Source organism: Thalia democratica, chromosome 7, assembly GCF_965202585.1.
Source record: "Thalia democratica chromosome 7, ktThaDemo2.hap1.1, whole genome shotgun sequence".
NCBI classification, from domain to species: Eukaryota; Metazoa; Chordata; class Thaliacea; order Salpida; family Salpidae; genus Thalia; species Thalia democratica.
Window position 1 is genome coordinate 27135450 of NC_139171.1, and position 72089 is coordinate 27207538.

The 72089-nt window shown below is 25.9% G+C and overlaps 1 long non-coding RNA gene and 1 other non-coding gene across 2 annotated transcripts; one reads left to right on the plus strand and one right to left on the minus strand.

Moving 5' to 3' along the window:
* Positions 1 to 25940: 25940 nt before the first annotated feature.
* LOC145841032 (uncharacterized) lies at positions 25941 to 27133 on the minus strand. The gene is made up of 3 exons (XR_014370139.1): positions 27063 to 27133; positions 26696 to 26792; positions 25941 to 26183 (listed from the first exon to the last, which is right to left on the minus strand). It is a non-coding gene; the product is annotated as an uncharacterized LOC145841032 (long non-coding RNA).
* A 1664-nt stretch (positions 27134 to 28797) lies between these two features.
* Trnac-gca (transfer RNA cysteine (anticodon GCA)) lies at positions 28798 to 28869 on the plus strand. The gene has a single exon. It is a non-coding gene; the product is annotated as a tRNA-Cys (tRNA).
* Positions 28870 to 72089: the final 43220 nt, after the last annotated feature.

Below are 72089 nucleotides of genomic sequence, written 5' to 3' on the forward strand. Positions count from 1 at the left end.
ATAATTGAAAAATTTGAGTGTCAATATAAAAATAATAGATTTTTATAATTAAATAATTAAAAATACTTCGTTTTCAAAACCATCTCTTTAAGTTTTATAAGTAGGCAAACTTGTTCCATTAATGTTACTTGAATTTTACAGGCTTGCATGCTAAGAGTGTACCAAGTGTTTGGTATTGCTATAACTAATTTGCTGAAGATTATAGCAAGCAATAAAGTCAAATGCTCAAAGAACTTGAATGCACCTGATAAGAAGTTTTACCATCAACTTTTACAAGTTGAAAATTACGACAGTATAAAGAAGCCATTCTTAAGCAACCCAAATATGTTCCTAGTACCCTTGTTCTTTGAAAGTGTTGATCAGCGGCATATGTTTGCATTTTTGGAAGCTAGCAAACTTTTTGTAGCGTCAGAAGTTACAAAACAACATACTTCAGAAAACGAAAACGATAATCCGTTTAAAGTTGCACTTAAAGTTAGTTTTACATTATTGCTTTTTGATATGAGATTGTTTTAAATTTTGGTATTTTATAGTTTAATATCTAAATTTGAGCTTAAAAAATGACTCGACGAGCAACGTTTGTTTTTAATAATTTAAGCCTGCGGATTTAGAAATTTTATTATCCCTACTTTGCTTCTACAATACAGAGCAACGTTTGTTTACATACATTAAGTTGAGTGAATTAGGTTAGGAATTTTTTAGTTGGTAGTTTCTAGTATGCCAGGTAAATTAGGAAAACGTCTATACTAGCACAGTCAAAAATATCTTAATTGAAAAAAATATTTTTCAAATGTAATTGGACAAAAATGTTCATCAAATTAAAGTTCTAATGAGGTAATCACTTTTTCATCTACTAATATGTACGTTACTAATAACTAAAAAATAAAATTAAATCTTAACTTAAAAACTCACTTAAAAATCTTTCTGCTAAAATCTTTCAGCTATGACACGCTATGTCACAGGTCAGCATTTTCTAATTTTGTGCCGTACGTTTATTACCTTTATGTATGACTAGCTTAGTTTATTCTCTCGACCTTGCTAAATATATTCAAAAAATCTCACTTATGAAAATCATTATTTATCGCAAAGCTTACTTAAATTTTTTTTAATACTTTTTTAATTAATGTAAACAGTTATGTAATATGAAATATTCTTATATTGTATGAGTGAAATAAATATTTTTTAAATCTAGGATTTTTTTAGTATGGCTTAAATTTGTTTTTTTATATGTTTTTTATTTTAAATCGTTCGTACTGTTATATGCTAAGTTTTCTTAAAACCTACTCTGCAGTGCAATCTATGAACAATAATGTTATAACAAAGTTGCTAGGAATTCAATCTTACTAGATTTATATTTAAGACAGAATTCAGGCTAATACTGAACTTCTACAAACCATTAAAGAAACTCAAACTGACTCAGTGTTGTTTAGTTTTTAGCAAAACTCAAGCTAGTCGTTTGACTACAAAATAACATTTGTTATTTTATTTATAAAGTCTATTTATTCTTCTAAACAATGTTTAATTTTTAGTTCATAATTATTTTTAAAAGTTTTAAATCTTTATTAATAGTATGTTTATTTAGTATTTTGCTGTTAGTTCCTGTTTTATATTTCGTTAAAGCCCTAAGTTAACTTAGGCTATTTTTTTATAAACTATACTTGATATTTTCTTCAAATAATTTCAACTTAAACTTCTCATAAAAAACCAAAAAAGCATCTATAAAAATGTATTAATAACTGTATATTTAAAAAAAGCTAGTTGTTTGCAAAAGTTAGTAACAACTTTTTCATACTTTTTTGGTTTCAACACTTAAATTATAGTGTTTTGTGTAATAAAAGTAGTATTGAGGTCACTTTGTAGTTGTTCAAGCTTTTACTTTAACTAGATAGCGTAAACCTTTGTATTTTTTAGTTAGAAGGCTAACCTTTGTTAGTTGTTTTGTATTCAATGTAAAAATTTTGTGCACTGTAGACCATTCATGTTTCTTTTTATTAGGAAGATATATGTTGACTTATATTTTATTAACATGAAATTAACAATGAAGGTAGTACTTTGCATTAGGCTCATCTAATAAACTTATTTTATGTATTAGAGCATGCATTATATTTTTTGAGATATAAGTTTAATTTTAACTATTTTAACTATGAATTGCAGTCTATTAATGTTTCGGAAACTTTTTAGAAAATTGTATGACTAAATTACACTAAGTTATTTTTTGTTATTTATCTTATTGTTAATTCTACAATATTTCATATAAAAGCAAATGTTAACTTTGTAGAATAAATTCTGACTCCCTAAGATCTTAAAATAAATTTATTTGATTTTACTTAATTTTCATTGAGCTGAACAAATATTTTGAAAAAGAGTTTTATTAAAATTTACTGTAAACTTATTTTTAGTTAGTGTAGGTTTTAGTTAAGTTTTTTTTTTGTCAAGGGAAACTTATTAAAATGGATGTTTACTTTTCAGTTCTACAATACAAAGGTTATTTATGAGCTTACAAGATTTGCTTTGCCTTTAAATCGCCTCGCTAGCAAAAATCTTCAAGCGATGCTTCATGAGTGGCATGATGATGGTTTCGGACAGTTTAATATGGTCCTTTTGAGAATGGTTTTTAAATTGTTCAACAACAAACAAGTACTAATTAATAATATGGATATTTTGAATTCAATAGTGTTAGCTAAAACTTCTGAAGACGTAAAATCTTGCTTTGAGTTAGAGAGTAATCTTGAAAAGAGTTTGGCGGAAGTCAAAACTTATTGGCCAGACGGATGGCTTTACTTAAACTTATAAATTAAAAGATTTTTTTTTTCGTTACATTTACACATATAGCTCGTGATAAGAAAATTTAAAATGTTCGTTATTTTCATTTTTTTTACATATGAGAAATTCTTAAACACATATTATTAAAGTTGTACATTAAAATCAGTAATATTAGTTTAAAAATTGAAGCAATTTAAATGAAAATAATTTAAAGTGTAAGTATTACTTAGTTTCTTTTTTTTTTTCAATTGTGAGTTTGTTTTCAACTAGTCTAAAACAATTCACTGAATTGTTTCATTGTACAATAAAATACAAACCAGTTATGGTCCATTGTAAAAATGAATATAAATTAAATTCTTTAAATTTAAGGAGTTCTAAAACAATTGTATGAAAATTTTTACTTTAGTATAATATTATTAATCTGAAAATTCAAGCAATTTTTTTTGTGGTTATTATTTCATTTTTTTTTTGATTGTAAATTTATTTTTCTGATAAATACTTTTAACTAGGCAAAATATATTGACTAATTTAATTCGTTGAATAATAAAGAATAAAACTATGTTGCTTTGTTACAATGTAAAATTTATTTTAATTATAGTTAGTTAATCATGTCGCGTATAGCACACTTACAAGTTTAGTTTTTGTATTTATATCAATATAAATCCTTACTAAAGTTTTTACTTTAAGAATATATTTGTTATTATAGTACCTCTATCCGGGTGGGTGTCAGAATGGCACAGCGACAAAATGACACGGTGCGTCACTTTGGCACGGTACGTCACTTCGACACGGTGGGTCACTTTGGCACGGCGACAAAATGACACGGTGCTTCACTTTGTCACAGCGACAAAATGATACGGTGCGTCACTCTGGCGCGGTGCGTCACTTTGGCACAGAGGGTCACTTTGGCACGGCGACAAAATAACACGGTGCGTCAATTTGGCACAGCAACAAAATGACCCGGTGCGTCACTTTGGCACGGAGGGTCACTTTGGCACGCCGATAAAATGACAAGGTGCGTCAGAATGGCACAGCGACAAAATTACACGATGCGTCACATTGGCACAGCGACAAAACGACACGGTGCGTCACTTTAACACGGAGGGTCAGTTTGGCACAGCGACGAAATGACACGGTACGTCACTTAGGCACGGTGCGTCACTTTGGCACAGCGACAAACTGACACGGTGCGTCACTTTGGCACAGCGAAAAACCGACACAGTGCGTCACTTTGGCACAGCGACAAAATGACACGGTGCGTCACTTTGGCACAGCTACAAAATGACACGATACGTCACTTTGACACAGCGACAAAATGACACGGTGCGTCACTAAAGCATGGATTAACAAACTTATGAGCAAAACTAAACTTCTTCAGTAATATAACTTTTAATTGTAAAATTTTGATAGTAATTAGTTAAACAAAAGATTTATTATGTTTTTTTCCAAACTATAGTAGCTTGATACATTTGAAACTATATATGATACATTGCTTTAAAATTTAAGTCATAGTATAAAAACAAAAATGTTCTTAAGTTATATTTTTTACGTTTCACGACTTTTCTTATTTATGTAATGAAAAAATTTATCATTTTTTGTTAAACGTTTAATTAATTATTATCAGGAATCTTTTAAAAGATAACTAAGATTTAATTTGATACAGATTTATTTTGTTGTAAGAATAAGTCATGCGTGTTTTAACTCTAGTTTAAAAAAAAAAACAGAGTTAAGCTGCGTTTGTAGTAACTAGCCATTTATATTAAATATGTATATATATTTATATTCAACAAAAGTTAATAAGCTAGGGTGTTTACTTAAAATTCTGCAGTGAAAATGTATAATAAACTTGTCTAAAAGCAAATAATTAAAATAAACGGTCCTGGAGCTTAAATTTATGAAAAAGTTAAAAATAGTATTATGAACAGTTGAGAGAAAATTAAGAGTATGATGCAATCATTCGTGCGCATTTATATATTTATCACTTTCAAGAAAATAATCACTAGTGGTTATACATACAACATTGCTGCTGCAGCCTTCTAATTTAAGCTGATACTATTTTAAAAACTAAAATTGATACTATAAGTCTTTTTTATTTTTAAAATACTTTTTAGTCTAAAATAAAAAAAATTAAACTTAGAGTATGACAGATATTATAGTATTTTACTGCATATAAGGAATTAAATAGTGTTTATATTTAATACAATATCAGTAAATAAATTTCATAAAAATACAGTAAAAGCAGATTTTAATTTGCTTGTAAAACATTTCTGCTACTTTATATTCTTAAGTTTTATTACAAAGATTTAAAAAACTCGGTTTTGTCTTAACTCTGTTATGAAAATAATATTTAATTTTCAGATTTTAATCTTGCGAATAGAAAAAGGAGTTTTTGTAAAAATAAATACATTTTCTAGGATTTCTAAAAACTTTTTTTTAAATTTTAAACAAATTGTTTATTAATTAGGAGTTAATTTCTTTCTGATAAAAAAAAAAAAATTTTTTGATATAAAATAGACAAGATTTTGGAATTATTGGGCAGTCGGCAGTAATTGGTGAAAGCGGTGTTCTATTTACCTAATTATCATGGGCCACCCGTGGTCTCCAATATCTGTATTGAGACATTGGAGACCACGAGTTGCCTGAGCTTGAGGAATATTCTAATAGGAATCAGACGCCTAACCCATTAAAAAACGCAGCGTGAAAATAGTTTAAATAATTACTAATCAATTTTTTAACGAGTTTAAAATCTTGACAATATTAATTGCTATAATGTTTTATTTTGCGAAGTTTTACTATCATAATAGTAAGAAAAATTGTATTTTGTTAAAACAAGTCTACAATTGTATTACAAGTGTGTATTAGTGGTTTATTGAGTTTTATTTAAAGAGATGCTCGATGTAGGGAATGTTTTGCTAAAAAAACTAATTTATTTGCGGTTATTTGTACTTATACTTTTATCTATGCATTTTTAGTGCTTAGGTGCACAATTTTATCTGTGAAAGACATTATATTTCTACTTTTAAGTGCACGATATATGTTGCAACTAACATAAGTCGCATAGAGGCGCAAAATTTCTATCTTTTAAGTCAAGTGCACAATGTTTATTTGATGATGATGCTACTAACGTAAATCATCAGGGAGCGCAGTATTTTAGTTCGAAATTGCAACCTATTAAGTCGCCAAAAGAGCGCAAGTATTAATGTTTTTAAGCAAAAAATTAGTAAAATAAGAACCGCATTAGAATTTAGAATTACAACAGCAGAAAAGTTGTTTTCGATAACGTCTGAGTTTTAGTTGATAAAACAAGTTTTCCTTTGTGTTTACATCTACTAGTTTATTGTTATGATGTGCTGAATGATTGATCTAAAATGTAGATTGTATTTTTTAAATCAGAATGTTGCTGAAGTTTGAAAAATATTTTTATATGGGTTTTTATCTTTCTAATCGTAAAATGGCAAGTCATTTTCTAATTTTTATTACTCGTTTTAAGTTCTAGTACTAAACTGTGTTTAAGTTTTTCCATTCGAAAAAAATCAAAAATAATTTCCCTTTAATTTTGTCAGTCGTTTTTTGTTAAAAAAGTTGCTGCTTTTGCATCTTTGTGAACGTTTTTGATACAAACAACTTTTTGTCGTTTATTAAGCACAGCTTTTAAGCACACCTAACACCTTGCTAGTGCTTAAAAATGAGTATGTTGTTTATAAGTACGACGATGGACAATAGAAGGTGTAAACATTACGTGTTTCACTTTATTCTATGAAGTCACAACCAAAAATTCCTGTGGTCTTTGTTTTTAAAATTAATCAATGTGGTTGTTGCTTATTCTACAAAACCGGTTAGAAGACAGAAAACCGAAAAGTTTCCTAGAAAATTAAGATCGGTGTCCATACCAATGAAGATTGAAGTTTCACAACAAATCATTCCCTCTCTTATTAACCACCTTATTTGTCGCTGTGCTAAAGTGACCCTCCGTGTCATTTTGTCGCTGCGCCAAAGTGACCCTCCGTGCCAAAGTGACGCACCGTGACGTTTTGTCGCTGTGCCAAAGTGACGCACCGTGTCATTTTGTCGCTATGCCAAAGTGACGCACCGTGTCATTTTGTCGCTGTGCCAAAGTGACCCTCCGTGCCAAAGTGACGCATCCGGATCCGGCCGGATCTTCATATTAAAAAAAATCCGGATTCGTTTCCGGTCAGATCCTAATTTGAAAAAAATGTCCGGATCCGGGTCCGGCCGGATCCTAATTTGCAAAATAAGTCCGGATCCGGTACATCACTAGTATTAAAATTATTTTATGATCTTCAGCGCCACCTAAGAAAATTTTTTAAGTTCTAATCTTTTGCATTTGCTTTATATTTCATAAATAAAGTAGTTTCCTGTTATTAAAAAATATAAAGTCTAATAGATAATTTATCAAAAAGTAATTAGTTAAAAAAGTTGAACATAACCGTAATGCAGATTATTTAGTTTTGAGAAAGTTTTTAAGAAATTATTTATTAGAAAAACAGCTTGCAACATGAATGACAAGTTAAAAAACTTAAAATTTTGAACATTTATTTGAAATTAAACAAACTATAGTTTTTTATGTATTTTTTTAGAATTTTATTTCTATTTTGAAACTTGTTTTAAAATCTTTATCATTGTTTAGATAAAGTCTTTAATACAGATATAAGCTCAGTTGAAAACTGTTTATTGTTTAAGGTTGCCTTAACTTCAGGGTACTATGGATAACTCAAGATATTTTAAAATTAATAAAAATTTAAATCAGTTCAGGAAAGTTCAGGATAACTGGAGGGTATTTGATTTTTTTAATTTCAGGAAAGTTTCTTCTTCTTTGAAATTATCAGCATAGGTTTAGGTATTTAATATTTTTAGAAACTATATTTTCTTGATATTAAATGAGATTTAGCTTGGTTAATTTCAATATTTTTTTTTATAACTAGTTTAGTTAAATAAAATGAAATTTAATAATTTTGAAGTTAAAAATATTTTTTACAAGATTTCAAAGTACTTAGGTTGGTTCAGAGCATATTAATGTCACTCAGGATAGTTTTTTTTTACTTGAAGGGTGACAACCCTGTATACTAAGATATAACCCTCAGAGCTGATATTAGAGCATCAAACTTTATAGTGAAGTTTAGTTGGCTTATGTAACAAAATTAAGTTTGACTTTATGCAGAATTTCCACTTTACTTTGAAACCTGGAAAAACCTGGAATTTGACAAATAAGGAAAAAAACCTGGAAAAACCTAAAGTTTTAACAATTTTCACATGTTCAGTAGTAAAATTTCAATTTGACTTAAACAATCTATCATAAAGATAAAAAAAATTTGACCACATCAAATTTTTTTTTTTATTAAAATAAATTTTTGAAGTAGCTCTTCTGTATAATGTTTTTATATTATTTAAGACAGTATCTTTCCTAAAACTTAACTTTAAACTAAAATTAGACCCAAAATGTGTACTTTTAAAAACCTGAAGAAATTTGGAAACCCTAGAAAAAATTTTGAAAAACGAGTGGCAACCCTGTTTTTGGCTATCAAAGGATACCAAAGACTAGCTCTTATTAACTCTTACAAAAAGTACACCATTATTTAGAAAATAAAAGGAAAATATTCTATATAGCTTAGTATTTTTAATTGTTTCTGGTAAGGGTAGTTTTTTTTAAGGAAATTTCAAGAAAACTTACTCGAATTAATGTTAGCCAGAGGATAAAGATTATGTTAGAAGTTGTTTAATTTATAATTTTGCTGATAATCTTAATATTTTTCTACGCATGCTTCAATTACTAATTTTTTTAGAGTTTTGTGTATACTCTTAAGTTTCAAATACTTTTTATTACCTCACTTTTTTTATCTTTTTTTTACCAAGTTTTAAGGTCGTTTAAAAAAATTTCTATGAAAAATTGTGTTCATGAATTAATGTCTTTTGCTCTTTAACGGTTAATACTGCACCTTTTATGAAACTCTAACCAACATATTTTTGTTAATAACTCCCATATTTTTATTCCCTATATCAGTAATCCCAAGTGATATTTTTTGTCTAAAATTGCGAAAGAAACTTTAAAACAGGACTTTTTTTTACTTATTGAAAACAGGACTATTAAAAACTTGCTTTATGTTTTAATCAGTAGGTATTTAAACTATAAAACTTATCTAAAACTCCTACATTAATTCTCTCTACATCAGTAATCCCGAGTGATCTTGCCAATAACATCTTATCTTCTTTCTTCCAAATATCCTTGTTGTAGCAGAAAAAATAGGAGTGAAGCACTATCAACTCCCACCTTTTAAACCTATTTCTCGATTTTCTGTTGATAAATCAGTTATAAATATATTTAACTGCACTGTTTTAAATGTTCTACTTTGTGACAAGAATTTAGAATTTTTAAAGCATTTAATGAAAAATAAGTCTCTCGGTTTAAAAAAAATAATTTTGTTTATTAGTAGAAAGTTTTAGAAGAAAAAGTAGAAAAACTTAAATGTTTACGAAAACATGTTTAGAGAAAAATGATACTTCTCCTTAAAAAAAATCTTATTTTAGTTTTGAGTGGAACTTTTAATTTTTTCAATTAAAGAAAAACTTAAAAGTAATTTTATTGAAAAATACTATAACAAAACATTTTTAAGGCTAATGGTTTTATACCTTTGACCGGCAACATTAACAGTTTCTGGTTTTTCAATTACTTTAGTAGTAGTTTTAAAATGTCCGTTAGCTTCCTTCCTGGCAAATTCAATCAAGTTAGTGGTCACGTTTTTCTCAGCTTCCTATATTTATATTAATTGTCTTTTGATAATTTAAAAAAAAAGATAATAGGACATGGCAAAAGGTTTAAAAAGCGCAAAAAAATGCTAAGAATTTTTATACACTTTTTTGTATTGATTGCTCCTTTAAAATAAAAAGTTTAACATTTATTTAGTAGCTCCTAAATTTTTGAAACTATTTTACAATCGAGAACTAAACTCTTAAACTTATGTATATTAAACAAGTTATTTTAAGCAAAACTAAAAAAAAAGATAAACTACTATTGCATTTGTTAGTATTAGTAAATCCTAGCACTTTTATTTGGAACTAAATATGCTTTAGTTTTGGAAATAAATTACAAAAGAGTGTAAATTTGTTTTGCAATTTTTCATTTAACGTTGGATATTATATAAACACAAAAAGCTTGACGTATATTAAAAAATACAGAGCCTTGTGGCTTTATATATAAATTTAGTTACAAAGCGTACACATTAATAATACAAATATGTCATATGATTAATTCTAAATTTTTCTTACGATTTTTCAAAAATCTCTTTAATTGAGTTAAATTTCTAAAACGTTTTTTATTCAGCCATATAAAACCAAAATAAAACTCTATTTTTTTACTCTATTTTTCTAGCTACAGTAAATCTGTCCGCTAGGTAGCACTATTAGGAATTAAAAAGGCTACGTGATAGGTGGAGCACTTGAGTAGTTGCTACCCTTTGATCAAAAAATAGATATGGAGAAAGTTTAAATAGAAGTTTAAATAAAAGTTAAGGTTTACCATTTTAGTCTATTTCAATGGTAAGATTTGTAAATCTTTGGAACTTATTCATTCTGTCTGGTAGGGGTGGGTGTCACTTTTGCACGAGAGAATACTTTTGAACAAGGACACTTTTGCACGAGCGTCACTTTTGCACGAGGCAGAACATTTGAACGGCGACACTTTTGCACGGAGTCACTTTAACACGAGGGGACACTCTTATACGGCGACTCTTTTGCACGAGCGTCACTTTAGCATGAAGGGACACTTTTGTACGAAGAAACTTTTGCACTAGTTGATTTTTTTTTACTTTTTTCTATTAACTTTAACTTTTTTTTATCACTTTTACCTCTAACCCAAACGCTCGGTCGGTAAATTTTTAATTCTAGTTTTTAAAGTTTATCTTTTAACTTTTTTAATTTCCTGTTATTTTTTTCTTTTACGGTTACCCCTAACCCTTACCCTCGGTCGTTAACTTTTTTTCCTTTTATTTTTTATGAATTAGTTTTATTTTTTCTATTTTTTATTTTTATTATAAGTAACTTTTTATTTTTACTATTACTATTACTGTTACTGCTAACCCTTACTCTCGGTCGGTAACTTTTTTTTGTTGATTGACCTTTAAAAAAATGCTTTTTGTTATTTTTTGTTATTTTTTTTCTTTTATTTTAATATTTTTTCTTACTCCCGTGCAAAAATAACCCCTCGTGCAAAAGTGATGCTCCTGCAAAAAAGCCGCCGTGAAAAATTTTCCACTCGTGCAAAAGTGACCCGTTCCCGTCTGATAGAAGCGCCTGATTTGCCTTAAAAATACCACACAATTAAATTAGCATAAAATTTAAGTTAAAACACATACTTATGTACTTTGACTGTCACACAAGCATCTCTAGAGCCTGGGTAAGCATATATAAAATATTAAGTTTTATAAACCGATTGTCTGATTTCAAAACATTCAATAAGACCTCAATAAGCAATGTATTTTTAACTACAAGTATAAATATCTATCTCGAATGGTCTTAAAAATTTACTAATAATATAACAACAAACGATAACATCCACATACAAAATATTCTGTTTATATAATTTTATTTTCGTTTATTACGTTTAAATTAAAACACTAAAATAAACAAAACGTAAAAGTATTATGAAGGTTCATAAACATAAAAGATTAAGCTATACTACATAACCCAATATTAAAAAACGGAAACCAAAGTAAACAAATAATCAGCTGTTGCAATCACAAATTGAACTTAATGATGTATTAATGTAATTAAAGTATGAATACTTCTACTGAACGTTTGTAAGTCAAGAATTTAGGTATAACTTCATAAGAACTAGGTATAACTTAAAACAAAGTAGTAAACTTAGAATTACGCATAAATATTAAATATAGAGTAATTTATGTGCAACTAGTACATAAAAAAGTTTATTAGTTGTTAGTAAAAGATAGATACTTAAATTATTAAAAGTTAAAAAAAAAGATAGTTAAAACACATACTTAAAAATAAAATTATTTCAAACTTAATATTTATAACAATTAAAATCTTTAAATAGTTTTTAGAGTTCTAAATTTTTTGTTGTTAGAAAATCAATTCTTTTTTATTTATTTACTATAGCCAAAAAGTACTATCCAATTACTTATTAAACTTTTGGGCAATTTTTGAGTGCTACAATAAGAAAACAAAATAAAAGGTTAGTCAAAAAAAAGTTTGAAGTTTAGATATCGATGAATAAAACTGTATAGATATTAGCTTAACCGCTCTTAGAAAAATACAAGTAAGAACTTTTGTTGTAAACAAGCATTAAAATTAAAACAATATAGCAATTTCAAAATACAGTAACCTCTCGCTTATTTACGCAAATTGTGTCCACAGAAAAACTGCGTAAAAATACGAGAGATCGTAAAGATTAGAGAGATACCAAATATACTTACTATAATGGCTGTTTTTTGATATTGCTTCTAGTTTAAAGCAGACTGGGGACTTTCTCACTTTAAATTTTGTTTAACTTATTTATAAATATGAAAACAAAAGATAAATCTATACATATATTAAGAAAAAGGATTTAAAGTTATATAAAATAATAATGTTTCAGAAAATTTTTACTAATTTTAATAATAAGTAGATTTTATATTTATTTATATGTGGTCTCTTTGATACTAAACATTTATATTCTATTCTACTTAGCAAATTCAATTTATAATTAAGCATTTGTGTTAAATGTAAACTCTATATTTATTAAGCATCACTGCTACTTTTTGCTAGGAAGTTTCATAAGATTTCTTTTTTAGATGTTTGCTCATATAAAGGGCAAGAGTGCTGTATTGTTGATTTGTGTTTTAAACTTTCATTATTTTATTATACTTTCCTTATTTAACACAGTCATATTTCTTTCAGGATTTTAATTTAAACTCTTATTGTTAACAAAATTTCTGATATACTGAGGTATAACTAAATGTTTATTAATTAGTCTAGTAATAATATAAGTTTACAAAGTCTAAAGATATAGTGAAGTGAGTTAGCAATTAAAAACATATTTTACATTAAAAATATAAAATAAACCTAATTTGTGCAACATCAAAAAATATTAAATTTTATTTTTGAATTTTTTAGAATTCTAAAATGCGTAACTAAACGAGAGTGCGTAACGTCACGAGTTCGTAAAGATGCGAGAGGTTACTGTAAGTGTATTTAAAACATACAGAGTAACTACAAAGAAAACAGGTAAGCCGTAATCCGGGGTCAAAAAACAACTCCAATTAACTATTGTTTCAGACAAAGCTATACTTAAATTTTCAAATACAAAAAAGCTAAACTAATAGCCCTTAAATAGCTGTCTACTAATGAAACAATAACCAGAACACTTTAGTTGCAAAGCTTTCGTCCTGTATTAGACATTTTCAATGCAAAAAATACGGCTTTCTTTTATTAAGAATTTTGTAGAGTAACTACAATTAATGTATCGAGTCATTAGAAACAAACTTTAAATTTAGACAAACATAATAATTTATTTAAAGTATGTAGACTTACTTCATAAGCCAGTCTCCATTTATCTGTAATAGGTTGCCTTCTTAAAATTTCTTGATACAGATCCATTGGACCTATTTGTATTTACAAAGTTTTTAAATAAACTAAAAATTAAAAATAAACTTATATATGTTTAAGCTAAACATTTAGGCTTTACTAAAAGTTTTTAAAGAATATAAGTATATCAAACAACTTAAAAAAAAAACAAAGTTAACAATTTTTGCTTGCTTTGTGCGGATGTTTAATATTTTTCTGTACTTTTCTTATTAACTGACTAGTTTAATAATGGTAAATTAACTAATGATCACGTATAAAAAATACGTAATGGTACGGTTTAATTAAATAAAACATAAAAACTAATTTATAATCGCAATTAAACAAAAAACTTTAACTTTCTTAGCTACTGTTAATGTTAAAGCGTAAAAGTTCTTAGAATTAAAAAACACATAGAATCTTTCTTGTATTATAGTGTGTAAAGTTAAAACGTTGTCTAATTGGATCTAAAAAAATAAGTATTTAATTCAAACATTAGACCTAAATCAGGAATTTTCGGATCATACTTAGTCCATAGATCTTGAGGTGTTATTATGTAGTCGTTTTGATCTGAAAACAAACTTGCTAAAAATAAACATATTTTTAAAACGTATCTATATCAAACTCACATCTGCTAATATTAATTGTGTAATAATAATAGCTGAGACGACTGTTGTGTTCAGGAACTGTAAAAAATAAGTCTTGTTTATTTGCTAGTACTTTACACAAATAAATATATATGTTTACAGTTAATCTACTTGTGAACTATATAACTTTCGATTGTGTTTTAGTTTGTTTGGAAAAGTGTACCTAGAAGTTAGTCTAAGTTAAAATAATTTTGAAAAAATACCAAGTCAGCAAAACTTTAAAAAGCTTTAATTTTTTTTTGATTTATACCCTTATCCCTAGCCCTTCTTACCCAAAAATGTAAAAAAAACAGTATTATCAAATTAAAAATTACACAAAAAAGCTTCTTTTTCTACTGACTCAGCTTTTATTCAGCTCAGACTGATCTTTAAGTCTACTAGCCGTTTGTTTGAAACTAAATTGCTTCACAAAGACTCAATAAAACAGGATTTAGTTTAATTTTTGTAAAAACAATTAACTGGTTGTATAAAATAGTTTTTAAAAGTAATGTTTATAAGCTATGACTCAAACTACAAAGTAATAGAAAACATTAGTTTTTTTTTATAGTTAAATGTATTGAATGTCGTTGCTTTTGATTTATTTTTTTTATTTCTAGAAGTCTTAAAAAAAACACATTTAAGTCTCATCGAAAAGTTATAGTTAAACCTGATGAAATATTATGGTACATAATTTTACTCTTAAAAAATACATTGAGTTTGGATAGACCTTTAGCTTGAAAAGTAACGGCTTAAAAAAAAAAGAAAAAATAGTCTATCTTCTAAATTCAAATTTGAAATATGATCAACTAAAACTTTCTCATTTTAGTGAAGAAACTACTTTACTAATTAAATTGATTGTTAAGCGTAAAAATCTAAAAAAAAAAAACTTAACTTTTTAACTTATAAACTTTATATGATAAAATGACCTTGACATATTTTTTTAAGACTATGAAAAAAAAAAACAAAAGTGTTAGAATTAACTTTTAGAATGAATTTTTGAAAAGTTTGAAGTATTTTTATTTTCTAATAAAACACAAAGGTTTCGAAACGTGAGCTTTAAAACTCATTTCAAATAATATACTTGGATAAAATAAAAGCTACTTAAAGTTAAAGTTGTAGTTTGTTGTTTTGATTAATGTTATAACTTGACTCAGACAACTTAATGAAAATGTAGCTTATGTAAGGTACAAATTCCCAGTTTGTATGTTGTAAGCAATTATTAATTCTATCCTGTTTTAAACTAAGTATATCACAAAAAGTAAGTTTATCCTAAGTGAAAAGCTATATATATGTCTATTAAATCAAATAAACCTTGTCTGTATGAAACACTGTTTAAGATTTTAAAATTTAATCTTACAATCACAATCTACTTTGTTAGTCATTTTCGATATCTTTTAAAAGCTTCACAATTTTATTTTAAAGGTTTTACCTATGATAAATAGTACTAACAAACTAAAATTATGTATTTATCAAGTTATGTTCATTTATTCTAAACAAAACAAATGCATATTAATAACGTTCTAAAGAAATTTTATTAATGCAGCATTATAATATTTAAAAATAAATTGAAGTTTAAATTATTTATAAAGTTATTGATAAGATTTGAAGTCAATAAAACTATCATTTCAAAAATAGTAATCTGTACTTATTGAAGTCTTAAAATGTTTGTTTTTGTAGGTATCTTAAGTTTTAAGTATTATTCTACATATATATAATTGAGTTATAATGTTTATTTTAGTTTTTTGAATTATTTTTTCTAAAATTTTTTTAACTTGACTTAGATCAAAAAGTTTTAAATTGTTTAAACTTAAAAACTAAAATCTATCATAGATTATATTAGTTATATTATAAAAAATAAGCTCTAGAGTTATTTAAAAATCTTGTAAACTGTTTGAATGCTTTAAATAGAAAAAAAATGAAAAAAAAAATTAGGTAAATTATTTTAAATCATACAGAACCTTAAAAAAACATACTAAACACAAAACTGTCCTAAAACTTGTCATAAGTTTTAAACCCTTTAAGTCATTTTCACCTGATGAAAAAGAAAGCAAAACTCACTAAATACAAATTTTTTAGTAAATTACCAACGGCCTTTATACAGCGGAGGTTATAAATCATAGAGAACTTAAAAAAAGCTTAATAATTACAAAACTGTCCTAAAAATTACAAAGTTGTCATAACTTCCAAAAACATTTTATTTTTTCTTCTTTTTGTAAAGAGAAAGCAAAATTCACTAAATTCAAAGGTTTATGTAAATTTTCAACGGCCTTTATACAGCGGAGGTATAGGAGCTCTCATATAACAGCTTCCTGTTACAGAAATTTATAAAAGGTGTTTTTAGAGTACTTTAAATAAAAGTTGCATCAGAGTGAATACACCGGAAATACGACTCGTATTTCAGTTTTTCGTTCACAGTAGAACAATTTAGTGCTATTAATGTTTAATTAAAACATCCATAAAGACTTGATATGTTATTTTTTGTTTTATTTTAAACTTGTAACTTTTACAACAAAACTGTTAAAAAGCACATACTTTTACATATGAAAAGCCTTGGTTTGGTTTGTTAGTTATAAAAAGTTGCGAATGGTGAACATTTGTAAAATTATTAAAACTTTAAGTGTTTACTTTAATAAGTTTTTGGACATTATGAATAAATAACTATAGTAACATATTATTATAGAAAAAAAAGTAAATACATTGTAATACGCTTTTTGACTTTTTTTTTTGCAGGAAATATTTAAAGAAGGAGGTATAAAAATAAACAAGTACAAAAAAAATTACAGAGTTGAACACTTTTAGTTAAAGAGATATGCTGTCAAACGTATTACAATTCAAATAAAGTAATAGTTATTTTTTAATACATAAGTTAACTTCTATGCGTCTCCAAATTTCGGAAAAAAAAGAATAAACACAAACTATAAAAATCTACTGTTAGTAGATTTACCTAAATCAATACTTTTACTGCCAGAAACTTAACCATTTAAACAGTATATTTATAAAGATTTAAATACAGATTTGCAAAGAGTTTAGAAAAAATATTTAAAACAACTAAAAATAATAAATACACATAATAATTATGTATATTAGTTTTAAAAACTTACAGAGAGTTCCCTAAATCACTTTAGTAATAAAAACTAAATGAATGATGTTTAATATAACACTTAAAATAAGAAATATAACTTCAACTATTTAAAAAATCTTTCCACAGTTTGAAATTTATAGAAAGTTCTGTGCGTATGAAAGTATTGTATACTAAAAAAACAATAAATTTTTATTCAACAGTTTATTGTTATTCTTTTTTAATTAACTAATACAGTTAAATTAAAAGCTCGTAAAAATATTTACTAAAATTTAAAGTATTTTATATACTATCAATAACTTAAGTAAACAGTATTATGAGGTTATAAGATGAATTTTACTGTGCATATATTTAAATTTTTTAAATTATCGCTTAAAAAAATTAGATCAACAAAACATAGGCGAAATTCTCAAACCTTCTTAAATTAAAAAAAAACTTGAAAACTTATTATACCTGATGGAGTATTGTGGTACATACTTCTACTCTTAAAAGTTAAATTTGGTTTTGATTACACCATTAGCATAAGTAGTAACAACCCAAAAAAGATAAGAAAAAAGAGTCTTTCTTCTTAAGTCAAAATTGAAACATGATCTACTGAAACTCTCTCATTTAAGTCAAAAAACCTATTTACTAATTAAAAAAAATTCAATTAACAAGTTTGGAAAAGTTTTCAAATGCTTTTTTTTTATACTTTAAATTTTCAATTATAAAACTATCTCTACAAACAATTTAAAAGATCTTAAAAAAGTATGCTAAATGTGTTAGAACACTTTTAATGTACAATTAGTACTAATAAACTTTTGTTTAATCTGGATTAGTTAAATTCATACTAAATTCTGCTAAACAAGTAAGCTCTTTAAAGCTGAAGGTCAAGACTTATTACAGAAAATTCACTTGGATATATTTTAAGATTAAACTTAAGTTTTAGCATTTTTTGATTAATTTATATACCTTAAGTTAGTTTAATTAATATAATTATAAGTTGTGTAAGGTATTTATTCGTAACTATATTTTTGAATAATAGCTAAAGTTATGATTTTTTATAAAAGTTACTATTTAAGTTTAAATTTAAAATTAGTTTGAATTTTAGGTTAAACATAAAACAAAAAAAAAAACTATAAATAAAAAACTAATAGTAAAGCAATGAAATGTGTGTACTTATTTAAATTTATAAAGTATAAGTGTTTTTTTTAGTTTCTTAATTTTATAATTTTAATATAATTTTAAAAATAAGTAATACTTTAGCTTTAAATTTATAAAAAAAAACTCGTCATATGAGTATTATTTTAACTTCATTTAGATTAAAGTGTTTCAATTTAAAATCGAATTTAAAATATTTCATAAATTATTTAACCTATTTTACATAAAGTACGTTCTAAAGTTTAAAATTCTGAAATAAACGTAAGGTTTAAAAAAACAAAATAAAAACTAAAAATTTTATTAAGTACTTTACTTTAAATCTCTTAGGAATTCTAAAAAAAAATATTTACAAAACTGTCATAAATCTGCAAAGTTGTCATAAGTTTTAAACATTTTTATATTTTTTCTACTTGATGAAAATGCTGAACAAAGCTCAATAAAGTTTTAAGTTTTAGTAAAGTACCAACGGCTTCTACACAGCGGAGCTATAGAATTTCAATTTCGTGATAGAGTTATTTGTAAAAACTATTTTTAGAGTACTTTAACTAAAAGTTGCATCAGAGTTGGTATACCGGAAATACGGCTTGTATTTCAGTTTTTTATTCTCACTAAAGATAGTTTTAATTCAGCCGGCTCATTTATAAAACTTCTTTTGATTTTCTTTGCATTTCAACAACAAAACTGCTAAAAATAATCCGTTTGATTAAACAATTTAAACTAACAAAGTATTTTTTAAGTTCACAACCACTCTACTAACAAAATTTTATATTCTAAGTACACAAGTTAACTTGTATGCATCTCCATACTTTTTAATTGAGTAAAGTATACTGATAGTAAGTTTTAATTTTATGTAATGTATTACATTTAAAATTTGTATTTATCATGAATAACTTTTTTTTTTAAATTTATTTTAAAACCAAAGGGACAATGCGTTTCCGAAAACAAATTTAACAAAATAAATTGACGTTTCGTGTACTATTTCTTATTAGATCACATTTTGTTAATACGACAATAGTTTAAAAGCCAGATTAGGTGAATACGGCTAAAAACATTTTAGTAATAACTTCTATTTTTATCAAACAAATGATACATTTAATCTAAAAATCAATGAAGTAACAACTCAGATTTAAACTTTTATCAGGGAAAGTACATTTGAAATAAAACAGTGTATGTTTATTACACAAAAAACTCTATACACCAATCGATTAAAAATATAGTAAATTTAATCTACAAAACTTTTCTTCTAATAATACAAAATTGTATTTGACTAAATAAGCCGTTAATATAAACAATATATTTCTTTTATTTTAACTTAAGTTTGTTTAAAAAGAATAATATAGCTTAAAGCCTAAAAAAATATTCAAGACATGTTTAAAACACCAAATTTAGAAATTTTAAAGCTATCACATCGTTTAGTATTGTTCACAAAGTGTTCTGCTATAGAAAATCTTTTTATTGCATTTCTGACTGCTGTATTCTTTTTCTTATTTTATCACCAACAAATGTTTATACGCGTTGTGATACATAATCACTAGTACGTGTTTTCAAATGTCTTGAAGTTTGCCTAAAGTAGTTATTTTTACACTCACTCAACATTCAACAATTTTCACGTTCAACAGCAAAATTTCAACAACATTCACTGGGTCTTTTCCGCAATCATTAACTATTTGTTTAGAACTAGATAAAACTCTTGGATTTACTGCTAAGTCTGTTTTTATTTTGAAAATTTTAACGCAAATTGTTGTTCTTCTGAGTATTAAAAATTTAAAAGAGTAATATATATATTATTTAACAAAAACATCGGCGAAAGTCTGCAGAACAGAAGTCCGGACTTTCGTTTGCCGTGAGACAAGCTAATATTTAAGAAAAGGGTTGATCATGCCAATTCGATCATCAGACCACAAGTTTCGGCAGACTGAGACCGGTTTCGTCCTTATTAGGACTCGTCAGTCAGCAATAGTGAGTGATGAGTCCTAATAAGGACGAAACCGGTCTCAATCTGCCGAAACTTGTGGTCTGATGATCGAATTGGCATGATCAACCCTTTTGTTGTATATATTTTTTATTGAACAATAAAAAAATGGCACTCAAAAAGTTTGGTCTAAGGACCTGATAAACAAAGGAACCTTTCGGTTATCAAGTTGTACACCACCGTATGTAAGCTATTAAAATATTTAGCTTAACCGTCCAACTTGTTTTGATAATAATAATTAGTTGCTTTAATAGTATTATTATTAAAGTCATCTGTTATATTAAAATTTAAGATAAGTAAACAACTTTTATGTAATTTTAATTTTTTTTTTACTTTTTGTTTACTGGTCGGCGTAAATTAGCATGATATTAACTTCTACACTAAACTTTTTAAGACTTTCAAAAAAATATCTGGATTTTTTATAAATTAAGTTATATTGTTTAAAGAAAAACTTCAAAAAAGTCCTTAAGGTTAGTTTAGTACTGACCACGGGCTCTGTTTTTGGATTGGGGAATTACTCGTTAGAATTTAGTTGAAAATTATTTTGTGGATTGCGCTTTAGTGTTAAGTAATTAAGCGCCTTTTTTTAAACAGAATATGCGTCGTTTTTTGATAAAAGATTTTGCACTGAACTTTAGGTTTAGGTTGAAATAAGACTGCAAATTTATAATTAACAAATTCAAATTGTATTGATCGATATACAAGGTAATCATAATAATAATTAAAATATTTAATTAATCAAATTTATAAATATATACAAGCGCAGCATAGATTTAAATTTAATCTTTTTTTCAAGAATAAAAACTAAGTTTTGCTAGTAAAGACCATAAAGTTATACTATTTACGTTTTTTATATCGGCTTTCTGGTATGTCAATCGTTATATGAGAAATTTTAGTCTTTATATATATTACTTTAAATAAAAAAGTTATAATTCAAACTTTAACTAAGCTTTCATTTTAAACTTATCATTAGTACTTTAAGTACTTTGAAATTTGTCGTCAACAAGCAAGAAAAATAAGTAATAACATTTAATTTACTTTATTACACTTTGTTCATATTTATTTTACTTTATATTTGCTGACAACGCATTTGAAAGTACTTCAAGTGGTTTTATAGCGATTACTACTTACTTAATTAAAAAAAATGCCCCGCGAAGAATTTATTCTATTCAAAGGGGCCGTGAGAAATTTTTTTTTGGAAAATTAGCTCGCGACTTATAAAAGGCTGTCACTCCTGTGCTATACTAAGGAGTTTTAATAATCAATGGAATAAAAGACTCAATTTTAACTAACTTGTCTAATAAAGGTACAATAAACAACTTTAAATTAGATAATTAAAACGCTAAAGAACTCCAGTAGAACAACTCATGAATTGAAAGTTTTATGTACACATTACACAGTATATTTTATATGTTTATTAACATAAATTGAAGCTTATAATAAATTTAATACGAATAACATTTTGAAATTTTTAAACTGTCAATCTTCAAACGATTGTATCAAACACAGAAAAAATAATCTTTTTTCTCCAAATTTAAGTATACAGAAAACTGTGCATATATTAATATTATCTGCGTTTGAAATTTTACTAATCCCGCACAATAATTTATTTCTAAAAGAATTGAATTCAAACTTATTGAACAGAAAAATATACATATTTATTTCATTACAGACTTTTTAAGTCGGGTAAAACAACACAAATTAAAGACAGATTTTAAGATTTTATGATTGTTTTGTAATTTTGTTAGTACGATACGATTTAAACTTTTAATTTTTGAATTTTCGATGTTAACCATAATTACAGTTTCTTACAATTAACTTGAACTCTAAAGTAAAAAAGTGCACTATCTCTTAAAATAAATATTTATGTTCATAATTTCCATAGACCTCTTTTTATTTTGTTCTTTCATTTGTTTTACACACTTTTTAAACATTTTATCTTTTTTGGCTATTTTAAGTAACTATTCCTGTTTTATTACAATCTGAATAATTTTTTTTTTCTTAGGATTTTAAACCTTTTTCTTTTCACAATTTTTTTATCTTATAATATTTTCAGCATACGATTATTTTAATCATAATTGGTTAACCTTTATTGCAAATGATGTTCAAGGACGAAGAAGCTCTTCATTTGTATATGAAAAAGAGTGCTTTTTTTACCAGATGGTATCTCACCGTAATGAAAGTTTTTTTATTACTTAACTATTTTAAAAGCTACTAATAGAAATGTTTCTAGTCAAGTATTTTTCAAAATTTAACAATTTACTGGTTTTAAAGGGTTAATTATAATCAATCGTAAGCTCTAAGTTTTTTTAGCCAAAAATTAGAAATAGATAAACTAGAGTTTTTATTTTCTCTTCAACTTCTTTTCTAAGCAAAAGAATAAAATTCTAGCTAAATATAAGTACGTTAGTTTAGTTTTTTATTTGAAAATATTTTTTCGGCTTATAACTTAGGTATTTTTTATTACAAACAGTGTCTTTGTATCTATATAAAAAAACTTAGTTTAAAAAAAATGAAAACTGTTTTAAAAATTACGAAAATCTTTCAAGTTAAATAGATACTCGATAAATATTATTTTTTTTTAAAGTTATTTAAACTTTAAATTTTTTTCAAGCATTTTTTTGTTATAATGATTTATTATTTTATTCAATTTTTAAATATGTTTTTTGTTTTAATGTAAACAACTGGTTTTTAATTTTAAAACCAAATAGTTTATCTAGTGATTCTAACACTTATAAATTACAAGCTAAGGCAGAAAAAACGATTAACGTAAATTTTTCTTCAATGTATTAATAAAAGAAACAACAGTTATTAAATTGTAGCAGTAAAAGTGAAAAACGGCACAACAAGTTTTTAATGGTTTTTTTATGAATTACTTGAACAAACTTATTTAGTTGTAATTGTTTTGAAATCATAAGATTTGAAGCGAATACGTATATCCGCTAGTTGATGCTAAAATTACGTATTTCTCTTTTAAGCAATTACTAGTCATGAACTACATTGACCACATATATATTTTTGATAGTGATGTACCGGACTCGGATCCGGACTTTTTTTTAAAAACTATGATCCGGCTGGACCCGGATCCGGACATTTTTTTCAAATTAGAATCCGGCTGGAACCAGATCCGGACTTTTTTTCAAATTAGAATCCCGCCGGAACCGGATCCGGATTTTTTTTTTTCAAATTAAGATTCGGCCGGAACCGGACTCGGATTTTTTTTTTCAAATTGAATTCCGGCCGGATCCGGAAGCGGATTCTTAATACTCTAAGTTATTTGCAATGTAAGTAGTATAAAAACTACTATATACGATAATGCAATTTCATATAATTAACTACTAACTAAGTATAATTGTGTGAAGTTTATCTTTTATGTGTTATATCTAACTATATACTTTTGAATTTTGAAAAATTATAGTTTAAAAAAAAATAAACTAAAAAGTATCAATGTGCTGCTAAAATAATTAAATTATAAGAAAGTTTATGATATGTTATTAAGGTCTAGTTAAGATTAAGAGAAAAAATATTAGCTGGTATGTTTGCTAATTTTCTGAACAATATTTACATTTAAATTTTAGTAAAATTGAAAGAACAAAAGAAAAACTTGAAATTAAAAGACCAGTAAAAAAACTTAGAATTGAAAGAACAATAAAAAACACTAAAATATCTTTTTTGCTAAACTAATAAACTTCCATGATTTTTGGCAACCAGAGTATCACCTAATTTTAGCTAATATCAGGGTTGCTACTCTTTGATTCAAAAAAACTAACCTGAGTGATTATAAACTTTCCTGTGTCAGAATGAGGTTTTAAAAAACCAAAAAAGTAATTACTTTAAGCTAATAACCAGTAGAACATTTAGCAACAAGGTTAAACATTTTAAGTAATGTTTACAATTAAGGCTATATGGGGGTTAACCACTTTTTTATAAGTTGATCTTATTTAATAGAATACTATCTTAGCTACCAGATGTTTTTTATAGCTTTACAAAGTTCAAAGTAGTTTTTGAGATATAAGCGGTCAAAGCCAAAGAGTTCAATAGGGACCTAATGGAAGGTGTTAGCTAAAAAAGCGGAAATATCCATTTAACTAAAATTCTCCTATCTATTTCCTCCTAGGTTTTTTAAGCTAGGTACCTCAAATTTTCAAAAAAATATTCCTTACATATTTTAAAAGCTTTTGAGTGTTGTAATTTAAAATAATTGAAATTTACAAATTTAAGGTCTAAAATTAAAAAAAAACACCTTTTTTTGGAAAAGGGGACTTTTTCTCAACATAAAAAGAATTCCTACACTCAAATTATTTAAAATTTAGTAAAGAGTAAACTGTGAAAATTTGAATAAGATTGCTTAAAAACTGTAGGAGGAGATAGATTTTTAAATCAAGTGGTTTTTTTTTCGCCTTTTTAGTTTGCACCTTCTATAAGGAAGCTATTGAGCTGGCCAGCTTTGACCCCTTGTATCTAGAAAACTACTTTGAATTTTTTTAAGCTTTAAAAAGTATCTGGTAGCTAAGATTAAAATCTATCAAATAAGGTCAACTTGTAAAAATCTAGGTGGACCCCTCTATAGCCTTACCAATCTAAAATCAAGTTCTTGAACAAAATTAACTAGAAAATCACAAAATATTGAAAACTGGATCATCTCAAACTCATTCAAAATCTAGAAGAAAACTAGCCTGAGTTTTTCAAAAGATCTTTAAACTAGCCGGAGTTTTTATAAAAAACTAAACTAGCCTGAGGCTGCATTAGATTTTCAAAAATTCCCAAAAATTTTCAAACTAGCAGGGTTGCCACTGTTTAAGTCGAAAAAAAACTAGCTAGAGTGAGTATAAACTAGCCTGAGTCTAAAATTACTTCAATCTAATAACCAGTAGAACTGCTAGCCATAAAGTTGATAATTTAGTTGTAAAGTTTTTAATTTTACAACATAGGTAAAGAGTTGCATTTCTGAAATTTTTGTTTCATAGGTAATGTAAGCAAATGTAAATTATTCATGTGTACAAAATGAGCCAATCACGGTAGGTGTTTAATTTTCGAACGTATTTTCTGACGAAAATGACTTTTTAATTTACATAGGGTTTGATTTTGAAAAAATACTTTCCTGTATGCTCTTTTTTACTAACTAGATCCGAATCGGCTGGATCCGGACTTTTTTTTTTAATTAGAATCCGGCTGAAACCGGGTCCGGATTTTATTTACATATAAAGATCCGGCCGGATCCGGACCCGGATAGTGAGTCCGGTACATCACTTTTTTTTAATAACATTTTTTTTTAAATACATTTGATAGTTTAACATTAAATCCACCATTAATGACTGATTTAATGTCAATCAAATATATAACTCATATTTTGTAGATAACGTAACAGACAATCATGTTTAGGTATTGAATCAAGCAAAGCCCGTTGGAAAATCAAAAGGATAATACTTGTGAACCACAATACTTTATTCGATGAACAAAGTTTCGCTATCCATCGTATATGAAAAATTTGGTGTGAATAATAATTTTAATTAACTCGAAATCGGTAACTGTTATAAATTAGCTTTTCATTTAACATATTTTAATAATAGCAAACAAATTTAGTTTCAGAAATAAATTTAATATTTACTTTTTATAATATAAAAAGATATATTCTTTTACTAGTATTATGAGGTAAAAAGTTTATAGTCTTTAGTCTATAAATGTTAGTTAAGTTTTTGTACTAAACTTCGTTAGTATAAGCTAGTTAATTTGTTTTAATAACTTTAAGAACCTCTAGTTATAGACTTTAGATAAAAAACATGTATTCAATATAAAGTTTATTGGTTATTTAGTAGAGCACTCAACAAGTTTACAAACAGTACTTTAAAAAAATGTATAAGCTTTTTAACTTCTGAAGTTCCAAAAAACACATTGGAAAATCTTAAAATATTTAAGAACTTATAAAAGAAAAACTCTTTCAGAAATTATGATCAGACAAAAGTAGTTACGTCATCGTAAAATTTTTAAAAAGGACACCATCTTTCAGGTTATTTCTGTTTCAAGTATCCAACATCTAAAATTATTATTTGTTATGTAAGATAAAAAATCTATAAAAGTTTTAAGCATTCATTAAACTTATATCAAGTTTTAAATTGTTGTTTTATTAATTACAAAAATTAAAAACTTTTTACACAGTTAGCAGAACTGTTTTAAGAATATGCTTTATATACAACTTTTAACTTTTAATAATTATAGTAACATTTTTTACGTATACTTTTCAGTAAGCTTAAAAGTTTTCTTAGAAGTTGACTTTAATTCTAAGTTATAGTATACCAACAATTTTTATACAAATCAGTAGGTGATAACTAAGCTTCCAGTAACAGATTTAAGAAAAGTATACCTACTTTTTTATTAAGTTTTAAATCTAAACAACTCAAAAAAATTTCAAAAGTAATTAGTAGCAAAAGTTACTACATAGAATTTTTTATAACTGTTAATGTATAAGCTTTAAAACGTATTATTTAACTCAAGTTTTGTAAAAAGCTTTTCTAACAAATTTATACAGTTTTAATGTTTTTCACTTACCTCATTTTTTAACAGCAAGATTTGGTACAGCTACATGGATTTTTGCATTTACAACTCGAACAATCATTGCAAGCGTTGCATTGGCATGAGTTTTTTGCTGTAATTAATGATATACTAGTTAATAAATATTATTTTTATATTGACTAGGTTTAAAATACAAAGTATTACTCATATTTTGATAAGGGTAAAGTGTTGAAAAGTTTGCTTCTTTTCGTTTAAATAAACAGAAAATATTTCATTGAAAGATTTTAATTGTAAACTATTTACTTATAACGTTTATTGCATAATGTTTAAAAATATTATTCAAGTATTTTTAATTCAAAAACATTGTTTATAATAAGAAATTTATTACTATTTATAAACTAACATTGACAATTGCAAGGGTCCATTTTGTATATTTTCACTTTTTTTAATCGACTTGTTACTGACTAGTTCAATTTAGCTTTATTGTAACCAAAAGCAATCGAATCTTTTTATATAAAGTTTTGTTTTGCGCACGCTACTAATATTTTTGCATGCGATACTAGATTTTTGCACACGGCACGTAGTTTTATGCGCACGAAACTAAACATTTGCACTCAATTGTTTTTTATCAGTACTCAATTGTTTGCGCGGAAAGCTAAATGGAGTGAATTTCTCTTATAAGGGGTTTGTTATGTTTATCACGTGTGGAAAGAAATGAATCGTTTCGATCGGTATGATATAATTCGTAGTTTATCTTTAATAGACTAATAAAGGAGTAAACTAAGTAAACTTATAGTGAAAAAGGTATATAGATTATGGAGTTTAAAATTTGCTTGTTAAACATCTCAGATATCTAGAAACAAAAATGAAATTAGAAGCTAAGGGGTTTTAATTAGGTTATAGCCGCGTTATTTGCAGTGATAAATTGTCATGCTCCAAAATAAAAAAGTTACAATTCATCAGTTGGAAATATGCAAAGTCAGAAGTAAAAAGATAAGATAAATGCGGTATTAAAAAAGTATAAGTCTAAAAACTATACGTACTTCAAAGTTTATTTACGCCCTTTTTAAAGTTTTTAATATTAATCACCTACTTCGTTCAATTTTTCACAAAGAAATGGTTTTTAAAATATTTATTGCAAATTAAAAGCGGTTAATATAAGATTCATATTATATCTAAATAATTGTTTTTGTTCGGTTTTTTTTTTAACGTGTCCAAATTTATAATGCAAAACATTTATACCACATATAAAACAATGCTTTTTTGAAAAGAGTTTTTGGTTGTATTTAAGCATTTAAGTAAATTTATTATAAGTAAATTTAATACTAAGTTTGATATAATTAGGCACAAAAGTAAGTTTCGGTATAAGCTGTAAGCTTTGTAGCTAAGAAAATATTAAGATAAATAAAGTCCATAAAACTACATATTTAAATGTACAAAAAAAGAAAAACATAGCGTACATAAATATAATTTATTATTTTTTAGATCCAGAGTAATAAGTTTAAATTAATAAACAAGCTATTTTCTATTCAAAAGCACGATTATCTTTTTATTAATTTACTTTTATTTTCCTTTTTGTTAAGTCACATATCTAATTAATTTCTTATCGATAGTTTTTTGAAGCTATAAACTGCTTAAAAATCAACAATCTCTTTTTACAGTAATATTTATAAAATAATAAGGAAATTTTTCCAAACTGTTTAAAAAACTTTTGATTTTTACGTCAAAATGATCACGAATACAAGTATATGAAATATTTCAACAAAATCATCGTTTCTGATGAAATATTAGTTAAAATTCAACAAAAATAGAAGAATTTAAAAATAAACCAAAGTTTGCATTTTGTTGTAAATATAAAAGTATAGCTTTTATAGCGTGAAACACAATGGAACTTACGTTAATAAGCTAAATTATGTTTAGAATAAAGTTAAAAATTCAATATTTTAGAATTAATATAATTTTCCTTTACAAAAATATCATATAAAGCATACTTTATTTTAGAAAAACCAAATCAAGCTTGCAAAAAGCTTTAAAATAATTTCCAATTACGTTCATCGTTATTACTTCATTCGTGCGTTTATTTGCTCTAGGCTGAGCGCTTGTTATTTATAAACTGAATTTACTATGCATGAATTCAAGGGGATATAGCTCAGTGGCAGAGCAATCGACTGCAGATCGATAGGTCCTTGGTTCAAATCCGAGTGTCCCCTCGATTTTTTTCTGCAAAACCTTTTTTAGTTATGCTTTAGAAATAAGTGTAAATTTACTTTTACACAGTCAAATGTGTTTATTTAAGAAGTTTTATAAGCTTTATTTATTAAAGCTATGAAACGTTTGTATAATTAGGTAAATGCCTAAATTATGTTTTCATGAGTAAGATTTAAATGTTTAATAATAAACTTTTCAATAACTTTGTTTTTAAAGCTAAAATAGTTTATTCAGCATTAGTATATACACCCCACTTTAAAACAATTTGGCTTTATGGTACCTGTTTTAAAACATGGTTCAAAAAAGTTTTAAGTTTTTTTTATGAATACTTTAAGAGTTAATACCAGGGGAGTCGCGTCGGGTGGAACGCTGGAGCTGTAGCTCCACTTAAAAAAAATTAAAAATAATGCTTTTTATTTTTTTATTTTAGCGTTTAAGCCTTGAAACACGCTGCTTTAAATGGGCCCCTGAATCAGCTGTACAGCCCCAAACTACGTCAAAGTAATCTTATTATAAAGCTGAGGAATTGAGCTTTAAAATGATATAAAAGTTTTTATATTAGCTAAAAATATAAGAAAATTATGTTATTGTGAGCTTGTACAAAAAATACAGCCAAATGTGTACATGAACGTCGTTAATTTTTCTACTAAATTAGTTTTTATATTTGATGTTCAAAGTGTTCGTAAAACTGAATCTGCAAGCTCAATCTGTGTCAGCTGCATCCTAAATGTTTACAAGTTTTCAATACAAAAGTTGTTGAAAAGTTGATTTTCGGAGCTGCGTGAACTTTCAACACCATGTGAATTAAATCATAATCGTTGTTTAAAATTTACTACAACGCGAGTACTATAAGACAAGTTGAACTCGAGCAGAAGATACTCGAGGAGGGAATACTCAAGCAGAGGCAACTCGAGCAGGAAAAACTCGAGCAGGAGCAACCTTGTTTTTTTTTATTTACTTACTTTTTTTTTTCAAACAGTTAGACAAGTCATAAAACTAAGTTAGTAAATTTATAGTTGTGCAAATACAGAAAATTACATGAACATAAATAAAAGTAAAAGTAGCTACAGTTGTTAAGAAAGGGTGATGATATACAAAGGTATTAGATATGTGTTTTTTTATTTATTTCTTATTTGTTTTTAGTTAAACAAATATGTTAAATTTTTTTTTCAAAAAAAATGCTATTTCTTCATATTAATTTTATGATTTTAATGTAAATGTTTCAAACTATGGAACTTTTTAATTTGACAATATCAATCTGTAGCACCCCCTAACAAAAAGACCACGCGACGCCACTGGTTGATACCATAGCAAAAAAACTTTTTATTTATATTGTCAACTAGAAACTACATGGACTAGGTTTCTACTCTAAAAAGAAAAAATAAAACGAGAAGTTATTATATTTTAACAACTTTGGTATCTACTATAGTTCGGTTCCTAATTACTTAACTAACTTACATTTTTAGCATTTTTAGAAAATTATACTCATACTTTTTATACATTGATATGTAGTTTTTTTTTTTGCTTTAACTTATTTTTGATTTAGTTTAGTAGAAGTAATCACATATTTTTTATTTTTTATTGAATTTTAAACATAATTTGTAATTAAATTTTTACTCTCTGAAATTGATTTTGGGTTTAATTTTGGTGGAAGTAATCACGTAGCTGGGTCGTTGGTAATGTTTTTACTTATAATGGGAATACACTCTTGCTAGAGGTTTTGAGATTTAGGATTTTTCTTAACTTTAATGTTTGTAATGCCACAACTTAATAGGTTTTTATTAACTAAACAATGGGTTTTAAAATTGTTATAGATTAGTTTTAGTTATGATTTAATGTTAATGATTTAAGAGACAGGTAAAATAAACTTAATGTATTTACTAGCTTGACCCCCTTGAAAAGCATTTAATTTGTCAAGGGAAAATTGTGTTATACTTTTAAGAACTAGTATAAATGCCTTATAATATTTCTTTTCAATAAATTTATATATATAATTTAGTTATCGATACAAAAATTTTGGTAAGTTGAGCTAGAAAAATATAACTTCTATATCAAAAGAATTTAAAGTTAAAATTTAGCAAGTTTTATAAGTTAGAAAGTTAAGATTCTTACACTCTTATCTATTTTTTGCATTGACAACAGCTTACTTTTATATACTTAGTTTATATTACTTTATTCTAGGGGAATGCCAATATATATATATATATATATATATATATATATATATATATATGAAGCATAGTCTTGTTTTTATTCCATGTGCAGTAACTTTTCTCATAAAAGCTATTATCGTAAAAAAACTGTAAAATACTTTTTGTTTTCGATATCGCTTCATAAAACCAAAAAATTAAAAATTAAAATTACTAAGTTGAAAAAATTCCATCATCGAATAGTTTTAGCATTGAGTAAAGAAACAAAATGGTAAAAATTTTACGACTTTTTAAAGTACCTTTTTTTGTTTTATTTTTCTTTAAGGTGTGCTTCAGTGATCTTTGTATTTGATGTTCGATAGCGGAGCCTAGCGGTTTTTTTTACAGTAGCCCAAATTAACCTTTTAAAAACTTATAACCAAACAAACTTATAACGAAACTTTTCGACTAATAATATCTTTCTAACATTCATAGTTCAGCTTCAAATTTAATTATTTTCATTGGGTATAAAAAATTTCATTAAAAATTTTTAATTTAGCTAAGAACCTTACTAGAATAAAAAACAAAAACTAAAATTTGCATCAATAAAAAAAGTTGATTAAAGTAAGGTTTGTATATTTTTAATATATATATTTATTTGTAAAGTTGCCGTGCAAAAACTTTTATTTTCTTACATATTAGAAAAACTTTACTTTTTATAAATTATCAATTAAAAAAAAGTTTTTAACTTGTTTTTACATTGTACTTACTTCAATAACTTGACAATAGCATGATCTATAGTTCAAAATAAATCGTTTACCAAGTCATCAAAGCAAATTTAAGTACTATTTTAATTCTAAAGATCACTGTATTTTGATATTCAAGGAGTTTTAAATATTTAGTTTAAAATTTATAAAAAATTAAAAAAATCAAAAACTATTTTATAACTTACTAAAGTTTATAGTCAGTGAGCCACTTACTAATCTAGAAGTTAAGATTGAAATTTTATAATCTAAAAAAATTAAATAAATATAAATTGATACATGTCTACTGTTTGCATTGTTGGTTGTAAATTCGAACTATGTAGTTTATTAATTTTACTTCGATCTTTAATATATTGACTTTTTGTTCTTAGGTAATATAAATGTAAACTACAGCCTATAAGTAGCTTAACAAATTTCGTTTAATTTTGATTTTTTTCAGTAAACCTTAACAATATATTATATACTTATGTAATATTTTATTGTAATATTAAGTCTAAAGTTTGCTTATTTTTTTAGTTACAACAATTGATTTAAAAATAACATGTACATGATCAAAGGTATAATGGAGACACCTTTAAAATCAACAACATAAACAATTTTTAAATTTTATACTTTACACATTTTTACATAACAAACATTTTTTCTTGTGTTTTTCTTACGTTTTTTAGAATTAAAATAAATGTTAGATTTTTAATTATTATATCGCAAAGTTTGTTTTAAACTAATAACTTAAGTTCTCTTCACCTACATTCTAAACGACTTTGAACATTTTTGTTTAAAAAATTTTGAGTGATTATACATGCTAATTTACAATATTTAGAAACTCTAATATTATTTTTTTAGATATTAGCAATGTTTTGTTTCATTGAAATTATTCTATATGAAGTTTTATTTTTATGTATACAACTAGCTAAAAAATAGTAAAACCAAACACCTAAGTTATATTACGTTAAAACGATTTCAAAACTAAGTTTTAAACATCTTGCTTAACTATTTTTAGAGTAAAATGGATTTGACCAAATTTGTTTATGATTAAAACTTGTGTACTTCAAAACTCATTGTTCAATAACACAATCACTTATAGTTAATTAAAATTCAAGTAATAAATATTATAAATTTCAGTGTCTCATAATTATTTACTAACTATATAGAAATAAGGCAATGAAAATCATATTGTTTTTTGAACCAATATTACAATTTAAAATATCTATATTTCATATTAAAGAAAATTAATTGCAGCTTTTAGAATTGTTTAATTTACTATTTAACTTAAACTATGTACATATTTATTGACTAGTATTAAACTAACCATTAAATTTTAGGCCAAAAAAATGTTTGGAGAGATTAATTTATTTCAAATTTATATCGTTGACATCAAACAAAGTTAGCTGAATTTTGACCTTCGAAGTTTTAATCTTTAAAATAGAATTTTATATTTAAATCTATATTGAAGTAACAGAAAAACAATAGTTTGAGTTTTATGCTTAAGAAACTTTGATAATGTTCTGTTGTCTGAAAAGTATCTCTGCATGTCTATTAATCTTAATATTTGTAAAATTAGTTGTATAATTTTGAGAAATTTTGATTCTAATGTTTTTCCTAATCTCAGTTTAGCTAAACATCTTATGCATTCACATTGTGATTCAAAATGGCGAAAAGCTGCAGAACAGAATACTTTACTGGATACTCTGCTTTTTATGATGAGCCAGTCTCAAAACAATCCAAGATGGTTCATCAACCAATTTCAATTTGGCCTGTTAGTTCTGAAGAAATCCTTAGAATCTACTATTGCGACGCATTTAAATATGGCTACAACAAACACTTTCCGCCAATTCCAGGTAAAGCTGTAGTTTGGCAGTCAGTTACCGTTTGGCCCGCTGGAAGTTTAAAACCAACTCCTGACGAATCTGATCAAATTGTGGAGGAAATTAATATTTTGGAACTAAATTTTCTTCCTACATCCGGAGATTACGACGATCAGTTCCCGCCAATTTCTGATAAATCTGATAGCATCTGGCCGCCGATATCTGTTTGGCCTGATAAAAGCTTACAGCATGTAGTTGTACAGTTAGAGTTGTACAGCCGATTCCTGGCGCAGGTCCTGAGGTTAAATCATCTGAAGAAGATACTGAAATTAATTTATCTGAAGAAGATATTGATAAAGATTCTGAGATTAATTCATTTGAAGAAGATCCTGAGAAAGATTCGGAGATTAAATCAGTTGAAGGTTCTGATAAAGATCTTCAGATTAGTTTATCCGTAAAGCATACTCCTGACTTAAAACTGAATTTTCTGTCAACATCTGAAGACTACAATTATCAGTTCCCGCCGATCGCAGGTGGAATTGTTGAAATCCAGTTACCTACTGTTTGGCCCGATAAAGATTTACAGTCAAATTATGTTAGACTTGTTAAAAAGTCACCAGAAAGGTCTGATGATAGTAGTTCGCCTGACAAAAAATCTTATAAAGATCCTGAGATCAGTTCATCTGATGAAAATCATGATAAATATCTTGAGAACAGTTCATATGTAGAACAAACTTCTGATTTAAAACTGAACTTTCTGCCAACTTCTGAATTCTACGATGATCTTTTCCCACCAATTGCAGGTGGATCCGTTAAAATCTTACCTCTACCTACTGTCTGGCCTGATAAAGATTTACAGTCAAATTATGTTAGATTTGCTAGAAACTCTTCAGAAAAGTCTGATGTTGGTAGTTCGCCTGACAAAAAATCTGATGAAGATCCTGAGATCAGTTCATCTGATGAAAATCCCGAGATAGTTTTATCTGGTGAAGACTTTTATAAAGTTCCTGAGACCGTAACACCTGATCAAGATGTTGATAAACAACCTGAGAACAGTTCATATGTAGAACAAACTCCTGATTTAGAACAGAATTTCCTGCCAACTTTTGAATTCTACGATGATCAATTCCCGCCAATTGCAGGAGGATCAGTTGAAATCTGGAATCTGCCTACTGTTTGGCCTAATAAAGATTTACAATCAAATTATGTCAGACTTGCTAGAAACTCATCAGAAAAGTCTGATGTTGGTAGTTCGCCTGAAAGAAAATCTGATAAAGATCCTGAGATTAGTTCATCTGATGAAAATCCTAAGAAAATTTCATCTAAAGAAGACCTTGATAAAGATCCTGAGAACAATTCATATGTAGAACAAACTCCTGTTTTAAAACAGAATTTCCTTCCAACTTCTGAATTCTACGATGATCAGTTCCCTCCAATTGCAGGGGGATCCGCTAAAATCTGGCCGACGGTACCTGTTTGGCCTGATAAAGATTTCCTGTCAATTTATGTTAGACGTGGTAAAAATTCACCAGCGAATTCTAATGCAGGTACTGATTCACTTCCTACGCGCAATAGTCCTGATAGATCGCTTCCTAGCCACATAAGCTTACCTCCAAACCATATAGATGGTCAAACTTCACCTCCGAATTTATCTCTTCTTGATTATGCCTCGCCGAAATCTGATCCAGCAAAGAAGGTTTCCTGTAGAACAACTGAAATGTTTGATCACAGTCCAGTGCAGCTGATTTTGCAATCTATCTTTGCTATCGTGTGTGTTGTTCTTATCATTATAACTTGTTTAACAAATAAATGACAATAACAAAATTTCGTTAACTTTAAATGTCTAATGAACAAGTGTTCAAAAAGTATACCCTGATTTAAATAGTTAAAACCTATAGTTTTTGAAGCATCCATATAAAGTTTCATCTTTTTTTTTAATAGTTTATCGTGCTTTTTAAATTCTTTTATCATGTAATGACGTCTTCTAATTGTTCTTTAAAATCCTTTATTGACTTTTCTTGTTTAGTGGTTTGAAAACTATTTCTATAATTTAGTAATTTCTTAATTCTCAATTTTTTATTTCTTATTTAACTTTCATAGTTTCGCGTGATTGCAAACAGAAATAATTCGCAATATAAAATCAAAGTCTGATATTTATAACTTAGTTTGGTATAACATAAATTAGTAAGTAAATTTTAAAACGCTTCTGATAATCACGCAGAAAAGAACTTTAAATACAAATGTTTATCTTAAATTCTTTTCTACACTTAAAAAAGCTTATACTAAACATAATATTCGCTTACATATATCATATTTGTAAAGTACGATCTAACATAACAATTTCGTGTCTGTATTTGTGAACCATCTACGTAATTAAAAAAAGTATAAATAAAATGAGTAAAAAATTAATATTTTATTGTGCAATTAAGTTCTGAAAATAAAATTTTTAAATAAGATTTAATTAACTTGTTTTACAAATAACTATTGTTTGACTTAAGTTAATATGTTTGTAACTTTAATATATTTAAATGCTTATTATACTAAACAAAGTATTCGCTTACACATGTAAGTTACGATGTTAATATATTAACAAAGATGAGTGTATAGGTTGAATGAACAATCTATAAAGCCATAAATTAAAAAATAGTCTTTAACAAATTAGTAATTTAATACTTTGCAATACAGTCTAGTTAAGTCTGGGTAAAATTGCCACCCTATCCTTATACTTATTAAACTTAATTAAAATAAGAATTAAAATATAAAAATCACTTAAAAAACTTAAATATAATTTGAATATGATATTTAACTAAATATTTTAGTGAACTGCAGGTTCAAATTTTACTTTTAGTGAACTGCAGGTTTATACTTAGCATATGACTACCTTGTTGTTTTACATTTTAACTTTCATATATAACACAAATCTTATTAAATATTTAAAATATCTGTATGGGACAGCCGATTAAACAGCCGACTCATACTTTACCAATTAATTATTTTATTAATCATAAAATGAAATATATATTTAATTTAGGTCATTATGATTTTATGTATGTCGCTGTAAATGAATTATCGGTCAGTACATTGTAAGCCCAATAACAATTTTGTTTTTTGTGTTTTGTTTTTTCCTTAAAGTTTAATTTTTTCATTTTTTGATTTTTATATTTCAACTAAATCTGCTCTCTAATTCTATACAACTTTGATTCAAACATTACAAAGTTACATAATATACATGTTACATCGAGTTTCTGTGACTTTTATTACCTTCAGCGTCGTTAAGTTTTATTAAATTTTATTGATTCACTAACTAATGGTTAATGTTTTATTTTTGTTCAAAATAGATTACATAAAAACTAAATTAATGTTCTTTACAATACAAATTAAATAGTTTAAATAACCTCATTTACATTGTGACGTAATTATTAGTTGTAACGAATGTATTTTTCATTAGTTAACAACAATAAAGTTTGAATTAGTTATCTTTCCCATTAACGTGAGTTGTTTGTTTATATTATGTTTTGTTGTGTAATTTAGCTTACTTTACTTATTTCAGACTTAATAATCACAAATGTTATATACTATTATAACAGTCGGATTTAATATTAAGTATTTCACCTATTAATAACTATTTTCTGTAGAAAATATCTTATTTTATTGAAAACATGTATACACCTACTTTATTCTATGCTTCTATTCTCTCATTACAGTAATTATTTTTTACAGAATCCAGTTGAAGTGTGTTGATTCGTTGACACACAGAAACATATGTTGGTAGAATAAAGGAAGATTACTGTATAATTTGTTTTTATTTATATTCCAGTGAAGTTACTTCACTAGGATCTTTTTTAGCAAACAATTAAACCTAAATTTTGAACAGTTATTTTAGTGAACAAAATTTGATTACGTTTTATTAAAATTTAAGTTACTTAACATTTTTGATTTAATTTTAAAAAATGATATACAATAAGTGTTTTAGCTTTTTGTATTTAATTAATAAGTATAACAACTACCACTTACATAAACAAATTTTAGAACAGAACTCAAACTAATCATCACAGTTTACATCAGGGTTTCCCAAGCTCACTTACTAAATCGCCCCCTTTTCAGAAATTTGAAAAAATATCGCCCCTCATGATTTAATACAGTAATTTTCCTCTTGAGTACGCTACGTTAAAAAAATTGTGTATGAAATGTGATTTAGACTAGTAATTTTTAGGCACGCTTTTTTGGGCAGTGTTCAAAGTAATTTAAAGGGCTTGAAAAAATAATTTGCAGTTATTTTATTATAAGACTGGTAAAGTATTTTATAATACTTAGATATTAAAAAGCCTTATGTGTTCTGTAATCAATTCTGTTCAAAAAAAAACTGTTTTGAAACTAATGAAATCTTTAGGTTAGTGGTGATCAACTTTTTTAGCCAGTAGGTCATATTTACTAAAAAATCCTTTATCGCGTCAACTTGTTAAAAATATGTACTTGTGGGCTGCGTTATTTAAAAAACTAACATATAAGAAATTTTAACAACTCGAGCAAAATTGTAGTAAAATGATTTAGTATTATTGTGATCTAGGAAGTGCTATTGTGAACTGAAAACCAAATTGAAAGCGTGTTTCAAAATATTAATTATCAAATAACTAATTTTATTTGTTTTGCACAAGTAGTTTTAAAGTTACTTAGCAGGCCGAAATTTGACTAGATCTGGACCGTACATTACCTATCTAAAATCTTAACTAAAACCTGACATTATAATAATCTCTAATATAACGAATTTCGCACATTTAGAAGTTAATGCCAATTAACTTGTCTAAGCCGCACAATATACTTAAATTATTGTGATTATTAAATACGTATAATAATAACTAATTTGCATATACACTACTTGGGAACAGGTCAAAATTGCAAGAGGAGACCAAATTGCACGAGAACAAAATCGCACAAAGACAAATCTGCACGAAAACAATTTTGCACCAAGGGTCAATTTTGAACGAAAGTGTAAATAAATAAAAAAAGAAAATAAAAACTAAAAAACAAATTTATAAAAAAAGAAAAGCTACCGACCGAGGGTTAGGGGTAATAGTGATAGAAAAAATAAAAATAAATAAATAAGTTACTGACCGATAGTAAGGGGTAACATTGATAGTAAAAAAAAAAACTAAATAAAAAAAAAGTAAAACTGATAAAATAATTATAAAAATAAATAATTCAACCCGTGCAAAAATGTCTCCATGCAATTTGTGCACTCGTGCAATTTTGTCCCCTCGTGCAATTTTTTACGCTCATGACAGTTACCCACACCACCTATACTTAAAATATTTGATTAACATAGGAGTACATGATAATAAAAAGTTTTTTCTTTAATTTAGTACTGCAAGCTTAAAAACAAAATATTGATTTAAAAACATCTATTACAACATATATCTCAATTGATTACAACAACTTTTTTATTCTATTGAAAACTGACTTTAATATAGTTTTGTTATTTAGTCCAATTAAGTGACTTTTCGAGTGACAACACATATTATATAATGCTTTAATTTAACAAAAACGTAAAATGCTGTTTAGTATATTAAGTTTAGATTATTTAGGTTGTACTTTGATAAAATAAACACAATAACAGTTTGTGTAATATTATTACAACATTATTATAAGTTTATTTGAAAACAAGAATTTTATTCACTAAGGGTACGTCTACTCTTTTTTGTCACTAAATGTGTTTTTAATGATCAACATATATGAAACAACAGAACTGTGAACTTAAAATTATTGTGCAAAATATGAAAAATTATGCTTTTTTGTGGCAACTATAACGAAGTGTCTTTCTGTAGTAAATAGTTTGAGGTAGACCTTGATTTTCAGAGCTCAATAAATTAATAATAAATTAATTAATATGTTACTGATTTTATTTCATAATTATTTTTCATTTTATAGATTGTTCACAAAAAACAAACACAAAATTAGTATGTTAGGAGCGTGTATAACATATTGTAAGCGAGTATTTCGTTGATAAATTGTTTTAAACAGTAAAAAAATGATTTTATATTTACTTATATATAGTCCTTTATATTACAAGTTAATTTAAAAACCATTCATATCATAAAACAGAATGTAAGTTACATAAAACAGACTGATTTTTTATGGCGTTTTTTATTGTTTACAATCAGTTAATACAAGTTTGAAAACTATTTAAGTTAATTTATAAATAAAAGTTTGTTAATAAAAATCTAAGTTATAGAAATAGTTTTGAGTGCACTTTACAAGCGAAATCGAGTTAAAGTACTTTTAGAAGACGTTAGTACTTCATAAGACAATCTAAAATGCACAATAAATTATAAAAAAAAAAATTACATATGAATGCTTCAAAAACTTCAAGATTTAGCTATTCGAATTAGGGTATATTTTTCAAACATTTGTTCTATTATACATAAAGATTGTTCAACAAGTTACAATTACAAGAGCTAGACGAACTATTGCAAAAACAGCTGTACTGGGCAGTGATCGAACTCTTCAGTTGTTTTACAGGAAATCTTCTTTGCTGGATCAGTTTTCGGCGAGGCATCGTCAAGTGGAGACGAATTCGGAGGAGAAATTCGACCATCAATATGGCTAATTAGCTTAATAGTTTTTTTATAATTTTTATTATAATTTATTATCTAAGGTTGTTGCAACTCTTAATTTAAATTAAAAAATACTTACTAAGTAACATTTAACATCTACTAACACTAACTATATATTTAAAAAATAATACTTCATAATTTTTTCAACTATTGTCTCTAATTTATAATTTATTTAGATCTAAAGTTAAAACTACAATATTTTTTATTAACAGTATCTAAACACTTTACAGGGACACTTCGTTTAAAGGTCCTGTACAAGACGTTTAGAGGTATCCAACTAATGTTTACTTAATATCCGTAAGATTCTTCGTGCACCAGGTTCTAGGAAAAAATATATATTAAATAAACAATAATATTTTACAAAACTTAATTATAAAAAAAACTAAGTACTTGTTTCAAATTTAAAACTATTTAATTGTATATTAAGTTGCACCAATACTTAATATCTCTTTACACTATTTTTTAAACAATTTAAGTTTTTTTAGACGCTTTTTTAAAGAAACGATCTAATTAAAGGATATTATGTTTATTAAACAATTTTTAGAAAAACAACAAACTGAAACACAAATGATAGTTAAATAGTCTATAATAATTTAACACTAGTTTATTAATACAATAAACTAATTGCTGATCATTACAATAAAATTTGCATTGTTTTAAAGAGTGTCTTGTCTAATGTCTAAAACTAATTAGATTTTCTAATATCTAAAACAAAAATGGTGCTACCGCAATAAAAAAATTAGACACGCCCTTGTTGTTTACAAATCAAATTAACAATAAATCACAAAAACACAAATTTATTAAATATCTTAATAATTCGAATACGTACAGCGAAATTTTGTAAAACTTCATTTTAATATTGAGCACCAATGTTTTAAATAATTTTTTAATCGGGTTGTAATAAGTAGCTTGTGTATTAGAAACTGTTTGTTACTCTTATAGAAAAATTTTTCTTTTCAAGTTTCACTACTTCTTAAATTATAAAAAATTGACAGTTTAAGTAATAATAAAACAATAAACAACTTTTTAAAAACATTGTAGAACTCTTCATAGAAGTAAACAAGATTTTGTGCGACTTTTAAACTAGTGTTTGGTTTAATGTATAACAAACCAATTAAAACAAGTAAAATTTTTATCATTAAGAAAAAATATTAAATATAAATTATAAATAAATTTAAATAAAAATAAATTCATATAACTTAGGTTGATATGTTATAAATAATAAAGAAAAACATATAGCTAGTTTTGTGAATAAGTATTATCTTTGTTTGACTAAAACCTAAAATTGGAAAATTTAAGATAGTTTGTTGTTGTGTCTAAATTTGTTGAATCTAATGTATAATAATATTTTACAAAACGTTAAGAAAATAACTCGCTTTTATGCTTTGTTAGATTTCTTTTGTGTTTCTTATTTTTGAAACCAATTTTATGCAATTAATAAAATATATCTAAGACATTAAAAAAATATTTATTTGCTACCGATATTTACTTATTTTTAATTAGTTTTTTTATTTCATATAAAAAAAATAGTTTAACCATGCAGAGTGTTTTACTCTTTTATGGCTTTTAAATAAAAAATTAAAAAAATTGTTTAGAAACGTTTCAAAAAATTGAGCCAAATTTCACAACTATCTATATCATTATTTAGGCTATAAATATCACAAAAGTTAGAACTGTGAATTTTTATATGGAGCAAATCATTGATTCTAATGAAGTTTTTCTTCAATAAAGGTTGTTCTGTATATATTCTAATGATTTATACATGTCTTGCTTTTCATCACAGTCTTATAAACAATCATCATCTTGTTGTATCTTCATGTATATTAAGTTAAGCTATACTTACCTTAAAATATTTTTTAAGTATGTTTGTCTTGCCTCTAAAGTTGAACAATGTATAAAAAAGTTGAAAATTGTTAAAGTATTTTACTTCATTTTAAGATTTCTAAAAATTTTAAATACAATTTAAATCTTTTTAAAAGTGTTATTGTATTGAATTATTTTAAGGGTGGCCATTTAACTTGAATTTAAAAGTCAATTAATTAAAAAATAACAACCTTGAGAAACCTTGATTTTGTAAAAAAGATTAAAAAGAAAATGTTAAGTTAAGAGTATAAAACACCTAAACGCCTGTTCCAAAAAAATAAAATAATTTTTATATGCACTACAATGAAACTTAGATTTAATAAAAAATTATTGTAGACAGTAACAAATATTACTTTTAGAATTACATAGAAAAAAATTAAAGAAGCCATGTAGAAACTTTTCAGTAACTTGTGCTACTAACTAAAATTATTAACCTTTCATTAAATTTTTACTTGAAAGAGACAGAGATCTTGTGGTTTCATAAATCCTGTAAAAGTTCAAAACTTGGAAAAAAATTCAAAACCAGTGGCCACCCTTTACTTTTAATAGTTAATAATTTATACATTTTATATACTATAATAAGTTTCACTTACAATTTAGATTCAAAATTATTTTAGTTTCAATTGAAATTATAATTTCAAGTTTTGTACATACCAACATTGCCTAAAAACTAAAATCCTTGAAACACCTGGAATTTGACAATTTATAATTTAAAATTATTAAACAACCTTTGATTTCAAAAATACTTACCTGTAAAGTATTTAAATATTATTCTGACACTAAAAAGCTGTAGTTTTATTGTATTTAAAAAATCTTAAGTAACTTTCTATTTTGGTTTTCACAACAAAATCACTAAAAAAACACATTTACATATTAAGTAATAAAATTTTGAGTTGACAAAATGTTTTTAATATAGATACATATTGAGTTTTTTTTTTATTTTTTAAGAAAAAAATTCAAATTAGGTTTCCAACTTTCTGTTTTCCAATTTTACTATACTAATTAAGAGACTTTAACCTTAAGCTCAATTTTATACTAATAATAGACCACCCAAAAATTTGTAATTTGAATACATGGAAGAAATTCAGAAGTCCTAGAGAAAATTCTTAAAAACATTTAGCAATCCTGATGTACTGAAAAGTTAAAAATCATTTAGTGTCAAATTTATATAATATCCAGCTAACAGGTCACTAAGCATTGATCTGTAGAAAAACCTGGGTTTTGACAACTTAGACTAAAACACTTAGAAAAACATGACATTTGAGATATTCTGAAAAGAAAGTGACAAAAAAAGAATATTGATCAAAAATCACCAACAAACCTAAAATTTTGAACAATTTTTGAATGTGAAGTATTAAAATTTTGATTTGATGCGAAAAATTATCATATAATTTTTTTTTTATCATCATCCACTGGCTTATTTTGCTTAAAAGTTTGGCAACCCTTATTCAACTATGTTGTTTATCTAACTTTTATCGAATATCTTTTTACCAAATTAACATGATTTTGATGATTTTGTGTTAAAGTTTTATGATTTAAATAGTTTTGTATTATAATTGAGTTAAAAAATTTTTTAAATTTATATTGGGTGGCAATGTATTTTTTAATTGTTCATTATTTCCTGAAATTATCTTTAAGATACAAAATTAAATTATTATTTTTACATTTAAAAAATCTATATTAAATGAATATCAGTTTTTTTTGAAATTTATTTAATAAAAGAAGTACTTTCATGGATTAAAATCAGGCTTTTAAAAAGTATGCCATATGGTAGCCTAACTGAAGTTGTTTTTATGTGACTCCTCTAAATCTCAGGTTGATTTATATGATAAATTTTTTAATGAATATAAATAGTTTTAAGTTTAAATGATAAACTGAGTTTAATTTATGCTTTTATAATTAATTTTTTAAACCTATATTTTTTGTAATTTCACCTTATTTGTCTTTCTATTGTATCTTACAGCTTATATATTTAAACCTTGCTACTACCACAGTAAGCAGATAAATCATTAGCACATTTCAAGTTTTACCCCTAAAACTAACAAAATCAGATTACTCACTCTAATATAAAATTTGAACATTATAACAAACGATCTAAATAATTCATAGATGGCTAGAAGTTATTGCAATGGTAGGTACTATATACTTTCAACAATATATAGCATTAGATGTTGAACAAAAAGCTTGCAATAGAACTTAACACCACCTTAGCAACGAAGCAAGAACTCAATTTATTTCTGAGTAGTATTCTTTGTTTTTTTGTAAAAAGCAGATGTCTTTATTATCTCAATATTAAAATATTTGCACTACTTTTTGAAATTAACCTGGACAATTCTTGAATTTTAAAGAAAAGTTTAAGAAAAGTCAAGAAGTGAAGGAAAATTAAAAAAATTAGAAATTATTATTGGTTGCCAAACAATCGAAATATTAAGTATACTCAGAATACATCATGACTGTTTAAAATGCTTTTACAACACAGGATTTAATAACTGAGGCTAGTCTAAATTTTAAAACTCAGGATGACTCAAATCAGTTCAAGTATCAAATAAAAAACTCATAGTTTTAAGATTTTATGAAGGTCACAGTCTTTTTTTTTCTTAATCTTAAATGAGATTTAGTTGTTCCACTTTTAATATTTATTTATTTCGTCAACTTGAGTATATTTATTGAGAATGTTTGAATTAAAAAAATCAGGAAAGTTTTTAGGCATTTCATGACAGTTTTTCATCACACAGGATAGTTTTCCATGGACTCAAAGAGTGGCAACCATGTGTACAACAAAATAAATATTGAAATTACTTAAAAAAAAGTATGGTTGACACCCACTAAAGATACTAATGGACACTCAGGATAATTTTGAAATTTTTGAAAGTTTTCAGGTGACTCAGGGTAACTTAGTTTGACTCAGGATTTTTTACTTTTTAATACTTCTTTTAACTCAGGACAGTTTTGTTGTTTTATTAAAGTCTCAGGCTAGTTTGAAGATTTTTAAATAATTTCAAAATGCATTTCATTCTATGTCTGGAATAGATTTAGTTGACCAAGTTTCAAAATTTAGCTATTTTATATACCCGATAAGTTCAATAACATGAAATTTTAATGATTATGAAATGCTTGACTAATTATTTATAAGCCTTCACTATTACTAAAATATGTATTTATTGCTTTTGGTCAGAAATTAATATTTGTCATGATTTGACTTTATAGTAAGCAGAGAAAGTCTTTTAGAGGTATATTGATTTAATTATGCATTAAATACTGCTAAGTAGTTTACAATTTTATTCTTTTTTATAATTTAGTAAAATTATATTGTTTTATATTTTCTCAACTTAATAATAAAGTTCTTTTATGACACTTATAAATACTTATTTTAGTATAAAAACTATAAAAATGAGTGTACACTAGTTTTTGTCTTATCTTAAAAAACAGTGTTTCTCACAAGTTTAGTAAACAGTAAATGCGGAAGCGTACACATTAAGATGCTTATTTTCAAAGCAACTTTTGATCTTTTAGCTTCTAAAAGTATTTTGTTTTAGAAATATCATAAAAACACCCTGTGCAATTTTTTTATTATTTTGAAGAAACTTTTACCAAGGCACTGACTGATTTTCTAAAAACAACATCATAATAAACTCTATGGGACTATAAAAAATTAAACTTATAATTTTTCAGCAGAAATATATTACAAATGGCAAATTATCCAAGTACACATTTTGAACAATTAAAAAGGATTCAAAGAAAGTTTTATTAAGGCAATTCTTGTCTTGATCTAATTTTTATACATTTTTGTAAGTTTTCTTAAACTTCTACTTTTTCTCATAAAAACAAGAAATGCCACCATAAAACCTTGTTTAAATCGTTTTAAACTGTGCAGATTGTATTTTCATAATAATTGGCCACATGTTAAAATATTTCAGCTGAAGGTTCAAAGGTTGAGTCTTTTTAGTCCCATAAAGTTTGCATTTGAAAAGTTTTTAGAAAACTGGTTGGTGTAAAGGTTAAAATAATTACCCCAACACAAATATAATTTTCCTTTTAATTGTAATATTTAGAAAAAAAAGGTATTAATAGTTTATGCTATTTGCAAAAAAAAAATTTTAAGGATTTGAAAAATAAACTTTGGGTAAGTCAGGGCAGTTTAAGGTCTGTCTACACAGATTTTTTTATGTAACACATTTTGAAAGTAGCATTAAGGTATCTTGCTAGTTATAGTTTAAAAAATTTATATGCTTGCTATTTTCCTTGATCTTCCTGGATATTATAAATTTATATCAAGGGGACAAGAATGGTCCATTTTTTTACAAAACTTAACATAAGACGTTATATAAAAGCTCTATTTAAATATAATAAGAATATATACCATTTTCAGAATAAAAAATAGTATTAATTGTCTAAGTATTGTCAGTTGTGTAAAAAGTTTCGTATGGAAGAAAAACCATTGTCTATTTTCTGGCAACTTGAGAATTTACTAAAGATCTCCTTCTTTTTTGGTCGATTAACCTCAAATTTTTAGGAAATTCTCCTTTAATTACTATAAAAAATCCTATTGTTAGAATTTATAAAAAGAGAACTAAGAGTTTTAAAGGAAAACTATTTTTTTTTAAAGATATTTTTACTCAAAAGAAAAACCTTCTTTGAACCTAATTATAACTTGGTTTCCAAGACTTTTAATTTATTTCAAAAAGGCATTTCCAATAGATTTTTTTAAAAACTACCATTAAAAACACCTAAGACTTTTTTGCCATTACAGGGTTGCCAAAAAGCCTGGAATTAGACAATTAAGGCTAAAAAACCTGAAAAAATCTGGATTTTTAACAATTTTAACATGTTAAGTAGTAAAATTTTGATTTGACAGAAAAAATCTAAGAATCAAAATAAGAATTTCATCAAAAGTTTTTTTAATAAAAATCACATTTAAAGTAGCTTTACAGTATATTTTTTATACTATTTAAGACAGTCTCTACCTTAAATTTAAGTTTAAACTAAATTAGACCCTAAATTTGTACTTTTAAAAACTTGGAGGAAAGTTTGAAAACCTGGAAAAAATTTGTTAAAAACATTTGACAACTCTGCCTTTATCATCAACTCCAGAATAATTAAGGTAAATTTCAAATTATAACCTTATATCCGCTTAAATTTCTGTAAAGACTTACATCAGGAAACCCTAATTTAAAATTTAGTTTAAAATCTTCGACTTTACACCTGATATCTCAAAAAGTAATTTTTATGATTAGAATTAGCAGGGTTGCCACATGGTCAGGAAAAGTCAGGAAATCAGTAAAAACTAAAAAAATGACAAAGTCAAGGAAAGTCAGGATAAAATGGGGGTTTATGAAAAAAAGTCAGGAATAGTCAAGAAATTTGATTGAATTTAAAAAAAGGTCACATTTTGTCAGATTAATTTACAATTTTTTTTTTCTAAAGCCTTCAAATAGTAAAAAATTAATTAAAAAACTTTTAAAGTTAGACAAAAATTGCAAATTTTCCTAGAAATTTACAAGTTTTTTAAATATCCAATGCCTTTATCTGGTATAAATTAATAAAATATCCTTTGTAAAACTGCAAGATTTTTCTATTAACATATTTAACAACTACCCTACTTCAACAAGCAGTTTTTTATTCTCTTTAGTGTTGATGATATGTAGCAAGGACACTTCTATAGTGAAACTGATATATATACACAACATTTTTCTTGCATTTCTTTGGTTTCGTGATATCTGTTATGCAGTCTTTTTTGACATTTTACCAAAGTACCCAGCCTTTTGTTGCCTTTATGCATGAGAACATTTCGTTTTAAGAAATAACTGCTCTGCATCATTATGAAAGACATGATAGTTACGAACCTCAGCTTAACCAGTTATTTTAGGTTGAATTAATTGATTAAGCTTCCCTAAAACCTGCCATTGATCCTGGTTATTTTATTGCAAATTTGAGGAAAAAAGATCTAGTTTTAGAACAAAAGGTCTTAAATTTCAACAAAAAATATAGATTATATGTTATAAAAGCTGTTAAAGGTCTCCGGAGCAGAATGGCAATTGGAAATATATTTGTAAAAAATATGTCATGCCTAAATCATTATAGCCTTGAAAAACTAGGAGTCAAAATTGTTGTTAAGCGTTTTGCCAACATTCTGCACTCCTTAATATAATAAAAAATGTGCTATAACTCTGAAAGTGATACTAGCATTGAACAATTTAGAACTTTGGTAAATTGTCCAATGGATGCATTAAAGTTCAAGAGCTTCAAGCAAAAGGAAGATTGTTTGGACCAGTTCTATTTTGAAACATTAAAATTTCCTGCTAAATCTTTTCTTGGAATGTTGTTGCAAACATTGTTTGTGTTGCATAATGACCAGACTGAGGTCGAACTAGATTAATTATTAACAAAGCTCTGCTTAAAAACGGTATGAAATGGGGAACTATACATTCAGTAGAAGAGTTAAAGATTGTATGTATGCATACAAACTAGAACTGTATCAAGTTAGAAAATACAAGTATTTTGCTGATAAAGCTGTTTATTGCAAATACATCAATCATACACAGATAGTTCAAGTGATGTATTGGATGTTAAGATGATTTGAATCATAAAAAACTTTTGTTTTAACCTGTATAATAATAAGATAGGAAGTTTTATATAGTTTCAAATGTTTGATTATGTATTTTAGAATAAGTTAAACTTTAGATTTTAGATTTAGAAATACCAGGAAAGTTTTAGTTAAAAGTCAGAAAAATTCCGGAAATATTTCTCAGTTTGATCTGTGGCAACCGTGAAATAGCAAAAATCAGTTTCTATATACATTGCAAACTTTATGATACAAATTACATTTATACAAGTATAAAACGGTCAAACAACCTAAGTTCTTAAGTTTATGTTGGTTCGGCGCCCAATTAAAGCGTTCCAGTTAACGTTGACACTATTTTTTTCTCATGTCCAGTTAAAGGTTATCCTATAAATTAAGCAAAAAGGGTTATCAAACTTTAATCATCTTAATATAATGTTTTTAACTGTTTTAATGAGTCGACAAATTTAATATGCGAGTTTTTATAGAAAATAGATAAGTATGAGTATGTATGTTGAAGAAGGAACTTCAGCTCAAGTCAAATCTGAACCAATTGGAGTTGAAAAATTGAAAATTACCAAAAATCAGGTTTAATAATGTTTATCTTTTAATTTAAAGCTATTTTTTTATATTGTAAAACACTTCGTTTACATAAATTATTTAAAAAGCATAACACTAAGAAATTCAAAAGTAATTGAAAACTTGGTCTTTGTTAAATTACTACTTTCAAGCATGGAAATTTTATTTTTAGTTATAAGTTTTTTTTTACTAGTGTGTAAACTAATATATAATATTCTATTATGGGTAGCTGTAAAATTTACATGAGCGTACAAAATTGCACAAAGATACTTTTACATGAGGGAATAAAATTGCATGAAGATAATTTGCACAAAGATAAATTGCACCAAGGGTCACTTTTGCACAAAGAAACTTTTGCACGAGCAGACTATTTTGCAACGAGACATCATTTTTGCACGAGTTGAATTTTTAAATTATTTATTTATTTACTTTTTTTTTTGTTAATTTATTTTTTTTTACCATCACTGTTACCCCTAACCCCTCTCGGTAAGTAACTCATTTTTGTTTTTATATTTATTATTTTTTTCGCTTTTTTTTAATCTATATATATTTTAATTTTTTTACTCTCGAAAATGCACTCCGTTGAAAATTGTATCTTGTGAAAAAGTATCTTTTTGCAGTTTCGTGTTTGTGCAAATTAGTCCCCTCATGCAATTTAGTAACCATATGTAATTTTTTCATCGTAAAACTATAACCTATTCCCTTCAATTATACATCTTTAATTCTAATTTTCGTTCAGTTTATAATAACTTGTTGGTATGCAGATTTTGATTAGGATTTAAATAAGTTTGTGAGCAATATATAAAATACTTTAACTTTTGAGCTCTACTCATACTTAGTGTTATTTATGGATATACCATTCATAACTAACATTTAAACAATTAAATGAAATATGGACATTGTTAATATTATTATATTTATTAAAGCTCTATATAAAGCTCTATGTAGGATAAAAATAAAGTGTTACACTCAAAAATTATAGATTCTAAAATTTTAAGTATTGATCCTCTCGCGAATCTACACACATTGTGTCTACAGCAAAAGTGCTATACGAGAGAACATAGTTAAACAAGAGTTAGCAAACACACTATATTGGCTGTTTTATCATAATGCATTTGCTTAAAAACAGTTTAAGAACTTACCAAATTTTTATAAAAATAAAAATGATTATCATTCAAGTTGAACATATATGTGAAATTTTTATGGTATTTGAGTATAATAAGTATTTTTCTTTTTTTTCCTCGCTAAAAATGACTAATAATAAGAGATTTATAGAAATTTTATGTCATTAATATTGTTTAGAGTGGAACATCATTACTTTTTTGATTTAAATGTAAAAAGGTGCTAAGACACCTAAAATATAAAGAGCAAAGCCATAGAGTTCACTAAGCTTCGTATCATAAGTAGAAACTAACGATGCAAAAATTTAAATTTTACAAAATTAATTCTTCTTTTAGTTTTTATAAATTAAATATATTTTTTACTCAGTACTAAGTTAAAAATAATAATTATATTACATGTAAAATATAAAAATTTATATTTTCTGTTAAAATATGCTATATACTTAGTTTTATACTATACATGGACAAAAAATAATTTACTATCAAAAACCTAAAAGTACTAAAAGTAAACTTTTGACAATCCTGATTAAGCTAGAAATTGATTTATACATCATTTAAATATTGAAAACTAAATTTTGAGAGAAAGCTTATTTAAATTGGAGAGTACTTTAAAAATTATAGAATCTATCTCCTTCCGCAATTGATAAAAGACATTTTTTAAATTCTATAAGTTTTATATAATCTATATTTTAAATAACTCAATTACATATGATAAACTGCTAATCTGGAAGCAATTTAAGCATAGGGGGGGGGGGGGTAAACACCCTTTTTTGGTTTTTGATCTTATCTTATATAGTTTTCACTAAGCTACAAGATGCTTTTTACAGATTTAAAAAATTCAAAATAATTTTTGAGATATAGCTGGTCAAAGTCGGAGCCAACAATAGGTTCCTTATGGGAGGCGCAAACTAAAACGGCAAAAATAGACTATTTTACTAAAAATCTATCTTCTCCTACGTTTTTTGAGATAACTACCTCAAATTTTCAGGAAATGTTCCTTAATATATTTAGAAAATTCTGTCAGAACAGAATTTAAAAAAAATAAAAAATAAAAATTTTATATAAAAAATAAACAAAAAAAACAGTTTTTTTTTTGTTATAAAATTTTTTTTTTTAAGTTTTTTAAAATTCTGTTCCGACAGAATTTTCTAAATACTGCAAAGAACATTTCCTGAAAATTTGAGGTAGTTATCTCAAAAAACGTAGGAGGAGATAGATTTTTAGTGATTTCTAGTTATTTGCCGTTTTAGTTTGCGCCTCCCATAAGAATCCTATTGTTGCCTCCAACTTTGACCGGCTATATCTCAAAAGTTATTTTGAATTTTTTTAATCTGTAAAAAGCATCTTGTAGCTTAGTAAAAACTATATAAGATAAAATCAAAAACCAAAAAAGGGTGTTTACCCCCCCCCTATGCCCTTAACTGTGGTAAAAATTGTTAGAAATATTAAAGTTAACTTTTTTTCAATATTATTCTACTCTAAATTACTTTTTATAAAAATGAAATAAACTTAAACAATAATGATTGAGCTAATTTATTGTGATAATATTAAAAACTAAAGGTGATTAAATATATATTCAAAAGGTTAATGATAAGCCACTAATCAACAATGAACAGGCAGCTGAGGTCAAGAAAAATAAGAAAAAAAGGAAGAAGAGAAATAGTTTGCCAATTTTTATATTTTGTTATAATCAAAATGAACTAGATAAGTTTACTAGCTTGAAAATTTTATATTTTCTAATTCTATCAGATGTTTTATTAAAGTTTAAAAATCAAGTTTTTTTAATTGAAAATATGTAATTATCAAAAATCGAGATTGGAAAAAGTTCAAGTTTAAGTGGTTTCCCAAAATTTAGATAAACACAAAGCTAGTTAGTTAAGTTGTATTAAATATAACATTTACAGATAAATTTTAGATTTTTTTGAAAATTATTCATATATGTTGTAACAAAGAAAAATTATTGCAATTATACATCAATAGAGTATGCTGCTGAACAAATAAATCAATAAAGGTTGTAGAAAATCAGTTTTTACACCAAAATTAATAACTTTTTTAGTAACATCATAATAGTATGTTGTTCATTAATTTGTTACAAAATATAAACAGTTTTTTGTAATGTTTGACTTCTTCATTATCTTATAGTATATCTACAGAGTCAAATAATTTTTGCTAACATTGTTTGTAAGTATACTCCTTATTGATAAAATTAATCATAATTAAACAAACTTCACCAAAAATTTTTACATGTTTATTTTATATTTGAAAAATCTTACAAAGGTTTTGGTATACAGAAAACGCAAAAGCTATTGAAAAGACACAAGTTACCGGTGAAAATGCAGCATCTGTGAGTGGAGATAATTGTGAAACAGCGACTACTAGTGGCCAACAGACTTCTCAAGGTAAGATCATTTGTCTTTTTTTTTTGTTTTAATTCATAAATCTACATATTGAAACTTCTTAGCTGACGAACAAGCTTATCTTTAAACGCAAATAAAAAAATCTTATTTACTTTAAGTTTTTTAGGTTTTGAGGACAATTATCTTTAATATGTACATTAAACACGAAAATGTTACTCCATTAAAAAAAAAAGCAAAAGTAGACCATTTTCTGTGAAAACCGTTTTAAATTTACTGTGTCAAAATGAGTATAAATCATAATAGTAAATATATTTATAATCAAAATGTTTAAAAAAAGTAATCAGATGCTACTGTTAAACACTTCAATATGTTTTCACTGCATATCTTCAGAAGCGTTGCTGCAGAATAACAAAGTTTTTTTTTTTTTAATTTGACTTTTTTTTTTGTATTTATTGCAGCTAGTTTAATAATTGTTTTAGAGTTGATTTCTTAGCTAATTTTGTTAATCTCATTAATAAATAGTTATAATTAAGTCTTCTTTTGTTCTTTTTGTGTAAAACTGTGTTTTTAATTTTGTAATTTTTCAGTAATGCTTATAAAGATATGTAGTGGTGTAGTCCTAGGCCTGTGGTAGGAACTACCTTTAATTGGGGGAAGTCCCCCTTTTTGCTAAAAGCTTTGAGGGTTTAGCTTTTACTAAATTAACCTTCTCATTAGGTTTAAATTAGTAATAAATAAGTATGTAATAAACTTAATATAAATACTTTCTTTAATGAAGTGATTTTATTGAAAAAGTGATTTTAATGTTAAAGCCAGAATGGTAGAAGTAATAAGGCAGGTAATATTAGATTAGTAGATTAAAACTGCGAATATAAACACAACAAGTAAATACCGAATTCTACACATTAAAATGTTTTTAGTAACGTTTTTAAAATGATCTCAATGTTACAATCTTAAATGCAAAAAGAGGTCTTACTAATAATACAGAGTCTTAATATATATCGTGTTTTATGCACAACAATGGCTAAATTTAGCACAAAACAACACAACAATACAAATAAGTATAAAGATCTTATGAAATGAAAATCTTAATTTTTTTTTAAATTCAGTTAGTGTCTTAAGGTCTTAAAATTTGTGTGCCTTCCCCACGATCTTATGGCTGAACTTAGCACAATACAATAATAAAAAAAACAAAGTTTTTATAAAATGACAATCATAACAAAGTTTTTAAATTCAATCAGTGTCTTAAGTTTTTAAAATTGGTGTGCTTTCTGCACGATCTTATGGCTATCTGAGCCAAAAACAAAACTAAATAACAACATAATCGAGCTGCGCATAGTGCGCGAGCTAAAGGCGAATGATCGCAATAACAAAAACTGATAATGTTTTATTTAATTAAAAATCGTCTAACGCCCCTGGTGATCATTAAAAAAACAAAATATACATTTTGTTACAAAAGAAGTATACCAAAACTCTTAACAACAGTACCTAACTGTTTAATTTTTGAACAAATTACTATAGACCAGGGTTTCCCAAACTTTTTTGCTAATGGCCCCCTTTTGAAAAGTTTGAAAAAGTAATGGCCCCCTTCAACATATAGATTACTCAAAAACTACGATAAAATACACATAAGAGCTTTTTTTTTTTTTTTTTTGCTCTTCATCTGCAACTCAAGAATATCTAGTGTAAGTTTCAAGTTATGGCCTCATGGCCATGGCCCCCTGTGGCTCCTTTACTGCTCATGGCCCCCCCTCTTCCCCCTTTGCTGCTCATGGCCCCCTGAGTATCTGTCATGGCCCCCTAGGGGGCCACTTGGCCCACTTTGGGAAACCCTGCTATAGACTGATGTTTGTGTTATTAAATGTATATTTATTTATATTGCCTTTGTCAATATTAATACTACTATTTTGTTAAGTATGCGAAATCAAACAAATTTCTTGTTCTAAAAAAATTCTGCTTATTAAGAATCTGTATTACAACAGAACTAACATATTTTTTCAATTATAAAAATAGGTTAATTTACTAAAAAACAACAAAATTAAAGCAATAGTTTATAAGATTAAATAAAACACTGAGATATTGCATAAAGTTTATATGTTTAATTTTAAGTTATTAAAAACATACAATATATTAAGTGCTAAAGTATTATTTAAAAATATTCTATTTTGTTGATCAACACTTAGAATAAGTTTTAATTAAATAAAATAGTCAATAAGAGTGAATTATTTTGTTAAACACAGGGTTGCCACACACTCAGGGAACTCAGGGAATCTCAGGGAATTTTCAAACTGTAGAAAATCTCAGGGAATCTCAGGGAAACTCAGGGAATTTTGGCATTTTTCTTTTAACTCAGGGAAACTCAGGGAAGTTTTGATTTTTTCTCTAAATTTCAGGGAAGTTTTTGAAAATCTCAGGGAAATTTTTTTCTTGATCTAGAATGAGGTTTAGTTAATCCAGTTTCAATATTTTGTTCAAAAGTAGTAATTTTTATTATTTAAGTGGTTATTTAGAATTTTACAAGAAGTTAGTATACAAGTTAATGAATATTGTCTTTACTACTTCTTTCATGGAAGCCCATTCAAATGGAAAAAAGCTACTTGAACTAAATAATGAGCATTTTCAAAATAAAAGTTTTCACAAAAAAATGTAGAGTTAGGATGTGCTGCTTCTACTTTAATTCAAGATTTGCTAAATCAAGGTAAAGTTTCTAACATTTTGTTCAAGTCATTTCACAATGAATGTAAACTTTTTGTATTTGCTATAATAAAAAAATAAAAACAAGAATGACTGTTGGTTTGAACTTTTTAAGAAGGGCTGCTGTTTTAAATCCGGCATGTCTAATTGGAATGGGTAAAGACCGTTGTGTCAGAAACTTTACAAGGTTGGTCCAACAACTTGTCAGCATGAAGAAACTAAAAGCAAAAGAGGGTGATGACATCATTAATCAATACATTGATTTGTTAAGTTCTTCTAACACTCAAATACTTTTTAAAAATTTTCTTGAAAAAAGTCACAGTTTAGACACCTTTTATTTTGACACACTTTTATTTTTGCTAAAAATGTTCCAAATACAGCTTTTAAGTTTTATTTACTGCATTCAGAACAGTTGCTAGGAAAGATATACAAGTCATAATGAAGTTATTATGTATGCATTTAAGTGAGTTCTTCATGTGAAATTATTATTATAGTATAATTAAATTTTGTCAATTAAAATGTCAAACAAATTAAACTTTATTCTTATATGTAGAAAGTTAAATAACAAGTTTACACAAAGTTGTGCAAAAATTTAGTTTTTAATTTTTAATTGGTTTAAACCTTTTAAGAATGAGTTTTTGAAAACAGTTTTTTTCATAAATTTAATGCAGAAGCATACACATACAACCTTCCTTTTATTATTAAAGAAGAAAAATGAGAATGAGGTATTAATAATTTGTGTTAGAAGAGAAAATTTTTTTTTAAGATTTGAAAAATACTCAGGGAAATTTAAGGTTACTCAGGGAAATTTTTGGTCACTCAGGGAAGATTTTTTGGCTCAAAGAGTGGCAACCCTGTAAACATTTTATGCTAAACAGTAGTTTTTGACAAAAAAAAACCTTGAAAAACCTGTAATTTTGATCAAAAACAACTAAAAATCCTCGAAAAACCTAGGATTTTAACAATTTTCACATATTCAGTAGTAAAATTTTGATATGACTCAAAAAATCTATAATATAAATACAAAAAATTTGTCTTTATCAAAATATTTTGTTTATTAAAAAACATATTTTAAGTAGCTTTACAGTTTGTTTTTAATGTTTTTTTACTTTTAGTTTCTTACCTTAATTTTAATTCTAAATTAAAAGTAGACCTGAAAATGTTTTCTTTTAACAACGCGGAAAAAAATTAAAAAAACCTTGAAAAGAAATTTGAAAAAATGAGTGGCAACCCTGTATATGTCTTTTTATCTGATATTAAATCTTGATTATCTATTATTTTGCAAAGACAAAAACTATATACAAATCAAAAAACTTTAAAGGATTTCAGAAAGAAAAATAACTGATATAAATTATTACTAAGAGCATAGGGGGGATGTCATGCTTCATTTTTACAAGTTGATCTTTTTTATAGAGTTTAATCTGAGCTATCAATTATTTTTAACCGCTTGAAAAAAAATCAACGTTAACTTTGAGATATGAGCGATCAAAGTTGGTGACCTTAATAAGTTCCAATTAAAAGACGCAAACTAAAAACGCAAAAAAAGACCATTTCACGAAAGATCTATCTCCACCTTCAATTTTTAAGCAACCGTTTTCAAATTTTTACAAAGTGTGTATTATTAATTATAAAAAAGATTAAGTGAAGATTTTTTTTTTAATTTTAAAAAATAACATTTTTGTTAAAATAAAACCACCTGTTTTTTTTGTTTAATAAATCGATTTTTTTTTATATATTTTTTTAACTACAACCTTCAAAGTCTTAAACTATAAAAGGAACGTTTCCTGAACTTTTAAGGTCTCTAGCTCTCAAAATGAAGGAGGAGATAGATTTAAAGTGGTTTCTTATATTTCCAAGAAAATTTATTTTGAAAAGTTTACGGTCCATATGTTTGTATCGGAATTTTTTTATAAATATTTTCAATGTCTTAAAAGTTCAATAAGATTTTTTAGTTCTATGAAAACTGGCTTGTAGTTTGTATTTCAAGCTTTCATATAAAATCCAATGTTATTTTTAGTAAAAAAAAGTCAGACCCCTTATGCCCTCCAGAGATATGTTTTTTTTTTAGCTTATAAAATTTTGTTTCATTTAATACTACGTAATATAGATGGCAAAGGTTTAGTGGAGAAAATAGATGACCTTAGAAAGGAAGTTCAGAATTTGAAGATTACTTCCCAAGACACTTCTAAAACAGAAACAAGTGAGCTTGAGTTGGAAGATTTCGCTGTCAAACACGAAACAATAAACGAGCTAATGGATGATGGAAAAAATAAACAAGCACTAAAAGTATGTGTAGTTTTGAAAACAAGAATATATTTTAAAATAAACTTGATTAAAACTCATTTTAAATTTAAAACTACTTTATTATAGTTTTTAATATTAATGAAACTAAAGTACATATAAAATAAGGAATTTTGAATAAAATAACTAAAAATTCACATTTTGAACTATATTTACATGTCAATTAAAGGAGTTTCGATTTCATTCAGAAAATCTATCATAAAAATTTTAGAATTATAGCATCATTATTATTTTTTCTTTAAAAAACACATTCAAGGTACATTTTAAGTATCTTTTCATAGGGTTGCCAAAATACTTGAATACTAGAAAAGCCTAAGATTTGACATTTTAAAACCTTGAAAAACTTAAAAGCAGGGAGATTTTGCAAAAAACCTTTAGTTTTGAACAAAAATCACTAAAAAAATTGGAATGTCAAACCTTTTTTACATGTAAAGTAATGAAATTTAGATCTGAAGCAAAAATACATCTATCTAAAGATATTTTCTTTTGTTATTATTTAAGTAGCTTAAAAGTATCTTTCAACGTGTAATACGGGAACGGGTTAAATATGCACGAAGACATTTTTGCACGAAAGGTCAAATATGCTCGAGACACTTTTGCACGAAGGTTTATTTTTGAACAAGAGTATAAATAAAATTAAAACAATTTAAGAAAAAATAAGTTAGCGACCGAGAGTATGGGTTTTGGGTATCAGTGATAATAAAAATACTGATAAATAAATAACTAATAAAAATCTTTATTAAATAACGAAAATGATTGAAAAAAATGATATAAAAAAACAATTATCCACCGAGAGTAAGGGGTAATAATGATAGTAAAAACAAATAATAACTAATAAAAGTTACTATAAAATAATTATTATATCTTAGTTAAACACAAAACAAAAAGAAAAAAAAGTTATTGACAGAGGGTAAGGCTTAGGGGAAATAGTGGTAGCCAAAGATTTAAGATTTAATCTGTACAAAGTTTTCTTCGTGCAAAAGTGTCCCTTTGTGAATATTAGACTACCATTGTTATACAATTTAAGATAGTTTTTATACTATAAACTTAGTTTTATATAAAAAACCTTACAACTTGTATTTTTGAAAACCTAGAAGTAATTAAGAAAACCTGAAAGAATTTTCTCAAAAGCTATTGGTAATTCTGAGTATATTTTTACCTTTATTAAACTAGTTAAAACAGTTTTTTAACTTAGTTTAGTATTTTACTAAAAATGGACCATAAAAAACCTGGAAGAAATTTAGAAAATCTGATACACAGTAACAAAAAATATTTTGAAACCCTAATAATATGGAATTATTCATGCCACAAACATGACTGTACAATTCTTAACACTTTATTAAGGAGTCTGAGCTGTTAAAAGATACAATTAAATTTTCAATCACTCTCTTTTTTACTAAGTTTTTTGTTTAAACATTTGTTTTAGTTGTTTATACATAATAAATAAAACAAAAAAAAAACATGAGATTTTAATTATGCATTGTAAATACACAAGTGTTTGTAAAGAATTTAAAAGCTAGGTTGCTGACAACAATAAGATGTTTTTTAATTAATGGTAACACAGAATATTTTAAAATAAAGTGATTTCCCTTAAAGGTTTTGTAAGTAATACTTTTTTTATTTTAATTAGTTTATGACAATTATAATGTCAAGATGCAAACAAGCTAACGGTTATTTCATGCTTGTGATAGCTCGTGAGGTAAGTAGTACAATGTGAGGTAGGTAGTACAGCACATTTTGTTAGTCATGTTTTCAAATTTTGATGGTTTAAAAATACAAAAGTTTATAGTGAGGACTTGAATCGAGTCTGTTTCTAATATAAATTATTTTGACTCAGTTAAAAAGATTGTAGAAGCTAAAATTAATATAACTTAGTTTAGTATAGAATCGAAAAATATTTCCATACTCAAAGATATAATATGTTCATTCACCTTGATCTTAATTATAGTGTGAAGTCACATATACATTTATTAGATCAGAAAGCGGCAGTCTTTTGTGAGATGCTACTTTTTGCAAAATTTTATACGAAAAAAAAAACTTTCAGAGGGCTGGCTCAATTACTTGAAGATTAAAAAATTTAATAAAAACTTTTTCTAATTACAAATTTGCTATAGTAAGCAACAATGAAATAGTATTAATTAATTTTTACCGAATTAACAGCCTTATTGTAACTAGTCAGTAACAAAACTTAATTTAATATAATTTAAAAGGTATGCTATTAGCTGCAAATTACAGCACATACCTACATATGTTAAAATTCAAATATTTAAAAAATATCATTCTACTAAGAATATAAGATTATAAGTAACTACATAAGAGTAAAGTTTTAATCATGTGAAAAAAATTTATTACACATGAAAATTTTATAATGGTTTTTTTATATTAGTTTAAATATATATACTACTTAGAATTGAAAATTGTATATTAAAAACAAAATAATTTCTGAAAAATGTAGATTGGTTTGTATAATCAGCACAATTATTGAAAATAATTTTAAACGATTATTTATAGTTATGACTTAGTTATTTAGCTGTATATATTAAAATATCTTGAATACAATGTTATTTAGTTTAAAATAAATAATTTTGCTTTCTTAAACAAAAAAGTTGTTGTGATAGTCAGGATAAAACTGATTTATTTTAGTTATAATGGCGTTATATTTCAAAAAAAAAAAGGTAGTTTAAATAATTACTAATAGGTTAATATATTAACTATAATAAATCATATTAATTTTTTAGCAGTTAATTCGGTATTTTGATAGCAAACTATTAAAAATTATATATGGATAAATTTTTATAAAGCCAAAACACATCAGATTTCAACACACCCATGTAAGTTTGGTATGTATGAAAGCGAAATTTGCTTCTCTATTAACTTCCTAGAACCAACCAATGTGTTCAAGAAACACGACATTAGCTTTTATGCACTGATTGAAATAATAATTTGAAATATTTAAGTATTAAAATATTTATTAACTACTTTTAGTATTACTACAACTTATAATTGAAAAATTTGAGTGTCAATATAAAAATAATAGAGTTTTATAATTAAATAATTAAAAGTACTTCGTTTTCAAAACCATCTCTTTAAGTTTTATAAGTAGGCAAACTTGTTTCTTTAATGTTACTTGAATTTTACAGGCTTGCATGCTAAGAGTGTACCAAGTGTTTGGTATTGCTATAACTAATTTGCTGAAGATTATAGCAAGCAATAAAGTCAAATGCTCAAAGAACTTGAATGCACCTGATAAGAAGTTTTACCATCAACTTTTACTAGTTGAAAATTACGACAGTATGAAGAAGCCATTCTTAAGCAACCCAAATATGTTCCTAGTACCCTTGTTGTTTGAAAGTGTTGATCAGCATCATATGTTTGCATTTTTGGAAGCTAGCAAACTTTTTGTAGCGTCAGAAGTTACAAAACAACATACTTCAGAAAACGAAAACGATAATCCGTTTAAAGTTGCACTTAAAGTTAGTTTTACATTAATGCTTTTTGATATGAGATTGTTTTAAATTTTGGTATTTTATAGTTTAATATCTAAACTTGAGCTTAAAAAATGACTCGACGAGCAACGTTTGTTTTTTAATAATTTAAGCCTGCGGATTTAGAAATTTTATTATCCCTACTTTGCTTCTATAATACAGAGCAACGTTTGTTTACATACATTAAGTTGAGTTAGAAGTGAATTAGGGTAGGAATTTTTTAGTTGGTAGTTTCTAGTATGCCAGGTAAATTAGGAAAACGTCTATACTAGCACAGTTAAAAATATCTTAATTGAAAAAAATATTTTTCAAAAGTAATTGGACAAAAATATTCATCATATTAAAGTTCTAATGAGGCAATCACTTATTCATCTACTAATATGTACGTTACTAATAACTAAAAAATAAAATTAAATCTTAACTTAAAAACTCACTTAAAAATCTTTCTGCTAAAATCTTTCAGCTATGACACGCTATGTCACAGGTCAGCAATTTCTAATTTTGTGCCGTACGTTTATTACCTTTATGTAAGACTAGCTTAGTTTATTCTCTCGACTTTGCTAAATATATTCAAAAAATCTCACTTATGAAAATCATAATTTATTGCAAAGCTTATTTAAATTTTTTTAAATACTTTTTTTAATTAATGTAAACAGTTATGTAATATGAAATATTCTTATATTGTATGAGTGAAGTAAATACTTTTTAAATCTAGGATTTTTTTAGTATGGCTTAAATTTGTTTTTTTATATGTTTTTTATTTTAAATCGTTCGTGCTGTTATATGCTAAGTTTTCTTAAAACCTACTCTGCAGTGCAATTTATGAACAATAATGTTATAACAAAGTTGCTAGGAATTCAATCTTACTAGATTTATATTTAAGACAGAATTAAGGCTAATACTGAACTTCTACAAACCATTAAAGAAACTCAAACTGACTCAGTGTTGTTTAGTTTTTAGCATAACTCAAGCTAGTCGTTTGACTACAAAATAACATTTGTTATTTTATTTATAAAGTCTATTTATTCTTCTAAACAATGCTTAATTTTTAGTTCATAATTATTTTTAAAAGTTTTAAATCTTTATTAACAGTATGTTTATTTAGTATTTGGCTGTTAGTTCCTGTTTTATATTTCGTTAAAGCCCTAAGTTAACTTAGGCTATTTTTTTATAAACTATACTTGATATTTTCTTCAAATAATTTCAACTTAAACTTCTCATAAAAAACCTAAAAAGCATCTCTAAAATTGTATTAATAACTGTATATTCAAAAAAAAAGCTAGTTGTTTGCAAAAGTTAGTAACAACTTTTTCATACTTTTTTGGTTTCAACACTTAAATTATAGTGTTTTGTGTAATAAAAGTAGTATTGAGGTCACTTTGTAGTTGTTCAAGCTTTTACTTTAAAGAGATAGCGTAAACCTTTGTATTTTTTAGTTAGAAGGCTAACCTTTGTTAGTTATTTTGTATTCAATGTAAAAATTTTGTGCACTGTAGACCATTCATGTTTCTTTTTATTAGGAAGATATATGTTGACTTATATTTTATTAACATGAAATTAACAATGAAGGTAGTACTTTGCATTAGGCTCATCTAATAAACTTATATTATGTATTAGAGCATGCACTATATTTTTTGAGATATAAATTTAATTTTAACTATTTTAACTATGAATTGCAGTCTATTAATGTTTCGGAAACTTTTTAGAAAATTGTATGACTAAATTACACTAAGTTATTTTTTGTTATTTATCTTATTGTTAATTCTACAATATTTCATATAAAAGCAAATGTTAACTTTGTAGAATAAATTCTGACTCCCTAAGATCTTAAAATAAAATTTATTTAATTTTACTTAATTTTCATTTAGCTGAACAAATATTTTGCTGCAAGCTTATTTTTAGTTAGTGTAGGTTTTATTTAAGTTGAATTTGTCAAGAGAAACTTATTAAAATGGATGTTTATTTTTCAGTTCTACAAAGCAAAGGTTGCTTATGAGCTTACAAGATTTGCTTTGCCTTTAAATCGCCTCGCAAGCAAAAATCTTCAAGCGATGCTTCATGAGTGGCATGATGATGGTTTCGGACAGTTTAATATGGTCCTTTTGAGAATGGTTTTTAAATTGTTCAACAACAAACAAGTAGTAATTAATAATGTGGATATTTTGAATTCAATAGTGTTAGCTAAAACTTCTGAAGACGTAATATCTTGCTTTGAGTTAGAGAATAATTTTGAAAAGAGTTTGGTCGAAGTCAAAACTTATTGGCCAGACGGATGGCTTTACTTAAATTTATAAATTAAAAGATTTTTTTTTCGTTACATTTATACATATAGCTCGTGATAAAACATTTAAAATGTTCGTTATTTTCATTTTTTACATACTAGAAATTCTTTAACACTTATAATTAAAGTTGTACATTAAAATATTAATTCAAAAATTGAAGCAATTTAAATGAAAACAATTCAAAAAGTAAGTATTACTTTGTTTCGTTTTTTTTTCAATTGTGAGTTTGTTTTCAACTAGTCTAAAACAATTAACTGAATTGTTTCATTGTACAATAAATAACAAACCAGTTCTGTTCCATTGTAAAAATGATTAAAATTAAATTCTTTAAATGTAAGGAGTTCTAAAACAATTGTATTTAAATTTGTTTTTTGGTACGATAATATTAATCTAAAAATTCAAGCAGTTTTTATGATATTTAATTTTTCTGTGGTCATAGTTTAATTTTTTTTTTCAATCGTAAATTTATTTTTATGATAAATACTTATAACTAGTCTAAATATATTGACTAATTTATTTCGTTGAATAATAAAGAATAAAACTATATTGCTTTGTTACAATGTAAAAATGATTTCAGTTATAGTTAGTTAATGATGTTGTGTATAGCATAGTTACAAGTTTAGTTTTTGTATTTATATTAATATAAATCCTTACTAAGGCTTTTACGTTAGGAATAAATTTTTTAATAGGACCTCTATCCACATTTTAAGAGAAATAAGAGGCTGTATGACATTTGGTTGTTTCAAATAAATTTAATTAGAAACTTATTTTAAATTTGAAAAATCATTATTTTTTAGTAACAGTGTTGCGTATTTATTGTACATATGGCATCAAAGCTTGCCAACTCAAACTGAAAAAATATAAGCTACGCAAAAAGTTTATATTGCTTAAAATAAATAAATACTGTTTAGTTCAAAGCTTATATATTTACTTAAAAAAAATCTAAAAGTTTTACTTATTTACGCTTTAGTGTAAAATATTTTTGTTTTTCACAGCTAATAAGCAGTTTTTGCCACAACAATTTCAATTATCTATAATTTTAAAGTTAGTAAATTAGTATCACCTCCAGAGTCTTATCAAAAAAAAACTTCTTTGCAAGGTTTAGGAAAAACATACTAAGGCACTTAAGTCAATAATTTCAGTAATATTAGTGCAAAAACCAGCAACATAACTAGCACTTCTTCATCAAACTAGGAATCTGAGTCATACAGGGTTTCCACAAGGTCAGGAAGTCTGTAAAACTTTAAAAAAATGACAAAATTCAGGATTAAATGGGGGTTTTCAAAAAGAAATTCAGAAAATTTGACAAAGTTTAAGAAAAGTCAAATTTTGTCCAATTAAATTTACAAAATTCCTTAAATTCCAAAGCCTTCAAATGGTAATTTGAATTTTATATTAAATGAATTTAAATGAAATCCTTTAAAATCAGACTAAAATTGCAAAATTTTTTAATTTCCAATGCCTTTATCTGGTATAACTTAATAAAATATCCTTTATAAAACTACAAAACTTTTCTATTAAAGTATTAAACATTTACCCTACTTGTATAAGCAGTTTTTGAAAGTATTTTAGTATTGATGATCTGTTGCAAGGACACTTCCATAGTGAAACTGTGAAATATACACAAAAGTTTATCTAGCATAATTTTGAAATCAAAGTGTTTTTTGTTGAAGTAAATAATTGAGTTCTTTATAATTAAGTAGTTAGTTTAGTATATTATGTTACAAGTTGATGTGTATACTTAACCTCTATATAGTTTTTTTTTCAATTGTTATAATTTTAAAATATGTTGTAAGAAAAAGGTGACCAGATGAAAGAAACCATATCTTCATTATATAAATAGGTTAAAGTGCTAACAAACAAACAGAAAACATAAATTTTAGTACATATAATAAAAAAAAAACAGTATTTGATTAAGTTTTTTATTGTTTTAAGGTTTTAGTTATATAAGTTTGTAATTTAAGAAAATTTTAGCTGTGAAAGTTTGTTATTAATTTAAAGTTTTTAATATAAAAGCTCCTTATATGTTGTTTCGTTTATTTAGCTACATTTATGTTAGGAAATGCTAAAAAATTGTGTCTTTATCCAGACAGGCTGTGTTTGTAAGGTAATAATACAAGTATTTTGCTGATAGAGTTGTTTATTGCAAGTAAATCAATCATACACAGATCGTTCAAGTGATATAATGAAAGTTTGATGATTGAATTCAGCAAACAAAATGTTGTTTTAACCTGTATTAAGATTAGATTAAATGCCTTATATAGTTTTAAGTATTAGATTATGTATTTAAGAGTAAGTTTAAGTTAAGAGTTTGATTTACAAAAGTCAGGAAAACTTCAGTAAAAAGCCAGGAAAAAGTCAGGAAATTTTTCACAGCTTGATCTGTGGCAACCATGGTCATATATATTCAAATCATTTTCAACATGTTATAATTTAAAAATCCAAAACGAAAATAAAAGATGAAAGAGTTATCTTTCTTTTTTAACAGGATCCATCCCAATATAACAATACAGACTTTCAGAATTTGGCTCTGCACATTCATGAAATTAATTATTATTTTCTATTTTTTTTGCCTTGTCAAATTAAGAAATTTCTGAAAAACCAGTGGCAACCCTTATATTTAATAAAATTAAAGACATATTATAGCTGAGGTAAAGATAGTTGTGAATAAAATATATACATCAACAATTTAGTTGCGCTGAATAACCACAAAGTTAAAAAAAACCAAATAAGCAAACTCATTAACAATAGGTAGGTTGACAAGCCAAACAACAGCTTGAAGTTGTTAAAGTTGAAATTGTTTTCAAACATGTTCCATATTTTTTTTTGACATATCGCAATGACTGTAAAACTAAAATTAAGTTAATTGAAGAATTGAAAGTTAAATTTAGTTATAAAAAATGTGGTGGTAACAATACCAACTGAACCGTTAGTCCTCAACATTCTAATCTAACTAATTTAAAAAAAATATTTTTTAACTAATACAGTTTAGAGCAGGGTTTCCCAAACTCATTTACTAAATCGCCCCCTTTTCAGTAATTTGAAAAAAAATCGCCCCCCACGATTTTACAAAGTAGTTTTTCTTTTTAGTACAAACTTTTGAGATAAAAAAAAATTGTGTTCGAAATGTAATTTAGTCTAGTACTTCTTATGCACGCACTTTTGTGTTCAAAGTAGTTTACAGGGCTTTAGAAAATAATTTACAGTTATTTTCTTAGAAGCCCAGTAAAGTGTATTAAAATAATTAAATATTAAAAAGCCTTGTGTAATCTGTAATCAATCCTGTTTAAATATGAACCGTTTTGAAACTAATGAAACTTTTAGGTCAGGGGTGGACAACTTTTGTAGTGAGCAACTCATATTTACTAAAAAATCTTTTCTAGTTTCAACTCGTTAAAAATGTAATTGCGGGCTTCATGATTTAAAAAAATAACAAATAAGAAAATTAAAAAACTCGAGCAAAATTGTAATAAAATTATTTAGTATTATTGTTATCTAGGAAATACTATTGTGAACTGAAAACGAAATGAAAGTGTATTTCAAAATAGTAAGTATCAAAAAACTAAATTTTATTTATTTTGCACAAGTAGTTTTCAATTTACTTAGCGGGTCGAAATTCGACTGGATCTGCGACTAGATCTGAGCAGTACGTTACCTATCTGAAATCTTAAATGAAACCTGACATTATAATAATATCTCATATAACGAATTTTGGACATTTAGAAGTTTATACTAAGTAACTTATTTAAGCCGCACAAAGTACTAAAATTACTTTATAAATAGGCATATTCTAAAACAACTTTACCAGAGATTAAAAAACCATAAAAAATGAACAGTTTATTTTACACATGATAAAATAAAAATTGAAAAATAATTTCTGATCTAGTTTGAGGAAGTTTGACCGACTGGTTGATTATCTTACATGAAAAGTGGTTTCATCAACTTAATGCAGTAAATTTATTAATTTCAATGCTAAGATATATTGTAAGCAAGTTAGTTGTAAAGTTAAAACTTTAATTTTAAACTTTTTAAACTATTTGTTTCGTAGTAGAATACCATGAAATAGTATTTGACTGGGATATTTTCTAGGGAACTAAACCTTAATTCTAACATTTTTTTTTCTTTATTTAAATTCAAAAAAAAATCCAATGTTTGACAGTTAATTCTGTGAACAGAAAGTAATCAATTAAAAAAAACTTTTAACTAGGTTAAAATTTTGTTTTGTAATTGTAGCAGTCTTTTTGATGGCTTATTTTATTCTGTTTAAAAAGTTTTTTTTTCTAGCTATTAGCCTATGACAGTTTAACAGAGGAAAATAGTGAAAAACTAAAAGCTAGTGTTGAAATATTCAAAATAACTAAGTATATTCTAATTGCTAATATATATTGAGTTAAGATAAAACAAAAAATAGTTTTATTAACAGTTTAAAACTCCTTATATGATAAAAAAATTTTAACATTAGTAAATCAAGTTAGAAAATAAAATTTAGTTTAAGAAACTTTTAAATGAAAACGTAGAAGTCATTTCAAATAGAGGCCTCAAATTTATACTCTTTTAAAACCAAAAAAATACTTTTAGAAATAAAAACTTTAATGTTATCAAAATTTTACAATCAGATAGTAGTTATATAGTGATATAAGTTATATACAGATTAAACAAGTAATAACAAAAATCTGTCAAATAAGGGTCTTTCAAACAAATATTTTAATCACTATGCTATAAAATCTTTTAGTGCAATGTAAAACGACGAATATGAACTACAAAATTAACCAGGTCAAAATAAAACTATTAACAACTTTAAAACATAAACCATTTAATAGATATAGTAGACTTCCGCTTGAGTTCGGACTTTAAAAAAATCAAAAATTGCAAACTCAAAAAATTATTACCACATTTTTTTTACAAAATGACAAATTTTAATGTGTTATATGCAATAATGTTATGAAAAAACATGAAATCCACTAAAACATAAAACAAACTTTAATTAAAAAAATAGATCTATATAAGCTATTAAATATTATATATAATTTGTTTTATTAATATTTAGTTAGTAATAGGATTTACTATCGTTAAATTTAAGAAAATATAAATTTGCATTTTTTTTTGGGTAAAAAGTTCGAACTCAAGAGGAAGTTTACCGTAATTAATATTTATTAGGCATTATGCAAACCTATTTTAGAATAAATAGCTTAATACAGTTGTTATTATAAAAAGACTACTAAAATACAATACAAACCAGGTTAAATAAGAAATATTTTAAATGATCAAATAAAATTAAAAAACTTTCATAAAATAAAGTCTGCTACTAAAGTCTAATATAATGTGAAGGATGAGGTTCATGACTGCTTGCAAGTTTTTCTAATCTGATTCTCAATCAGTAAAATAGAGCCTTAAGTCACCTCCTTTATAAATATCTAGATAAGATCTTTTGCTCAAGATGTTGATAACTGAACTGAAAGCTTTCTCAACAATATAGCTAGAAGGAAAAGATATAAACAACAACTAAATTTCTCTCAAATGATTGGATACTTTTGCCTTAGTTTTTGTTGAGTCCAAAAGCTTTCATATCGTTCTTTGGAAGAATTTACTTAAGTTTAAAGTCAGTTTGTAAGTCTGAGAAGGTTTCCTGTTAGTCGTTTACTTCAAAAGTATCTGCCTCGAAGGAATCCATATTTTTATCTATATGATAGCTTTTTTGTGTCAAATCTGAATTTTACTACTTAATATGTTAAAAATTCCAGATTTTTCCAGGTTTGTTTTTGGCTAAATTGTAAAATTCCAGGTTTCTAGGTAAATTGGCAACCCTGTATAGTTTTATTTCTTAGTCTAACTTAGTGACTTTTCAAAAAAAAACTGGAAATATCATGAGATTATAGTTAAAAATAAATAACATAAATTTTTACCATTTATGGTCCCAAATAACATATCTGTCAGGTTATAAAGTAGTGAGAGGGATTCCAATCGTCTATGATCTATGTAATTTTTAAATAAGGGAATATATGATAGAAAATATAGTATATACTTGAAAGTAGGAGTCATAAGCACTTGATTTTTTTTTCTATTTTTTACATAAATAAAATTATCTTTTTTGTTCAAGTTTTACCTCAGGGTCAAATAATTAATAGCAAGCTAAAATTAGTAAAATAGCAAGAAAAAAAGTAAAAATTGTATGACAGCCCAAAATTTTTAAATCGCCCCCTTTTCGCCCCCTTACTAGTTATCGCCCACCCTTTCGCCCCCTTACTAATTATCGCCCCCCGAATTACTAAAATCGCCCCCAGGGGGGCGATATCGCCCACTTTGGGAAACCCTGGTTTAGAGTGTATTTTTAAATTTGTCACATTTGAGTTTTTGTAACATTTTCATCATAAATAAGAATTAAAGATAATTTATTGTGTTTAAAATTTTAATAAAGTGTTATTCTTTTTTACCAGGTTTTAAGAGTTAAAGTTTTATAAAAAAAAATTAGTAAACATTTAAACTATTGTTTTATAAAGTTTAAACGTATTATAAAGAACTTTATTTTTTGTTTTATTAGTCGTATAGATTTATTTTATTTTTGAACAAAGAAGTATATTTTTGATGTTTTTTTATGGTTATGTTTATTAAAAGATTAAGCATATAAAAACATTCTGCTGTAGAAAGCTGTTGAAAGCTGGATGGTAGTAAATTGTCAATAACATGTAAGTTAATTTTTTTCTACCTTAGAAACAAGTACTTAAGAAAAAAATAATTTATACATATTTATATGACAAACAAAATGTTGTGTGGTAAATTAATTTTTTTTAGGTTTTATAAACATATATTTATTCCAATTTGTTTTTAAAAAAGTATTTTAGTGTTAACTTTTGTGCAATCATACTTATTTTGTTGTCTAATTAAAGTTATGCTTATTCCTACTTTTTTTTTGATTCTATGATATGTTTCAATTTTACAAGCTGTATGATCATATCAATGTTTAGTAGCTAATAACAAATATGCTTCATTTTAATATATTTATAAGTCTTAGGTGTATTGAAATACTTTTGAATAAATTTAGCATATTATTTAAAAATTGTATCTAAAGTCATGAAAAAAGTTTTAAAGATATTTATATGTCAATGTTTCAATTTAGTTGTATTCAATATAGTATGTTCAAAAAAGTTTTGCTTAGAAGCTAAACATTTTTTATTTCTTAATTAAATTTTTTTATAGAACCATTGTAATTTTCATCTTAATGTTTTAAACTAGGATATTTTTTACTTGACCATGTCAAAAAGACTTGCGTCTCTGTAACAATTTAGTATTGTTTTTCTCAAATCGAAAGTAATGTTCTTTTTCTTTCTTTTCTTTCAAAGTATTCAAGCCGAAAAAATTCAGTAATGCGCTTATATTTTTTTGGTATAGTAACGCGCTTAGTTTTTAGCTTCGTATTGATAACACGTCGTTTGCTTAAAAGAATTGTGTTAGCCATATAATTTTTATACGATGGCGACTGTTTTATATATGAACTTTTGAATTAAAATAGTTTGTTTGTACAGTTTGTTATTGTGTTTATCGTGTGTTCTATTCATCGTATAACAGTTTTTTTGTTTCTAAGACTCGATTTCTTTATATACAATTAGTTAAAGCATCCTAACAATCTAATTACTTAAATTATAGTCTTAGTTAATTCGTATTTAATTAAGTCGACTTAGCTAAGTCAATTCTAAATATTTTTAAACCGTCACCAATATTTTATAGCGCGTTGAGTCAGATAATAACCAAGTTCGCGCGAAAATATAAGTAACAATTCAAGTTTCGTGTGACCGGCAAATAGTAACCCTGGTTAATTGAGTACGCACCTTATTTAATCTGTAACTTCTTTTTTTTTAATTTCTACATTTTGTAGTGGTGACCCAAAATTAGTTTAACATTTTATCAAGATATTAAAACAAATCTACTAGTATCATGGATATACTTTCTTTTAGGCTTAATAGCTGCCAACTTTATAGGGACTGGGAGAAATTTAAAAAAGACAAATATAAGACATTAATAGCAGAGTTTCCCTCGTCTGATCCACCGAACCAGTACCCTAAAGATATTTAACCGTTAAGTACAATCACAATCAGACTAACTACTTATATTTGCATTGGTTAATGTCATGCCTAGATAAAGACCTCTACGAGCTTCTATTATGGGAAGAGCGCGTAGCTAACCGCTAAATGAATCTTCTGTGATTTTTGCAAGACCACATAGATTACGAATGGGGTACGTATAGGAACATCAAAGTAATCGATGAAGCCTGCAAAAATCTCGAAGATATTATAACAGCCTGTAACAAAATTATAGATTTTAACGTTGAAATTGATTTGTTAACAGTTGAGATTAACAAAAGACAAGGTAGTCGTTATATATTCGAGAAAACGCAATTCAAGAAAGATGTATGGTTTAAATACCAAGGTTTTAGCAACAAACTGTACCAATTTGTATTGAGAAAAACCTTTAAGCAGCTTAATATTATAGAAAGTGTTTTGAAATATCTCCCTTTATTAAGCGTAGTCCATAAAATATATGATATTGATGGGGTAATTGACATGTTCGATAATTTTTGTAGGTACAACGGTATCGACGAACTTGACAATAGTGAGAGAATAAAATTTGTCTTATTGTCCAATGCTTTACCTCCTGATGGTATGTTTTTTTTTGATTCA